The following is a 71240-nucleotide window of genomic DNA, read 5'->3' on the forward strand; positions in this document are numbered from 1 at the left end:
CTGGCATCAGAGCAGCGGAGATGCTGGCCAGAGTGGTCACTTTTGGAACTGTGGGACATCCTCCAGAGGCCAAAAGGTGTTTACAAAGGTAGAACGTGTCTTCACTTTCACAACAGTGCAAAAAGAACAGCAGAAAGAGCTGTATGCCTCTCATGAAGGTGGTTTTCTTTTTGCGGTGAAACTTCTGATTGCCATTCTGATCATTGGATCAAAGTCTAGCATTAATGCTCTTAAACTGTGGGGAATCACATATCAATTGATATCCCAATGGGATAATTCCCACGTTTGTACAATAATTTCTTTCTAGTTTTTATATTTCTATACGGTTCAGGTCTTTCGTTTGGTCTTTGCTTCTCCTGATGAAACCACATCACTGGATACTCTCCAGGAAAGAAAAACTTCAACATTTCTTATCTTTATGTCAGCATCACCTTTTCCTCTTCCCCGGATGTCATAAGGAAGTCCAGCAAATTCATCTGAATTTATGAATTCTTTTATTAATGAAGAGAGATCACCTCCTGTTAATCCAGATATCCCCATTGTCTTTGCTAGCCATCCGATCACTGTGTTCCTGTTCAAAGGACCCAGGGATTTTCCTTGAGCTTTAATTTGCTCAGGGGTGTTGGGTCTTTCCTCTATCCTCTCTTCTGTACCCCGTTTCCTTGTGCAGTAGTTTTGGTTACTGTGGAGGTAATAATTGGAGCTACGGGAGGTGGTCTTTGATATTCTTCTGGCTCTTCCCATGGTTAGTTATAAAATTCCAGAATTGACTCCTTGGGATATTCATAACAAGGAGGACCAGGCTCGCTGACAGCAATTCCAGGCCCCAGAGCCAGGGCAGTCTCTAGGGTGGTGCGGAGCCCAGGGTGGAAGTGATGAATCCATCACTTCTGGGACCGACCCGTCACCACCAGGACCGACCGCGCTAGCCAATTGCGCCAGCCTGTGGGGCCCCCCAAAGCATGCGGACCAGAACGGTCGCCCCGATTCGCCATACCCTAGGGACAGCTCTTCCCATGGCAGAAAAGTCAATGGGCCCCCTAGAAAGGCCTGCCTGACATTTGGGAGGTGCTGCGCTGGCTGGTGCCCAGCGAGCTCCGGCTGCGCTGCTGGGCGTGCTCATCTGGCAAGGCCAGGGCTTCCACATGCCCACCTGACTGCCTTGGCCACCGTTGATACCACCTCGCTCACGCCTAAGAGCCCTGTCACCTGCCCGGGTGGTTTAAAAGGGCCCGGGGGCCCCCGGCCACCACCATGGCAGTGGCAGCCGGGGGCCCCCTGGCCCTTTTACATCACCCAGGCCCCTGAGCAGTTGCCCCCTTTGCTCCCCTCCTCCCCCTGCCCGTCAGCAGGCCTGAGGAGGACCCATATCTTCTTCATCAGATTCCACCTCTTCACCACTTAGGGGTTTTATTGCCACTATAGCTCCTTTATTGGCTTTCAATTCTTCCTTTGGTGCGTGAATTTTCCTTCTGCATGCTTCATGATTTAATTCTTTCTCCTTTGTGTCTGAAATGATGAATTTCATTGCAGCTTCTCTATCTATTGCCTTTTGTTTCCATTCTTCAAATTCTACTATGAGCTTCTTTTGCTCTTCTTTTATTTCATGTAATTATTCCTCTGACTCAACAATCTGGAGTGTTTGAGTCAGAATAGTGGCTCTCAGTGTATCAGCTTCTGCTGTTAGATTAACTTTTTCTTTTCTTAGTTCTTTTTAATGCTTTATTCATTTCTGTATCTAGAGTTGTAGTTGCAAGCAGGAGTCCTTGCAAGGCAACTCGTTTCTTCTCCTTTTTGCTTGGTTCCCTTGAGAGCAAGCCTGGTTAGGTTTAAAAAATTAATGTATATTCTTACTTCGTTACTAACTCTTGAATACAACAATTGAAACCACTGTAGAAAAACCTAGATTTTTTTCTATCACTTCTTTGCAGTTCATCAAGGTTGGAATAGATCATTTAACTTCTGGAAACATCCTATTAAGGCAAGGCCCCATGAGTTTATCTGCACCTGCCTGGGGCTCTAGGGGTGTTACCCCACTACAAATAATAGACTAGAAAATGACTTTAAACAGGAGTGAAACCAACGCTTTCAAGTCACTTCCATAGTATTGCCAACCCCGAATGTTCAGATACTAAGAATCAGGCTCACCAAAAATCATGAGATTGGAAAATAATGAGATTATGTAAAAATAATAGATTTGGTGGGTTTTTTTATTTACATGCCCCTGTCGACCCACGAAATGAACAAAACTGCTGACTCGTCCTGTTCAGTTTGGATGCAAACTGGTCCACCCGGGGAGTCCCCCACCTCTGAAGATCACATTTACCACCTCTGGGTGGAGTGACCGCTTGTGGCAAGACAAGAAGGATGTGCTGAAGAGATGAGCCCGCGAATTCCTGGCTCCGGGAGGTGTGAAGCCATGAGATCAATGGCATGCTGCACACAGAAGTCCCATAACCAGATAGTCTCTTGGGCCTTGGCACAGGGCTGACAAGAGAGCTCCACCTTGCCTGTTGATATAGAACATCGCAGCGGTATTGTCTATCAGGATTTGAACAACTCTTCCCATCCGGTAGGGAAGAAATGCCTGGCAAGCTAAGCGTATTGCCCTAAATTCCCTGACATTTATATGGAAGGAACAATCCTCCTGAGACCAGAGATCTTGTGTATTGAGGTTATCGACGTGGGCTCCCCACCCCAGATCTGAGACATCAGAGACCACTATCACTGATGGAGATGGGGCCATGAAGGGAATCCCCTCCAACACCAACTGGTCTGTCCACCAAGGCAGGGATGAAAGGATGTGCGATGGGACTGTGACCACTGGGTCCAAATCTTGTCTGTTGGGAGCATAGACTGACACCAGCCACATCTGCAGGGGTCTGAGGCACAGATGCGAATGTTGGACCATGTATGTACATGCTGCCATGTGGCCCAGCAGCTTGAGGCATACCCAGGCAGTCATGGGTGGATGGGATCTTATATGTATGATGAGATCCAACATGACCTGGAATCGTGCCTCTGGCAGAAAGGCCCTGACCTGGTGTGAGGCACGCCTGGAGGGCTATGTCCTGAAGAGGACGTCACGATGCTTGAGGCAACGCAGGTCCGGAGCAGTCTGGAGGAGAAGTGACGGCAGGAGACACACCGCCAGAGAAGGGTGCCCTGCGAAAAGACTGAGCTAATTCTCATAACGACCAGCAGGAGGCGCCAGGGTGGTGAGGAGGAACCACTACACATGGTGGAGAATGCAGGCATGTAGTCACCCCGATACAAGGGGGAAGAGAGAGGAGTGTGGGACAATTGCCTGTTTAAGAGGCTCAGAGTGGAGACCATGGGAATGGACTCTATCGGAGAGCCTGGGTGGCCTGGTTCATCAAGCAGCAATGGGGGTTGTTCCAGCTGCTGTGGAAGGGGGCAACCATTGGAGGCCAGGCACCAGGGGCCAGAGGCTGGTATCTGGGCCAAGAAATTGTTTCGCCTGTGGGCGACCGGGACACTTCAGAAGGGAGTGCCCATACCGGGATGGGGCGTGGAGGCTCCACCCAGAGACTGAGGAAGAGAAGCCCAATAGAGGCCCCTCTGTGAAGCAAACAGGAGAGCAATGGGCGTGTTGCGCCTGGGGCACTAGGAAGCCAGGGCACCTGAAGAGGGAGTGCCCGTATGGGACTTGCAGGGCCCAGGCTAGCCCCGAGGGAGGGGCTATGCCAGGGGTAGGTGTGGAGAAGGCCGTGGCCAAGGGAAAGCACAAGGAGTGCATCCAATGCCACCAAGAGGGCCATATAAAATGGCATTGCCCCCAGAGGCAGAAGGGGGGGATGTCTGAGACACGGGCTCAGGCTGAGACTGGCCAAAAGAGAGTGGCAGTGAGGACCAGGACCATCAGAGAAAGATCGGCTGGGGCAGAGAGGCCTCAGATAAAAAGGGGAACCCACACCGGAGTGGCACAGGCTTTGGTGGGGACCCAAACAGAAGGGAGAACCCACACGAAAGCCGAGAAGGCTATGGTGGGGACCCAAACCCTGGAAGAGGGAAGCAGGTTGCTCCAGACAGTGGAGAACCTGCAGCAGGAAAGGGATTCCCTGCTGGCCCAGCTGAGAGGGAAGCTGGGGAGATAGAATCCTCCCCGCCACAGGGAATTGTCTTAAGGGGGAGGGTGTGTGATGAGGTGTCTTCCCCACACTGGTGGAGAAAGGGTTAAAAGCAGCCCTGGGGAGGCTGTGCAGCAGACAGCCAATCAGTGAGAGTCTGCAAGGAGCAGCCAATCAGGGCAGAGCAGGCCCATATATAAAGAGAGCTGTAGGGCAGAGGAGTCAGTTCCCTCTTGGGAGCTCAGGGAGAAAGGACTGGGTCCCTGAAGGGCTGAGGGAACTGCCAATACTCTGGACAGAGCAGTGGTGGGCCTGGTCAGGGGAGCGAGAGGGAGCTCCAGCCTGATTGGCTGAAAGACTGAAGCCTGGATATAGGGCAGAGAAGGTGCTAGGGCTCTGGGGAAGTGGCCCAGGGAAACAGACAGCTGGTGTTGAAAGAGATGCAGCATGTGGCTGCTGCCTAGAGGGTCCCTGGATCGAGACCCGGAATAGTGGGCAGGCCTGGGTCTTCCCCACCACCCTTGCCCCTACTTGTCACTGAGGGGAATGGCCAGTGAAGGGTTGCAGTTTGCCACTGATCCAAGTGGCTAGAACCTTGGGCTGCAGTCGGCCACATAGGCAAGTGGCTGGACGGAGGAATTCTGCTCCCCAGAAGCGGGGAAGAATGGAATGGAGCACAGCCAGAGGGCTGTGTCCTAAAGAGGACACCGCGAACCTTTAGGTGATGCGGGTACGGAGCAGAAGTGATGGCAGGCGAGACACCACCGGAGGAGGGTAACCGGCAAAAAGACTGAGCTAATTCCCTGAACGACCAACAGGAGGCACAACAGTGGTGAGGAAGAACCATTACACCTGGGTAGAATCAAGTACTGCTCCTATAAACTCTGTCTGCTGAACAGGGGTCAGAGTTGATTTCTGCTCGTTTATAAGTAGGCCTAGCTCCTGACAGGTGGCCCAGATCAAGGCTGTGTTGAACCTGGGCTCGTGACCTACCTCTGACAAGCCAGTTGTCAAGGTATGGGTAGATCTGCACCCCTCGCCGCCTCAGGTAAGCAGCCACTACCACCACCACACTTTGTGAAGACCCATGGAGCAGACAAAAGACCAAAGGACAGTGCCGTAAATTGGTAATGGTGCTGGCCCACTATGAATAGGAGAATCTCCTGTGACCTTGGAAAATAGAAATATGAATCCTTTAAGTTGAGGGCAGTATACCAGTCTCCTGGATCTGGAGAGGGGATGATGGAGGCCAGAGAGACGATGCAGAACTTCAATTTTTTGAGCTACATGTTGAGGCGACAAAGGTCTAGGATAGGTCTGAGGCCTCCCTTGGGATTACAAAATAGTGGGAATAAAACCCTTTTCCCTTCATATTTTGAGGAACTTCCTCTACAGCCCCTACCTATAGGAGGGGTTTCACCTCCTGGATGAGAAGTCTCTCGTGAGAAGGGTGCCTGAAGAGGGACAGCGGAGGGTTAGAGAAGAACTGCAGGGTGTAATCAGACATTATGTTGTTGAGCGTGCATAAAGTCAATAGACCCGGCGCCAGCGGCCAGGATCAAATCTGGGACCTCTGGAGCTTAGTGCATGAGCCTCTACCGTATGAGTTAAAAGCCAACTGGCTGAAAGCTAAGTCTGTAGAGCAGACTCATTTTCTCTCTCTCTCTCTCTCTCTTTCCCCTCCACCCCTCAGTGCCACTAGATGGGACAGAACACCACACCCTGGAGGTGCGTGGGTTACACATGCAGAAAGGAATGGGGATAACCAGTCCAAAAATAAAAGGGGGCTGGATCGTGGGGTGAATCCAGTGTGTTACCCTCAGGCACACCCTCAAAATGTCTGCTGCAGGCCACCCAGGTGGCAAGTGGGACCTGACTGTGGGGTTGAGGATGGGGAAGATTGACAGCATTTAAAGCCTCTGTCTTTCCTCCTATAGGAGTTTTGTCGGGGTGGATCCAAGTATCTGGGCAGCAGCGAAGGTGGCCGGAAGTATCTTCTTGAGGTCAGAGATGTATAGAGCCCAAGGGAGCACAGGGTGGCCCTCAAGTCCTTTAGCCTGTGCAGCTTGGTGTCCATCTGCTGTGAAAACAGGGTGTTGCCCTCAAAGGGGAGGTCCTGGATGGACAGCTGGACCTTGTTCGCAAGCCCTGAGGACTGCAGCCATGAACTGCATTGCATGGAGATGGTCAACGTGCTACCAAATCAGCCATGTCTAACACCACTTGAAGAGAAACCCTGGCCACTGCCTTTCCCTCTTCCAAGATAGCCAAGAACTCCTGCCTTGACTCCTGAGGCAGAGAGTCCTTGAACTTGGTCATCAAGTCCCAAGTGTTGTAATCATATTGCCCCAGCAGTGCATGCTGACTGGTGATACGTAGTTGCAGACTGGCAGTAGAATACACTTTTCTACCAAAAAGGTCAAGTTTCTTAGCATCTTTATTTTTAGGGGTTGCACTAGATTGCCCATCTGTCCTGTTTGTTGGTGGCTGAGACCACCAGTGACCCTGGGAGTGGGTGAGAGTACATATACTCGAAGCCCGGGGAAGGGACACAGTACTTTTTCTCTGCCCTTTTAGATGTTGGGGATAGAGATGGTGGCATTTCCCACAGTGCTTTGACAAGTTTTAACACACCGTTATTCACTGTTAGGGCCACCTTGGATGGAGCTGCCGCAGCCAGAATATGAGAGGCTATTGGTCAGCTCCTTGAGCTCCTCAATCTCTAGCTCTAGATTGCCATTCTCTTGAGGAGTTCTTGATGGGCCGAAAATCGTCAGGCAGTAGTAGGCTGGCTGGTCCAGCCACCGCCTCATCGGTGGAAGAGGAGGAGGAGGCAGGCAAAGGTGGTGTGGCAGGTTCTCCCTCCACCACTGGGGCCGACTGCGCCGGCACCGCCAGGGTTTCGGTACTGGAGTCCAGTTCCGAGTAGATCTCTGGTGCCAGATGTGTTGGAGCCCGTCCCTCAGAAACTACTGAGGACACCTCCTGGGAATATATGTCTGGCATGAGAAGGAACCCAGGGGTTCCAATACTGCCATTGGGGTGGACACTGAGCAGATGGCCATGGACCCGATTGCGGGCCTGCAGTGAAGTCTGGCCCATAGGAACAGTGCCAGCAACTCCTCCAGGGAGAGTAGGGTGGAGCTGTTGCTGCCTCTTGCTGGTGGCTGTGGTGGGCTGAAGATCGGTGCCACACTGGGAAGCAGTGCTGGTGCCTCAGTGGCGAAGATACACTGACCAGTGCCAGGAGGGTGGAGACCAGCAAATGATGCCGCCGCAATGGGGATGTCAAGCTGGTGACCAGTGCTGTGACAACTATCAGTGCCACATCAAAGACCAAGACGGTGGCCTCATCAAGGGTTTACCCTTAGAGGGGACCACTCTCAAGGACTCTCCCAAAATTGGGCACAGGTCTCGAGGTGTGGGCAGCACTGGGAGAGACATCAGGTCCCTCACAGCATGAAAGGCATCCAGTGTCGAGGGGGCCTGGGAGTTGGTGGTGGGTCCCAAATTGGACTCGGTGCCCTAGGCGGCATCCCTGTCCCCCTGTCTGTTGCTTCTCCAGGGATGACAAGTGGCCACACATGGGATTTGTCTCATTTGGAGACTCCGTGTAGCTGTCTGTAGTGCCAGAGAGCGACTTCTATCCAACTACGACTTTTTGTGGCTCTTCTTGGTAATGGGGGATGGGGGGCAGAGCCAGGAAGGGTCTGGTGCCACTGGAGCACTCCACACCAAGGCTGATGTGCTCGGTGCGAGTTGGAGTGGCACATTTCCGACACGGGGCATAGGGCCACCTCCCTCAACAGGGCTTTCAGCTCAATGTCCCTGTCTTTGAGAGTCCGAGATCTGAAACTTTTACAGATCCTGCACTTCTCTCTAACATGTGCCTCCCCGAGACACTTAAGGCAGCTTGTGTGTGGGTCACTAACTGGCATAGGTTTGTGACATGCGGCACATGGCTTAAATCCTGGGGACCAGGGCATTCCCCATCCCTGGGGCTATGTCCCTGATGGGACTCCCACTAATAACTAACTAATTAAAACACTATTCACTACTTTAAACTATTTACAAGGAAAAAACTCAGAGTCCAAGAACAAATACCACTAGGGAACTTGAGAGAACAAGGAGCATTTCAACAACCATTATGGGCGGTAAGAAGGAAGTGAGAGGGCCCAGGGCAGGTGGTACCCAATATACCGGTGCACGAGCATGGGGATCCCGGGGGCACCACAGTCGGCCCTACGGATACCACTAAGGGGAAAGTTCCCAACAGCCGTGCACATGGGCATGCACACGCCTAGCATGGAATCGACATGAGCAAGCACTTGAAGAAGAAGTCTCATTGTAACCATCTTGGGGTTCTTAACCAGTGAATAAGAAAGGAATAAAAATTTAATAAAACAAATTGCAGAGCTTCTGTAGTAAGATCTTGCAAACAGCCATGTGGTGTTCCCAATCCCTGCCTCCAGGACACATCTCCAAATTCCTACGTTATTAATACCGTCCCTTATGAGGGAGCATCTCTAAATTATAATCTTCTACAAATATATCTCTACATCTTCCCTCTTAAAGAAAAAAAAGTAACTCTTACACACACACACATATATATATATATATATATATATATATATATATATATATATAAAGCAGCTAACACCTATGTAATAACACATGCTTTAAATTCTCAACCCATGTAGTACATTTCCATAAACCCCAATGTATCAACTATTTAGAGAGGAGAGGTTACCAACACATTTTTTTACCACTCACTTTCCTCAAACACCCCTTCTCCGGGCAGGTTAGTAAGACTCTATGAGTCTTTCAGGACATTTAATCTCCCGCTCTGATCTTTTCAGTATCGGCTTTTCGTTTGAGTCTGAGTTGCTCTCTTTTTCCTTGACAGTTTCTCTTTTGATCCTTTATCATCAATGCACAATCAGATGGGAAGTGCCAAAGTCCACATCTACTGTCCATGCGTTGAAACTTTCTGGGATTATTCGTAGATCCTTTTGATTACATCCAAATGTGTCCCGTGGTCTGTCTGGACTACATAAAATGGATGCAGCTGTTCTTTAACTGTACCTCTTTGGCTCCAAGTATTAGAGGTGTGATTCCTCAGGCACATTCTATCACCTGGGTTAAGAGATAGGAGATAAAGGGCCCTTTTGTCAAAATAGTATTTCTTCTTCCATTTCTGATTTTCTTTCATCTTCTGTATGGTTTCATTGTTATGAGATTTCAGCAGGGTATCAGTAATTGGTAAATTAGATCTGATCCTTCTTCCCATTAACAGCTGAACTGGAGAAAAACCATTCTCTAGGGGTGTATTTTGGTGAACCATTAACACTTTATATAAATCACCCCACTGTCAAAAGTCTTTTTCATAAGGTTCTTTATTGTCCGTATGGACCTTTCCACAAATCCATTTGACTGGGGATAACTGGACTTGATGTTTTGTGATAAAAATCCCAATCTATGACAATTGCCTTAAATCTGCACTGGAAAATTGTGGTCCATTACCACTAAAGACTTCATCTGGAATTCCATGCCTGGAGAAGATTCCCTTCATGCTGGCTATCACTAACTTACTATTAGTACTGTGCAGTGTGTAAATTTCTGGATACAGAGAATAATAATCTGTGTCTATTAAATAATCCTTTGATTGCCAGGTAAATAATTCAGTGCCTACTGACTCATAAGGCCTTTGTGGAACTGGATGAGGTCTCAGTGGCTCTGCCAGTTGGCATGGCTTGCATTTCAAGCAAAGAAAAGCAGTTTCCTACCACATTAGTATTGTTATGATTGATCCATGGCCAGTACAGCTTCTCTCGTGCTCATTGTTTGTGCTTCTCAATTCCTAAATGACCCTCATGGATCTTCTGTAGCAGTTCTTTTCAGAGATTCGTTGGAATTACATCCGTACTGCCATTGAAAATCACCCCATCATTAACAGTAAGTTTATGTCTGCAGTTCCAATAGTCTCTTATACTTGGACAGCAACTGCTTATTTCTCCAGGCCACCCTTTAATTATCACCTCTTTAAGGACTCCCAATGATTCTCTGTTTTCTCTCTTATTTGTTGCAGTTTCCTGTTAGCTACGGGAACTTATTTTACAGTCAGATTTACATGAGATTGCATCTCTATCTCTAAAGTCTTCTCTGGTTTTGAGGGAGCCACTCCTTGTAGGAGTACGTGGCCGTCCCTCGCCATCAATCTCTGAGGGAGGCCACACCTCCTCGCTGTCACGCACCTGTAAAGGTGATCTCAACAGGGGGAAATCAGCTGCTTCTAGTGTTCAGGCTCTTAGGCCAGACAGAGCAATAAAAAGTCCCGGAGCCCAGGCCCTCAGGCAGTACGGAGCAAAAAACAGTCAGAGGCTCTGGCCTGAAGTCAGGGCAGACCAGCAATGGGTCTGTGAGCCCAGGCCCTCAGTCAGGGCAGGGCAGCAAACAGTCTAGGGGCTCAAGCAGGGGTGAGCACCAGACACAGGCCTCCTGGCCAAATATGGGGAGGCTGCCACCCCAGGGGTGGGGTGGCAGGGGGCCCCAGGCCCACCACTACATCAGGTGCCAGCCCAGGGCCCCAACAGTGGCGCAGTGTTCTGCCACTGGGTCAGCGGGGAATCCAACCACAACACACTGACCTGTACTCAGAAAGCAACACTGCCAGCCTGCAGTCAGCTGCCCCTGGGCTACTACCTACGTCCCCAGGATTTGGTACCGCCATGTTCTGGGTGTCCTCTGTCGCACCAGGGTTGGTGGCCAGCAGCAGCCCCCAGCTCCTTGGTGTCTCAGTGGTTGGTGGCCCTGGGAGCTCTGGCCAGTCCCCAATACGGCGGGGCTCCTCTGCAGGCTCCAGCAGCAGGCAGGTTGTATCTGTCTCCCATGGCAGCTCCGGCTCAACTGAGCTGCAGGGGCCTGTCTTTTATCCTTCCTTTTCCTGTCCTGCCCTTCTGCTTCTGGCAGGGCAGGCTGGGCCCTTATGTGGTTCTGCCCACCAGGGGATGGGCAGCAGCCCTCCCTCGCCGTCAGTCTCCGAGGGAGGTCATGCCTCCTTGCTACACTGCTCTGGAAAGTGCTTCAGCAGTGAACATGAATTAACACAACCAAATCATACTTTTGCAGTTTTATCCTCATTCTTTGAATCCTTAATGCAGTGGTTCTCTAACTTTCCAGACTATTGTACCCCTTTCAGAAGTCTGATTTGTCTTGCATACCCCAAGTTTCATCTCATTTAAAAACTACTTGCAATACTTGCAGATAGTATAATGCTTAAAAAAGCTTTTTTCATTTTAAGCTGGCAAGTCTGTCAGAAAGCTTTCTTTGAAAAAATTCTACTGGCTTACTCGCATGAACACAGATTTTTGTCTTCAAATGTCATTGCAAATGCGGTGGCTTCATACTGTTATTGAATAGAGTTTCTCCGCAAAGTAAATAAAGCTTGTGGATCACTATTTGTAGATGTGAATCCAAAAGCAATATATTCCTCACAGAACTGACGATGGGGTTTTTTTTCAGTCATTTTCAATTTCTTACAATTTTCACTGTCACCCCTATCGCTTCTCGTTTTAAAAATCTATTCAGTTTTACATCACAACTGCATACAAACCATGACAATTTCAACCTCATTAATGTGCTTGCACGCATAAGTAAATGACATACAACATATATCTAATACAGTACGTATATGCACGTTACATTACCATATAATGTAGTATAGAGAGCAGTATAAATAAATCATTGTCTGTATGAAATTTTAGTTTGTACTGACTTTGCTAGTGCTTTTTATGTAACATGTTGTAAAAAGGCAAATTCTAGATAAGCTGATGTATCCCCTGAAAGACCTCTGCATACCCCCAGGAGTACGCATACCCCTGGTTGAGAACCACTGCCTTAAGACCCAGTCATTTAGTGGTTTGCTAAATAACGCTATCAGGGGCCTATGGTCCATTTCAACTTTCACTGTCCATCCATAAATATACTTATTGAATCTCTCACAGGCTAATAATATTCCTAAAAGCTCCTTTCAATCTGTGTGTATCTGGTTTCTGCCTCAGTCAGTGATTTGGATGCATGTGCCACAGTTTGCCAACAGTCCTCATGCTTCTGTAAAATCACTGCACCTAACCCAGACTGTGAAGCATCTGCTGCAATATTAATAGGCTTTCCTGATGCGTAGAACTTCAACACTGGTTCTTGTATCAGTTGTTGTTTTAAACCTTCCCACAATTCCTCCTGTTCTGCACCACAATACCTTTCATTTTTATTCTCTAGGAGTTTTGTCAAAGCTGATGCTTTGGTAGATAGATTAGGTATGACTTTTCCAAGGTAGTTAACCCTTCCCAGGAACTGTTGGACATCTTCCTTTGACTGGGCATGTCTCATCATTTCAGTGGCTGAAATCTTCCTCTTATCAGGTTTTACACCTTCATTGGAAATAATGTCCCCAACAAAAGTCAGTTCTATGACTCCTAAAATACATTTCTCCCTATTTAGTTTGAGGTTTGCAACTCTAGTTACATCCAGGACTTCCTGAAGTCTATGAACATGCTCCTCTTTCATTGAGCCCCAGATGATAATGTCATCCATTGAGGTGTCCACATCATTAATATGTTCATAGATCATATGTATGGTTTTGTGGTACACTTCTGATGCTGAAGCTATGCCAAAGAGTAAGCGTAAAAATTTGTATCTTCTAAATGGGGTATTAAATGGGCACAGTTCTGAGCTTTCTTCAGTTAATTTTAGCTGTCAAAACCTTGAGGATGCATCCAATTTACTGAAATATTGAGCATTTGCAAATTGAGCCATAATCTCTTCTCTGGTTGTTAGTTTGAAATGTTCTCTTTTTACAGCCTTGTGGAGGTCTCTAAGCATATGCATAGCTGACCGTTACTTTTTTCCATGATGGGAGGAGTTCACCCATTATGTTGGCTTCCCAATTTTTTGTATTACTTGCATTGCTTTCATCCTTGCAAGCTCAGTCTTGAGTTTCTCAGGGAGTGCAAACAGCACCTTTCTACATGGATGGATATCTGGAGGGACATGCTTGTTTATCTAGATTGTATGTTCACCCTGCAAGCAACCTAGCCCTTGAAACAGGTCATGATATTCCCGAAAGAGTGCCTCATAGCCAGGGTTGTGGCTCATCTTGTGGCGAGATCATCCGTTTTACTAAATTGAGTTTCTCACATGCAGTCAGGCCTAAAATTGGCATCACCTCTTTTGCAACTACAATGAATGGGAAGCTGTACGTGGTGTTTTTATGATCGATGCTAGCAATGCACCTCCCCTTCACTGGTATATTTGTTCCAGAATAACCAGTTACTTTTATTTTTGTTGGTTACAGTTTTGGTCTTATTTTCAATCTCTCATAATCTTGTTCAGACAGAATATTAACCTGTGTGTCCAGTTTCAGTGGAATAATTATTCCATTCATTGTCCCAGGCAGTATCCAATCCCACTCAGGCTTGGTAAATCCCAGTACATCTATGAAAAACTCCTCAACCAGATTGTCTTTAACTGAATACAGTTGCATTTGGGAACTGCAGCATTTTGAAAAATGATTATTTTCCCCATATTTATGAGAGATTTTCCTAAAGGCAATACATTGTTTGGACCATGCTGTGCGCCACACCTTCCACATAGTCGTCTGTATCCAGTCTTCCCCCTAGCAGTGGTTTTCATAGTGAATGGTTCCACTTTCTGATTTGATCTATTCTGGCTATATTCTTTAGTACTTAATACATGGATAACCCCTTCTGGTGAATTCAGCTCTTTGGCTTGTGCTTTCACAGTTTCTGCTACCCTGCATATTTGGAGAGCTTTTTCTAAAGTTAAGTCTCCTTCACGGAGAAGTGTCTCTCTTAACACATTGTCTTTAATGCCACAAATGATTCTCTCTCTGACCAGAGACTCTGTCAGCTCACCAAAGTCACAGGTTTTTTTAAGTTTCCCTAATTCTGTGACATACTGCTCTATGGTGTCATCAGTTTTTTTGCATGCACATAAAAAAATTGTGTGTCAAAGATTTAATTCCTTTTTGGCATGCAATGTTCCTCAAATGTAGTTAGTATTTTACTTAACTTCATGCTTTCACCTTCTTCAAACTTAAAGTTCTTATAAACATCCAATGATTCATCTCCAACAACATGCAAAAAGATTGATGATTTCACTTTATCATTTTTCTCCTCTGCCTCTCTGGCTGATAAATACAATTCAAATCTCTGTCTGAATTTTTTTCAAGTTCTCTGCAACATTGCCTGACAGTTGCAGACTGGATGAAGGTTGCAACACATCCATTTTTGGCTTTTTCCCATTCTTAAGCTAGTCAAGCTACTATTGTGCTCACCAAATACATGCAAAATCCTCTGTTATCTGGTACTCCACATGCTTCTCTTGTGCCTCCCTTTGTCTCTGCTTTCAATTGAAAATGCAGGCGTTAACTTCAAAAGATTGCAGTTTCCTTGTCATTCAGCACTTCTGACACCATCTTGGGAGCCACTAAATAACAAACTAGTGAATGAGAAAGTAATAAAGCTTTAATAAAACAGATTGGAGAGCTTCTGTAGTGAGCTGCTGCACACAGCCATGCGTGTTCCCAACCCCCGCCTCCTGGACACATCTCCAAATGTCTATGTTCATAATACTGCCCCTTATGAGGAAGCATCTCTAAATTATAATCTTCTACAAACATATCTCTACACTCATAACCCTCTTTCTTTAATAACCTAAATGCAGAGATTTTTTTCTAAAAAAACTTTATTTTTCTCTAAAGCACTTTTAAAACTCTCATAATCTGCCTTATTTTCTAAATTATCTAAAAACACCTATAAACCTATGTTTTTCTAACGTTCAAATGCAAAAACACACAAACACAAACCACCTCTAACATTCCCCATTTAAAAAATGGGGAAAAAAATTTTCAAAATGGCCAATCGCACCAAAAATGTAAGGTCCAGATATGAGACCAGAGGGCAGGACATAAATCATAAAAGGGGTGGGGAAAGTGTCAAAATTGTATTGTGATGAATGCTATTAAGTGGCTAATTACTTTCGTTGCTTGCTGATTGATGGTGGTACTTAGGGAGGAGCAGGTGGCCCCTGTATCCAAATACATCATTTGGCTGAATGCCCCTCCTTCAGTGACCACATATACCATGGGTCTTCCCGATTCATCTGGTGTTAGGCACACTACTGCCCCAGGATGCTGTACTGGAACAGGGGATTTTTCAAAATATAAATCTTTGGGCACAGGTCCTGTACAACATGCTAGTCCCTATTCTTGGGTTTTCCCTTCTTGGAGGCCCTTGTTCAAGCTGGTTACCTCCGGCACCTGCTTAACCTTATTTCTTGGTGAAAACATTCCACGGTTGCCCTTTTCCCCTCCATATTATTCGAAGAAATATAATTAGGGTTACTTAATGCTTTTCATATTTTTACTAATCTCGAGATTTTTTACTCATTTACTAATTACTAATTTACAGTATTTACTAATACTGATTAATGATTTATCAACATATTTTGACTGCGCTGCTTCCTAAAAATTCACTTAGATTATGGGTCTCCCCAGGTATCCTGATCTAAATGTATCACCAAACAAGCATGATCTTGTGCTGACACTGGAAAGATCGGGGCACCCGGCTTCCCTATGCTATCTCCTTGAAGGGTCGGGGAGCGGTTGGTTCATGCTCCCTCATGATCTGCTAACCTCCAGAGCAGCTCTGCAGTGGATAATCCATCAATTTGATCCCTACTCTCATATTGTAACAGCCACTTCAAAATGAAATTCCTCAGTGAATTAGAAGGTTTCTGCTGTTCCCTACTAAAATTTCTACTTTTATTTTCCCCATTCTGTCTACCTTGCTGGCTCCCATTTCGCTGAGGATCATTATTAGTGAAAGTTACTGCTGATACCTTTTCAGGCGTTTTCTCTGGGGGTGGAAATGCTTCCTTTTGTATTTTATATACAGCCTTTTCTACATTATCCACAGCAGCATCTGAATTACCACCGCTCTTTCTACTGCCAAGCCTAATTCCAAAACCAGTGTCCCTTCAGCTTGTGGTGCATTATGAACTGCCATTTTCTGTATCTCTGCTAGATTTTCGTTTTCTATTTTAAGCTGTTTAATTAATTCTATCATTTTGAGACCTAGCTGCGTACAGTGCTGCTGTGGCAGCTCTTGAAGAGCTTGTTCTTTGCTTGCTTTAACCTCAAGAATATCAGCATTAAATTTCTTAAACTGCTCCTCTACCATTTCCAATTTCTGTTCTGGACAAAGGTGTTTCTCTTTATACTTTCTGAGGCTGGCTTCCAACTGTGTACAGTATGTTTGCTTGTCTTCCAGCTTAGCCTGTCGCCTGATTTAACTGAGTGTTTGCCTGATTTAACTCCTGCTGCTTATCTTGTCGCACATTCTGGGCTGTGTTTAAATGATTTTTGAAGATTTGCCTTTTGAGTGGCTTCTAATGCTTATGAAAGCAGTCATTTAATCTTTACTTTTGAATTGGTTAATTCCTTCTGTGTGGCTCCGGTTTGAGCTGCCTGTGTTAAAGTAGGTTTCAGAGTAACAGCCGTGTTAGTCTTTATTCGCAAAAAGAAAAGGAGGACTTGTGGCACCTTAGAGACTAACCAATTTATTTGAGCATAAGGTTTCGTGAGCTACAGCTCACTTCATCGGATGCATACTGTGGAAAGTGTAGAAGATCTTTTTATACACACAAAGCATGAAAAAATACCTCCCCCCCCACCCCACTCTCCTGCTGGTAATAGCTTATCTAAAGTGATCACTCTCCTTACAATGTGTATGATAATCAAGTTGGGCCATTTCCAGCACAAATCCACGTTTTCTCTCCCCCCCGCCCCCACAAACCCACTCTCCTGCTGGTAATAGCTTATCTAAAGTGACCACTCTCCTTACAATGTGTATGATAATCAAGGTGGGCCATTTCCAGCACAAATCCAGGGTTTAACAAGAACGTCGGGGGGGGGGGGGGGGGTTAGGAAAAAACAAGGGGAAATGGGTTACCTTGCATAATGACTTAGCCACTCCCAGTCTCTATTCAAGCCTAAGTTAATTGTATCCAATTTGCAAATGAACATTCATAAACCAGTCGGAGAACACTTCAATCTCTCTGGTCACGCGATTACAAACATGAAAGTTGCGATATTACAACAAAAAAACGTCAAATCCAGACTCCAGCGAGAGACTGCTGAATTGGAATTCATTTGCAAATTTGATACAATTAACTTAGGCTTGAATGGATACTGGGAGTGGCTAAGTCATTATGCAAGGTAACCTATTTCCCCTTGTTTTTTCCTACCCCACCCCCCTCCTCAGACATTCTTGTTAAACCCTGGATTTGTGCTGGAAATGGCCCACCTTGATTATCATACACATTGTAAGGAGAGTGGTCACTTTAGATAAGCTATTACCAACAGGAGAGTGGGGTGGGGGGAGGTATTTTTTCATGCTTTGTGTGTATAAAAAGATCTTCTACACTTTCCACAGTATGCATCCGATGAAGTGAGCTGTAGCTCACGAAACCTTATGCTCAAATAAATTGGTTAGTCTCTAAGGTGCCACAAGTCCTCCTTTTCTTTTTTTGTTAAAGTAGTGGTTCTCAACTTGTCAGCCTCTGCTCTTAGAATAAAAACAAGGAGGAGTCCTTGTGGCACCTTAGAGACTAACAAATTTATTTGGGCATAACAAACTGATACAGACTAACACGGCTACCCATAGGCGCCGACTTCTACTGGTGCCGGTGGGTGCTCGACTCACCTCTGTCCCTGGCCCTGCCCAGACGCCACCCCTGCCCCACCCCCTTCTGCCCCCATTCCAACCCCTTCCCCAAAGTCCCCACCCCAACTCCGCCCCCTCCCTGCCCCTATTCCTACTCCTTCCCCAAATCCCCACCCTGGCCCCAACTCCTCCCCTGAGCACGCCACACTCCTCCCCCCTCCCTCCCAGAGCTTGCTACAGTTGTTTGGCAGTGGCAAGCGCTGGGAGGTAGGCGGACGAGTGGGGATGCAGCGTGCTCATGGGAGGACGCGGAGGAGGTGGTGCGGGGGGGCGAGCTTGGCTGCCGGTGGGTGCTCCAGCCCCGGAGCACTCATAGAGTCGGCGCCTATCCGGCTACCCCTCTGAACCCTGTTCTTAGAATGTCAGCTTCTGCTTTTGAATTAGCTGCTTCTGCCTTTGAATTAGCTAATTCATTGTTTCAAGTAGCAGCTGTGTTAGTCTGTATTCGCAAAAAGAAAAGGAGTACATCCGATGAAGTGAGCTGTAGCTCACAAAAGCTTATGCTCAAATAAATTGGTTAGTCTCTAAGGTGCCATAAGTACTCCTTTTCTTTTTGCTAATTCATTGTCACGCATGTCTAGAAAGAGTTAAACATCCTGGAAAATAGATAACCCTCAAAAGACATGTAGGGAGATAATGTTTGTGTTTTTGTGTATTTACATATGTATCAGTAGGGTCTGTAATCAACAGTCCCTGCCTATGCTGTATTCTGATATCATTTAAATGAATTGTAAACACAGGATATCTTGGTATTCATCTCTCTCTGAAATGTACTGTGAATGGTGAAGGAAAAAGCAAATGGCCTTATGTTAATTCGTATAGCTAAGTACCGGTGATGGACCTCCTTCAAAGTCATCCTAATTACCTTTTGTTCCCTGAGGAAATCCCAACTTGTCAAAAGACATGAAATTGTATAAAGGATCCTTGGGTCCTGATTCTGTCATCTCAGATCTGCTTAAGCTTCTTCAGGGGAAGTTTGAGTCACAAGATTGAGGTCTTGGATATGCTGGTACACCCTGACTGTGATATTTGGACATTGGACTATAAACTATGAGCTATTTCTGAAAGAACTCTTTGCAACCACAAAGCTCACCATTTCTGCTATGAATCTGCACCTAAATGAACTGAACTCATGTCTGTATGCATATTGATCCTTTAACCACTTAATACTCTCTCTCTCTCTTTTGTTTTTTAATAAATTTTAGTTTAGTTAATAAGAATTGGCTGTAGCATGTATTTGGGTAAGATCTGAAACATTCATTAACCTGGGAGGTAACGTGTCTGATCCTTTGGGATTGGTAGAACCTTTTCTTTTATATGATGAAATAAGATTTACAGAAATGTTCATCATATTTGATGTGGGTACCTGGATGGAGGCCTAAGGCTGGATCAATTTAAGGGAACTGTGTTGTTTGGACTTCTGAATAACCTGTGAGGTAATAAAGAAGCTGTTTTATGCTGGCTTGGTAAATCTAGCTATTGGAATATACACCAGCTTTATGGGGATTGTCCACCCCATTCTTTGCAGTTCACCCTAATTGAGTGACCACAGCTGGCTCCCCACTAGGACCCCGGTCACAATTTTCCTTTACTAACTTGTTTTCCTCTAATTGTTGTATTCTTACCATGAGATTATTTACTAATTCTTTTCCTTCCAATACCTCCTTCTGTGAGGTAACAATCTGAGCAGCCTGTGCTGGTACAGTAGCTCTCAGAGTGTCAACTTCTACTTTTAGATTAGCTAATTCTTCTAACTTTTTATCCCTTTTTTTCTTTTTCCTCTTTTAAACACCTGTACTTCTGCATCTAAAGTCACTGCTACCATTTGTAATTCTTGTAAAGCAGCCTTTTCCTTTGCCTTTTTGTTTGGAGTCCCTGAAAAGGTTAGGAGAAAAAGGGAATCTTTCTCCGGCTTACCCCACTGATTCTATTGCTCACATAGCTTGTGCTATGCACCAGGCCCAATGAAAGCACCAGGCTTCCAAGGACCATTCCCATATTTTAAAACAACATCCTCTAATTCTGTTTTTCCTAACATTAATTCCAAATTACTGTTACCACTTGACTCTCCTTTCTTTGCTGTCATTTTGATGTTATTATACACACTTAGACAGGTACTAAGACCTGAGTCCTAAGTTCCCTGAATAACTCACTGACTATGGTAGAAACGTAGGTTGTGACCCTAGTTCCTACACTCCCATCGCTTGCAGGATTGTGCTTGTGGTCAAGGTCCTTACAAGATGCAACCTTGCGGGATCACTTGCAATCACTGGAACCACTCTTGGGGAATTACAACCATGACCACCCATGGTTTCAGCCCGGTTACAACCACTCTTGAGTCCTTGCATGGGACCTAGCACAATTGACCAGTCCCTGGTTCTTACGACTTGCTGTGACTCTATGGTCCTGTAATAGGGCCTCCTCGGTCCTGTTTCTGTCTCCGTCTACAAACCACGCAGAGACCCTTGTGCTCGTTCAACACCTTGTGCAGTTTATTTATAATTGAGTCCCACCACCTTCACAGCATACCAAACGCCATTACAAGCAGGGGAGAGCAATCTCTCTCTCCCTCTCACTGCCTGCTTTCCCCCTTTTCACATCCTTCCTGTGGCTATTTGTGGGCTCTGGCTAGTGGCTTAATTAGCCTTTCTGCCCTGCCCCACAAATTAGACACAGGTCTGCCTCATCAGCTCCAGTCTGCTATGCCTGACTGGAGCTGCTGTGAACAGAGTGCTGACTCAGGGTTTCATACCTAGCACTCTGTCACACACCTCCCCCTTTATCTAACCGCAAGGTTCTTCTTTCCCCATGCTCTCCCTCTCTTACCGGAGGGGCCACCCTGTGGGAACCAGTCTCTATCTCCAGGGCAATCATCCAGGTTTCCCTTGTGGGGTTTGCTCATCCCCCACCCACAGAACTCACACAGTGTGGGGACGAGGACACCCCCACAGAGCTCTGTAGCAGCCCATTGGCCTTCATACCATGGGCATCCTGGAGGGTTACTTCTCTCATTCTCTCTTTCTGCATGGCTTTTTATCAGTATCAACTCAATTAAACATCTCTACATAGCACCATGTAACAGGAGTCCCATTTCAGATGCCGGGGGGCGGGGAGGGAGGCGTGACTTTAACTGTGATTCCAGGGGCTACACTACAGACACAAGTAGATTTCAGAAATAACCAAACACCGCCACTACCCTGTAGGCTAACTACTTTAAACCTTGTGGTATGGCAACAATTTGAAAGATGCACATGAACAATATTTTATTACACCCTAACTCAAAGGTTGTTTCACAGTACCCCACAACTGAAGCACTTTTCATAGCAGCAGTTTTTGTATTCTTACTTTTCCAATGCGCAAATGATTGATCAAAATTCTAAATTAAATAGAATTAAGTAGCAGCCTGGGGTAGTGGAAGCCTAAGGCTTTGGCCGGGAGAGGCAGGGCGCAGAGTACCAGGCGCAGAGCAGTGTGTGTGAGTGAGGCAGAGGAGCACCAGGCAAGGGATGTTGACATCAAAGAAGCCATTGACAGCTCATGGGAGGGGTTGTGTGACTCTTGCACACACATGCACAACACTGCACGCTTGCCTTAAAAGGCCTACACTCATTTCCTGAGCAGGTACAAGCTGGAGCCTAGTTCGAGGGCTCGCTCAAAGGCTGCCAGGGGAGCCCTCAGCCCTTTAGAGACACACTAATACATACACTGGCAAACTTTGTTTGTAAAATTATAATGTGGTACAAAACTCAGGGGGAGGGCAGGTGGCCACCACCCTCCCTAAATGGCGCCCCTGCCATGTAAGCAGTATTGTAAAACAACAGATAACTGATCAACACGAGCAGTATCAGGAGTTGAATCTACCATCAAAGACCAGTGTTTCGCCTGTTTGACTTCAATTACAATGAATTCCAAAACCTTACATCCCATTAGCTCAATTAACTTATCACAGATTGTTTTAAACAAATAGGATGGGTGGCCTTTCCTTTTGTTTCCATAGTGTTTAATATGCTCACTTAGAAAAGGGTTAAATTCAGTGATGGCTTCAAGAATACCTAGATAATTTCCATTCTGAGGAGAGCCAGTAAGTTCCTGCCTTCCTCTAAATGCTAAACCACGTTCAGCAAGAAACTTACCAACAACCATAATACACCTTAAAACTTCCTTCAAGTAGGCAGTTTATGTTAGAAGCAGCCACACCATCGCCCTATCAATGTGATTCTTGCCTTGCAAATGGGCTAGCTATGCAACCGGGCTAGCCAAGTAACCGTGGCATCATGATGTTCCACACTGTAACAAGTCTTCTCTCCTTTTTTCCAGCTGGAAAAGCCAGGGGCTACAAAGGGGCTAAGATTGTTAGGCGAGGAAAATAGTTTGCACATGAAAGAGAATACTGTTCCTGTGGATTTAGAATACATCAAGCCATGCCTCTGATAACGCGCTCCATTTGGTAATTTTTATTCAAAAAGAAAAGATGAGAGAGATCTTTTCTGATGTTTATACTGCTGCTCAGAAGCTATAAATTTGTCATGGTGATTCTGAAGACAGAGCAGACCTTTCTCAATACATTGGGGGTGAAACTCCCCTGCTATCAAAGCAGGCCATTGAACTGGATATTGTTCAACACTAATGACAACATTATTCTCTTTATCACTACTATTCTTCTTTGCCTTCTGTACAGCGGCAGGAAAAATGGGTCATCATTCTCAGTATCACTTTTGTCCTAGATTTCAAGAACGCTTGCCTTTTCTTCTGCCCTCTCCTGAGTGAATGAGTTCGTATGTATTTATCTTCCCTTTGATTATCATTTCTGAGAGAGACGGTCCAGCTTCTTTGGAAAATGATTCTGAAGTACTACTAGCAACAAGGTTTGGTAATTTGCTTACAGTTTTCTCTCTTTCTAACTTTCCTTTTCGCTGCTCCCTCCGCTTGGGAATTAAAACAATACTAAAGAAGTACTGGGCAGTGCAGCCAATAGCAGCCAGCGGTTAGCGCTTCCAATTCACAACCCCATCGCCAGCAACTGAACGTCTGAAAAAAATTAAACCCTAACTGAAAGCTTAAAAACAAAATCAGTGTCAGCAAGGAGCATCTATTTTTAGTTGTTTTTCTTTTCTTTTTAGTGTTAGCATACGTATAATAAAATCTCCCTTGTCTATAGTCTATATGTGATGGATTGGAGGTCTCCCAGAAAAGCAGAGGCTTGAGGGGTGTAGTCCCCTCAGCCCCCCTTTAATTCAGTATTGTGTGGTTAGGACATAAAAAACGTGTGTTTGTGCAACAAGGTGAGCCAATCCTTGCCTTGAGGCCAAAGGTATGAAACTGAGCAAGTCTGGGGGCAGTGTGGGTGCCGTCAGCTGGAACCCTCTTGTAGCAACTAGGAGAGGATAATGTTCACAGGTATAAGACCTTTCTCAAGGTTCCAGCAGTCCTTACCTGATCGTTCATTTGGACTCTTAATCCTTAGGTTGAAGTATTTAAATACCTCTTTGGGCTGGGGAGAGGGTTCTAAAAATGTGCTATGGATTTAAAATGAGGCTCGAAGCATGACAGGAGCAGACAGAGTTTATAACTCAGACACAAGTCAGAGAAATTGCTAATTCAAATTCTGTGTCTGGATGATCTGCCAGGAGAGAGACAGGAGCTTCTCCCAACCAACAGGGATGGAAATGTGTATCCTAACTCATGACATCACTATTGCTATGCCTCCTTAGCTGCTTCTAAAAAATCAGGTTCTGAATTGTGCCTGTCCCGAGCGACTCCCAAGCTAAAGGACCTGCATGCAGCAAAGTTTGGAGCAGGAGAATCATCCTAGGAAGCACAGATGAAGTAGCTGTTGATAGTGAAGGTGGGGTGGGGTGGAGGGCAGAGTGAGGGAGACACTGCAGAGCAGGAGACACTGAGATTCCAGCAAAAAGAGAGACTCCCTTTAGGGACTATGTAACCAAGAAGCAGTTCAGTGTATGCCATGCTGCAATGTTAGCTATAGACATGGGCGAAGGGTAAGGCTGCGAGTCTTTCACGCAGGTCACGGAAGTCACGGATTCCATGACTTTCCGGGACCTCCAGGACTTCTGCAGCAGCTGGTGCGGCTGACCCCAGGGCCACCTGAGCAGCTGGGGTGGCCCCGGGGCCATCTGCACTGGCGGCTGCTTGGGTGGCCCCAGGGCAGCTGGTCTCAGACGCTGCCCCAGAGCAGCAGTCCGAGAGCAGCAGTGGCGCCCCAGGCTGCCCCTTTCCCCCCCAGTGGCACGAATGGGGCCCCAGGACGCTGCTCCCCCGGCTGCTGTGCTGGCAGCAGGGCTCTGGGGTGCTGCCCTCCACCCAGAGCAGCAGCAGCGGGGGGGCCCTGGGCCACACCCCAGCAGCAGCGGGGCCCCAGAGCATCCCCCCAAAGGAGCAGCAGCGTCCCCCGGAGCGTCCTCCCCACAGCAGTAGTGTCCACGGAAGCACCCCCCGCCCCCAACACCTAAGATTTAGTTAGGGGTATTTTTAGTAAAAGTCATAGACAGGACAGGGGCTGTGACTTTTGTTTATTGCCTGTGACCAGTCCATGACTTTTACTAAAAATACCCATGAGTAAATCATAGCCTTAGTGATGGTTGAACCACAGGCTCAGGGAGGCTAGCCCGCAGCCTGGCCCTCCCCTTCTGCCCAAGCCCCCGCCCCCCCTTCTCCTGCCAAAGCCCAGAGGCTCTTGCCAAAGGCCACCAGCCCACTTCCCCCAGCCCAAGAGCACTGGCTGCCGGGGCCTGAGCCCCAGTGCCTCCAGCCCCACCAAGCACAGGGCAGGAAGCCTCAGCGCCTCCAGTCCTGGAGCACCAGGTGCCATGGCCCCAGCACCCTCAGCCCTGGAGCCCTGGGTGGCGCAGCCCCAGTGCCCGGGGGCACCCCAGTGCTGGACAATCTCAGCCACCCCAAGTCCTGGACACAGGCCGGCTGCCCCAGCCCCCACACACTTCCCGAAAGAGGAGCAGCCTGCCTGGGCTGGGGCCAAGGGGGAAGCGGTAAGCAGGAGGGGGCCTCGGGGTGGAGTGTGGGTATGGCCACGCGGGGTTGTTTGGGGAGGCATAGCCTTCCCCCACCTACAATATGTGCCTCCTATGGCTATAGCTCTGGGATAATCAACTTTTGGCTTTCTCAGAGCATTCTAAAGGTGAAAAGGAAACCTCAATCATTTGGGAATTTTTCTTGGCCCCCTCCCCTTGCGTGGCTCGGTTTTTCTGATTGAGTGTTCCTTGCTTTACAAGAAGAACAGGGGAGCCTGAGTCTCAGCAACAGCTTAGGACTCTCTCCAACTCATGATTTGGGTAGGGGAAGCAGCTCTCTTCACTGTGCTTTCAAAACTTACTCAGCATCATGGGTAAGATAACTGTAGTTTTTTTAGGTGATTTATGAAAGCAGACTGGGATTGGGCTGGGATGGGGGGGAAGATGGAATGAGAAATAGACAAGATGACCTACCCTTTTATTTTTACCTGGTTCTTCTCTTGCTGAGTATGTGTTTGCAGTTCATTAGCCTTTTTCTGCTGCTAAAATGAATACACCTGGAATATTTTAAACTAGGGGGAATTGCAGGTCTTTGTCTCTTTCCCCTGTTCTCTTCAGCAGGTCCTGGGTGCTTATTTTGTTGGAAGCAGCAGTGCTTTCGTCCTTCAAGCACCTTGTGCTGCATTGCAGCTGAGCGCTCCATAGATGTCTTAATCTCTGCACTTTACCTCAGTGTGAGGCTCAGTAGCTCCAAATCAGCTTCTCTGCATAGCCTGCCTCCTGGCTCATGTTCCCTCCCTGGTGTTTCTCTAAAAGGGTTCCTCCCAAAACTGATGTTCCTCCCTCCGGGCTCTGTCTGTGCAGACAGTATACATAGGAAATGCTGCAGTCTAACAGGTCTGATTCCCACAGCTTCCCTCAGTCTTTTCACAGAAGTGCTCTGCAATGGGGAATGGCCATTTTAACAGCCTCTGAGATGTTGTATTATGTATGAAAAGTGTCAGCTGGGGCAAAATTGTGTCTAATTCCTTCAGCTGAGTAATTGAAGTAGGAATAGTTCAAACTATGTTTCATCCACATTTCTGTTCCCTTCTAAATCTGTCGTTTTTCCTGACTTGCTTCCTCAGGAGCAAGAAGAAGAGGAGATGGAAGCAGAGGAACAGGAAGAGAATTGTCAGTTTGATCAGGAGAAGATGAAGATCACAGAGGGAGGAAATATGGTGAGCAAAAGGCCTACACAGTCTGATAGGCCTACACATAAGGAACAAAAGGTAGAAGAGTAATGTTGTCTTGTGGTTAATACCTGGGGCTGGAAGAAAGGGCATCTGGATTCTATTCCCAGCTCTATCACAGATTCAGTGATATTGGGCAAGTCACTTAATCTCCCTGTGCATTGGGGAGGATACTTGCCAAGCTCACAGAGGAATTGAGGCTTAATTTACTGCCTGAAATTCTTGAGTTTTAAAGTACTTTATACAAGCAAAATGTTGTTGAGCTGTTCAGTTTTAAAATGATGATTGTGCATGAACTCATGTAATTCTGTATACATCTGTCCTGTGGTCTGGGTGACATAGTGAGCTTTTACATGATGCATTTTACATCAGGCCACTTACTTGCCTAAATATGGTCTAATACTCTAATTTTTGGCACCTTTAAAAAAAAATGTGGCTGTATTTTCTAGAGGTTTGCCCTGTCTTGTTTCAAATGATGGGGCTTTTGCCACTTCCTTTAGCAAGCTAATTTGCATTCTAATAAACAATTACTGATACTCAGCCTAAATTTGCCTTTTATCCCTTTCATCATTTTACACTCATTCATACCGTTGGGTCCAGATTAGATCATTCCTTTCCCTTCTTGTTGGTGCTTATGATTATAAGATCTAACACTCATCCTCCTTTTGCTGTCACTTTCATTTTTTAATGTTCCTCTTTCCTGTCATTCTGGACATTTCATACAGCTCTAGTTTTAAGAGACTCACCTGACTCTGGATTTTGTTACAAATGTGAAACTCAGGCTAGGCCCTGTAGGGGAGGAATGGTGTCTAGTGGGGAATGGGTAATTGGTTTTACCTATCATCTCTATTAAAGATCTTGAAGGAGTAAACAGCATGTTCATGACACTTGATGTCAAAGAGTACACCTCCTCTGTAGCATCCTCTGCTGGGCAGCGATGGCTCTGCAGCACCCTGCCTCAGTTTCCCCTTCACAGATTCCCAGGAATAATCCATAGAGGCATATGTCCAATAACCACACCTCTTCTTGGCGACTGGGTTATTAGCATAAAATAAACCCAAAGTGAAATCTATCCTCACCCCTTCATTCCCTGTGGAGAGGTGTGATGGGGAGGTTCCAAACTCATCTTGGGACAAGAAACTCTCTGTCCTCTCCAGCCACTCTCCTCATAGGGGTGGAGGGGAGTGAGCTCCTGGAAGGAGCTGGAAACAATCTTTCTTCTTCTGTCCATGAGACTCCTACTGCTATTCCCCTGTGGATGGGTTGGGTGATTCCCCACACTGAGCACTCTGGGGCAGGTGTGTTGCAAATACTAGAGAAAATAGAAGTATTCAAGGGGGAAAACAAAAATTAAATAGCTCTTGGGAGGGGAGAATAACCAAAACTGCAGTATTCAATGGGAGGGAGAAACCTGGAGAACAGAAAGGCCTAAAGAGCCATAAAGTGAGAAGCAAATAATACATAAATTTGGAATATAATGTGGTAGCAGAATAGGCCAGTGCAATTATAAATGTTTGAGACACACACACACACACACACACAAAAGTGGCACAGATCGAGAAGGCAATAATCCCTCTGTCTCTGATGCAAGTGCATCAGGAATACTGCAGTCAGTTCTGGTTCCCCTAGGCCATGCTCATCCTGACCTGGGGCCAGTTCAGCACCCTGAGGTCTTCCCTAACTTGTCACCTGGCTGCAATTGCCCGGGTGGCTTCCAGTATGCAGAATAACTAGGGCACTCCAACCATTCCCTTTTCTGCCTTCACGCAGCCTGCCCCAAAACATCCCTTGCACAGAGGGGTGCTGTCGCGGTTTCCACAGAGGGTTTCCCATGCCAGGGATACTCATGGGGCAGGGGGCTTTAAAGCCCACTTTTATTGGCTCAGCTTGTGCAACAGAGCAGAATCCAGTCCCTGATTACCAGAAAGGTATCAAGGAATTAGAGTTCAGAGGAAAGCAACAAAAATGTTCACAGATCTGGTGGGCCTTGACCAAGGGAAGATAAAAAGTGCCACTTTGGAGGAGAGACAATTTTTTACAAGTATTTGAAGGGTACAAACACTGAGGAGGCAGAGGAATTATTTAGGGAGGCACAGGGGAGTATTTCTAGGAGTGATGAGATGAAAAAAGGGAGAAATTTAATATGAATATCAGAAAAGACATTCTGAGATACCTACTAGGATGTAAAATAATGTCCCAAGGGAAATGGTAGGGGTACCATTGCTTGGAACACTTATAACTACACTGAACGGTGCACTATTGTTCTGTAGGGAGCAATCTTGCTCTGGCAGAGGGATAGACTAGACATGACATAACAGATCTGTTTCACTTCCAGCTTTAATAATTCTATGACAGACTCATGAACCTTTCAAAGGTTCTTGAGCCTACATATGATTTCACCATTCACACTTGTCACAGGGTTTGATACAAGACCAGGTGAAATTCAATGGTTTCCACTAACTTCATGTTGAGAATTTAGGTTTGTTGGAAACCAAAACCCAGTTGGAAGGAGGGAGTGGTTAATAACTCTAAGGGTGAAAGGGAGGAAATTGTTCATACAAAATAAAACCTCATTCTGTCCCTCTTCCACTTATTTTCTTGCTTGTCTCCTGCATCAGATACATGATGCTAGTGATGTCTTGTGCAGGCACAGCATGAGGATCCTACCCACAGTGGTGGAAGGACTTTTTATTCTGCCTCTGCTTCTTGCCCTGTGACTGAATGGTTGGATTGTTGCAGGCCAACAGGCACTGAGTAGGAATTCTTGTTTCAGATGCTGATGACCTTCGATGAGGTGGCTTTGCATTTCTGTGAGGCAGAGTGGGGCCTCTTGGATGAAGAGCAGAGGGAAATCTACAAGAAAGTCATGCAGGAAAATTATGAGACTCTGATCTCCCTGGGTACGACTCTCGTACATATAAGAAGCTGTGCAGTCTCGGAAGTGTCTATGGTCAGCTTCTGCTCAGTGTCCTTCCCTGCCCCCTTAGAATTAGAAGATCAGTCCCTGTGGTGCCCAGAACCAATGCAAGAAGAGACCATCCTCGCCATACCAATTCCCTTTCAAAGGAGGATTCTGAAATACAGCAGTGGAGCTAATTCCCAGAGCTTTCTATTGGGATAGAATAGTTTGTACCTATACCCTCATACTCTCACCATTGTATTACGTACTAAGACTGGCTTTGTCTTTGCAAGAGGGAAAACTCCTGTGGGAAGAGCCCTAGGGCTCATTCTTGAACACAAAACCAGAGTTTCTCTGCAGGCTTAGAAATGGGTAAGTAATTTAATTTTTTACACTGTGTCAGTTGTCTTATTTTCCTGTGTGTAGAGATCCCTGATTCTCCTTCAGAGATTACAACACATCTCCCAACAGTTACTTACTCTTCCAACAGGACTCATGACAATGTTCTCTCTATTTGGATTATACCCTTGCCTCTAGTAAAACAATGTGGGCTTATAAAAATCATGACCATTCTTTGTGACAAGCACTCAAACATTAGCCAGCTGTTAACACATCTTTTCCAATGACCAGAATTTCCAATTCCCAAGCCTGAGATGATAGCCCAGTTGGAAAGAGGGGAAGAGCCATTTCTCCCAGATCTCCAGCACTCTGAGGAAACGGAGATCCTGATGGTCGACTGCACAGGTGAGGCAATGAGTGAAATAAAAAGTTGGGATTCTAATAATAATGTATCTGCTCTCTTTCATCTTGTTAGCTGATGTGCGATGGCTGAGTCTGTGTCCTGTTGTCCATGTGCAATAGCAAAAAGAAAATGTCATGATTCTTACCCTGAATCATGGAAACAAACCTGATCATCAGTTTCATTATATAGTCACAATATCAAGTTCTATGCATACACCATTTCTAATGAAAAAAAACCAACAGCTTAACTTCTCTATTAGAAGAGAGAATGCATTGATTCTCCATGGTGGTCATGGATGACAGCAGGATAGGTATCTCAAAGTGGTAAAGCAAAAAAAAGAATAAAAAATAAAGGGGGTGGGTGAACAGTTAGCTAGTTTTGGTCTTCTGAGGAAAAAAAGCTGCTGCCCCACTACCACATCCTCTGATCTATAGCAGAATCTTATTTGTTATATCTTTATGCATGAGTCCTTGAATCTTTAGCCCAGAATTTAATCATTGTTCCCTTCACAGAGTTGATTAGCTTGCATAAGTAAACACTGTTCGCAGAACTATCCATTTCAGATTCTCTTTATGCTCTCTCCATATCCCATTATCTCTTCCCCCTTGGCTGCTTACTCCTTCTCAGGGTCCCTCTGTCTCTTGTTTCTTCCCCCTCACTCCTCTTCTCTCCTCCCAAAGAACCACAGACTTAAGTTACATTTCTCAAACAAGAACCACAGATAGGTGTGAACTGGGTTTGGAGGTGAACGAGGGAGCATTCTTGCCACTTCCTGCAGTGCACCTTAGGAGTCATTTTTTACAGTTCTGCCTTTGTTTTGCTGTCTCTTCATCATTCTTCCTCTTTCTTGTTTCCTCTGCTTTCCCTTGTCTCCTGATCTCCATTGCACTCTGTCGCAATCTGATTTATGCTATTTATCCCCTTCAACCCTAGAACCCAATTCTAGCTCCTACAACCCTTTCTTGAAAAGGCCTGAGTGGTATCTAGACCCCCTCCTCTACAACCCTGATCCATTCCAATCCCTCTCCTACCCATTTCCAGAACCCCAAAAATCCCTGTATTGGCCAGGCTTCTTAATCCACTCTCCTCCATCCTGCACACAGAACCTTAACCCTTGCCAGATGCCCTACAACCTTCTCACAGGAAGGCCTGGTAGCTAGGCCTCCTTCACCACAAACCTAATCCATTCCCTGTCCCACCCATCCACAGGTCTCAAAAGTTTCATCTGTCCACCCTGCAAGCCTTTGGAGAGAGAGATTCTTCTTCCATTTGCAAATCACCCTAATGATTGGGTTGAACTTTGAAGATTTTCTCTAAGGAAACAGCATAGGAGACTCAGGGTGGGATCCACTAAGAGACTCAGGGGTTGTAATGCTGAGTGTCACAGCGCCTAACTTTTAGGCGCCTAGAAAAAAATACAGGAACAACACTGTGATCCACATAGCCTGAATTAGGCACCTTGGTTCCCTGTACAATGAAGGAAGAGAGCTAGACGCCTAAGAATGCGATGCACAAAAGCTAGCAAGTTAGGTGTGGACTCGCCTAACCTAGCCAAAGGGAAATGCTGACCAGAGGAGTGTGTACTAAGCTCCATCCTTCTCAGAGACACCTAAGTCCAGGCAGCAGGGAGGCACCTATATGTGATCCACAAACAGAAACCAGCCACCTAGAGTCAATTCGATCAGGCGCCTAAGCTGCTTCTTGAGGGAATGTATTAGGCTCCTGCCTTGCTCCACACAAAATGGCCAGGGGAGGAGGCGGTGGTGGTGCCCACCTTACAACTTTTAGCTCAGTGATCAGAGCACTCACTGGGGATGTGGGAGACCTAGGTTTAGTTCTCCCTCCTCAGGCAGGCCTGGGGGAGAAAATTTGAACAGGAGTCTCCTACCTCAGGAGAGTGCTCTAACCACTTGGCTATGGGATATTCTGCTGTAGGGCTCTCTTAGTCTCTCTTGTGGAAGCTGTTCCACTGTGGACAAATAATTAAAGTGACTGGAGCAGGGGCCCTAAACCCAGTGTCTCCCACCAACCGGTGGGTGCCCTAATACTAGTCTACAGAGTCATTTCACTCTCTCCGGCCCCAATGACTGGGTCCAAAGTTCAGGAGCCGCTTGTCCAGTTTGCTTCAAACTTGGTAGAAAACTTCTACCTCAATCGCTGATCAAACCTCCTAATTTTGAGGCCAATTTGTCTTTTTTGTGAATTCTTGGGCTGGATGCCAAAATTGAGCTAATGATGGAAACCCAGTTTCTGCTTTCTCTATAGAGATTGCCATCACTCCCTAACAGCACTGAAAACTGATTCCATAACAAATTGCTTCTGGCTGTCACCCCTCCCAAATTCATGCTTTGCAGACTGTGAATTGTGCATTCACACAGGCACAGAGAACAAGTAGTGGGGAGTCAGGCAGCAACAGGACACCACTCATTTATGTGTGGTGGGAATGGAGTGGAAGAAAGGTGCTGATTTTTTTTTTTTTTTAAGCAGCTGAAGACAGAGAGCACTTAACATTCAGACCTGTCCCACGCTGCTGCAGTGTGTGCACATGTGGTCATCTGTCAGTGGGGTTTTTTGGTTTTGGGGGGCTTTTTTGCACTCAGGGAAGGAAGGAAGGGGATAAGGAGTGGTACCTCAGATCCAGAAAACAAGGTGATGGTTTTCATAGACATTCGCTGTATTAGAAAAGGGACGTCACGTCACAGGATGGACGGATTATGAATTGTCCGTTGTGAGATAAACTAATTTACAAACAGGCTCCCATAGCAGTACCATGCATAGAATGTATCTGTCAATAAGTAGGCATCATACGCCATCCTTAACGCAGCACGCTGCCCCTGGCATGGAGGATAAGTTCACCAATGGCTACTAGCCAAGATGGTCAGTGATACAGCTCCATGCTCTGGGTGTCCCTAAGCCTCTGACTGCCAGATGCTAGGACTGGATGACGGGATGGATCCTGTGATAATTACCCTGTTCTTCTTCATTCCTTCTGAAGCACCTGGCATTGGCTACTGTCAGAAGACCGGATACTGGGCTAGATAGGCCATTGGTCTGACCCAGTATGGCTGTTCGTAAGACAATTTCCAGATTCTGCTCCCAACCTGGGACTGGGCTTTGTCACTTAACTCAAATCTATGACAAGCCTCAGCCTAAACTTCATTGCTGAGCTACGCGGTCCTTAGGGTTTCCATCCAGGACCATCTCCTTTCTAGTTCCCTTTCTCTAAAGAACTATTCCAATCTACTGTTCACATTAATAACCTAGGCAGAGTCAATGAGTTTACCTGCTAAGTGATTCAGTAGAATTTCAGCACTTGTGTGCAGAGTTCTAATACCCACTAATAGGGTGAGCCAAGAGGAGAGAGCCCTGCCACCCCTGCTAATAATACTGTGCAGGGGCAGTTTATGGGAATGCATATGAAAGGGAGCACACACCTCCTGTCCAGCTGCCATTCAGTGCTGCATGGTACTCAGAAGTTATCAGTCATGGCTTTCCTCCAATTCTATCTGATTTTTAGCAAAAAAACCTCCTCTTTTACTTGTGTGATTATTCAGATAGCGGGGGGGGGGGGCGAAGAGGGAGATTTTAATGGGAGCAACTGCCACTCCAAGTCTTTCCCCAAAAAGGGAGAAAAATATTCTGGTCTCAGCCTTAGGATGATAGTGCTGGGGAGCCCAAATGACACAAAAATAATGCAAGGCAACTTCCTTTTGTGTCATCCAAATGTCCAGAAACAATCAAAACCAGAAACAGTCTCACTGGGATTGCAGTCTCTGTCAGTGGCATAGACCTCAGTTCAGGGCATGCGATTTATTCCCCAGTTACTACTCTTCCCTTAGGGTGTGGGGGAAACTACAAATCTGCTAGTCGTCCTTCCTAGGACTCCTTCTCCCCCCAGAGTTCTCTGCTTCTGTCTTACTGGTTTTGCCTCACTCAGACACAGCTGTCAGTTCCTCCTCTAAGCAGCTGAATGAATTCCAATTCTGGGAGCTCAGGTAACCTCCTTTCTGCCCAGTAAAGGGGCTTAATCTCTCTTCCTGATTCCCTCAGGGACAGGTACACATACTTTGTCACAGGGATATGGAAGCTGATCTGATCCCTTGTCCCTTCTGAGGGCCAGGGTATTCATCTCTGGATATCTTTAATGTATTCATAGTTCTCTGGATTTGTGAAGAAATCTTTTTGCAGTTTCCTCTTTCCAATGTTCCCTTTCTCTCAAGCATGGGGATTTAATCATCTCTGGATTCTCCTTTTATTGCAAGAAACTGGGATTGTGCAGGAAGGTCCTGATGAAGACATAGAGCAGCCTAGAACATTATCAGGCAGCAGATCCAAAGGGAATATTTCCCAAAGTCCTGAGGAGAGAGACACCTCTGATGGTCAGCACATCTGTGGAGAAGACAGGCTGACCGCCTGCACTGACTGTGGGAAGAGCTTCAGTCGGAGCTCATACCTCGCTGCACATAAGAGAATCCACACAGGGGAGAGACCCTTCCAATGCGCTGAGTGTGGGAAAAGATTCACCGACAGATCAACCTGCAACCAGCACCAGAGAACCCACACCAGGGAGCCGCCCTACAGCTGCAAAGTGTGCGGGAAAAGCTTCAGCTTCAGATCAGCACCCAGCAAACACTTGAGAACCCATACAGGGGACAGGCCATGCAAATGCACGGAGTGTGGGAAGAGCTTCAGAGACAGCTCTGCCGTCGTCGAGCACCAGAGGATGCACAGTGGGGAGCAGCCCTACGCACGCAGAGAGTGCGGGAAACGCTTCCAGCGGAGTTCGCACGTCACTAAACACCAGAGAATCCACACAGGAGAAAAATCCTCTATATGTGAAGAGTGCGGGAAAGGGTTCATGGAGAGTTCATATCTTACTAACCATCAGAGAATCCACACAAGGGAGAGACCCTTCACATGCAGGGTATGCGAGAACCGCTTCAATCAGAGCTCCACTCTCTTCAAACTTCAGAGGACCCACACGGGGGAGAGACCCTTCACATGCACCAAATGTGGGAAGGGCTTCCTTGGGAGCTCAGCCCTTACTCAGCATCTGAGAATCCACACGGGAGAGAGACTCTATGCCTGCAGGCTTTCCAAGAAGAGCTTCAGTCGGAGTTCACATCGCATTGCACATCAGAGGATCCACACGGGGGAAGAGACCCTTCCCATGTGCTGAGTGTGGGAAAAGGTTTGCAGAGACTTCCATGTTCGTGCAGCACCAGAGAACCCACACTGGGGAGCAGCCCTACAGTTGCAAAGAGTGCGGGAAGAGCTTCAGGTTCAGCTCCACACTCACCAAACACCGGAGAACTCACACAGGAGACAGGCTGTGCAAACACACCCAGGACGGGAAGAGCTTGAGAGATGCCTCCTTCCCCATGGAACACCAGAGAATCCACAGCAGGGAGTGGCCCTATGGGCATGGGAAACACTTCCTGCAGAGTTTGCACATCACTAAACACCAGAGAATCCACATGGGAGGTAATTACTATAAACATGAAGAGGGTGGGAAAGGGTTCACAACAAGCTCATACCTCACTGACCACCACAGAACCCACACCAGGGAGTTGCTCTTCACATGTGCTGACTGTGGGAAGAGGTTCACCAGCAGATCAATGTTCATGCAGCACCAGAGAACCCACACTGGGGATATGCCCTGCAGGTACAACGAGTGTAGGAAAAGAGTTCGCTGACAGATCACACTTTACTAATCACCAGAGAATCCACACAGGAGAGAGACCCTACCTGTGTGCCAACTGCAGCAAGAGCTTCAATCACAGCTCCACTCTCCTGAAACATCGCAGAATTCACACAGGGAAGAGACCCTTCATATGCACGGAGTGTAGAAAGGGCTTCAGCCAGAGCTCAACATTTATTCAGCATTGCAGAATGCACACAGGAGAGAGACCCTTCACTTGCAGAGTGTGCAAGAAAAGCTTCAGTCGGAGCTCGAACCTTGCTGCACATCAGAAAATCCACACTGGGGAGAGACCCTTCCAGTGCGCTGAGTGTGGGATAGGCTTCAGTGGGAACTCAACACTTACTCAGCATCTGAGAATGCATACGGGAGAGAGACCCTACGCCTGCAGAGTGTGCAAGAAGAGCTTCAGTCGGCGCTTACACCTCGCTGCACATCAGAGAATCCATAAGGGGGAGAGACCCTTCACATGCACTGAATGTGGAAAAAGGTTCACCAACAGATCAACATTCAGTCAGCACCAGAGAATCCATACTGGAGAGAGGCCCTACCACTGTGAAGAGTGTGGGAAAAGCTTCAGATTCAGCTCAACACTCACCAAACACCTGAGAACCCACATAAGGGACAGGACGTACAAACACACTGTGGGTGGGACAAGTTTTATCCTTAAACAATGAACACTCCCCTCCCCACCCAGTTCTGCTTCATTCAGTAGGAAGACCAATAGTGAGAACCCCTGGGGTTATGAAACCTTACAGTGCCTAAACATTTTTTTTTTGGAGTTCTTTGTAGTGAGCCTGTACCAAAAATGAAACTTCTTTGGTTTCAGGTCAGACAATTTTATTTTTAATGTGGAGTAAACCATCCAAACGTATGCTAAGGGGTAAGGCACAGGTCTCAGAATATTGAAAATATTCCAACTTTTCTTAAAAATGCATTTTTGTCTGGGGGATGATGTGTGATCCATGAGGAAAGATATGTTGGCATCTGGCTTGCAGATAGACTTCCTCCAAATCCAAAATAACTGAGACTGGTCTCAAACCTTGGGCCAGATCATAACCTATGCATGGGAAAATGTGAAAATAAAAAACTTCCTGGCAGGAGGGCAGCAAAGGTTCAGGCTACAAATTCCCAAGCACATGCTGCAACTTAGGGTATGTCTACACTACCTGCCAGATCGGTGGGCAGCGATCGATCCAGCGGGGGTCGATTTCTTGTGCCTAGTCTAGACATGATAAATTGACTCCCGAGCGCTCTCCTGTAGACTCCTGTACTCCACCGCCGCGAGAGGCGCAGGCGGAGTCGACGGGGGAGCGTCAGCAGTCGACTCACCGTAGTGAAGACACCACGGTGAGTAGGTCTATGTTATTCACATAGCTGAAGTTGTGTAACTTAGATCTATTCTCCCCCCACTCCTAGTGTAGACCAGGGCTAAGTGACTTTATGAGGTAAAGCTGTGTGTGCTGAAAGGCTGAGGTATTTTAAATTAATCTTGTCAGGTTTACTAAAATGGTTGTAGCTGACCTTTTATTCATTCTTTCAGAGCAAGGAAAGGGAGAGGGTCAGAAGAGCTAAAAACTGAGTAAAGATAGCCGGCACTGTGGTTCCTCTTTCACAAGCTGAACAAGCTGCTCAGATCGTGAGGAAGAAAGACCATAATCTCAAGCAATGGATGTTTATTAAACTTTTTTCTTTCTGCATAACTACTTGCTGTGACCAGTATCTTCTTAGTTTACAGTAACATGGTTTTCCATAATGACAGGTTTCAGAGTAGCAGCCGTGTTAGTCTGTATCCGCAAAAAAGAAAAGGAGTACTTGTGGCACCTTTAGAGATTAACAAATTTATTTGAGCATAAGCTTTCGTGAGCTACAGCTCACTTCATCGGATGCACCGATCAAGTGAGCTGTAGCTCACGAAAGCTTATGCTCAAATAAATTTGTTAGTCTCTAAGGTGCCACAAGTACTCCTTTTCTTTTTATGGTTTTCCATATTTCCTATGCGGTTTGCCTTTAAACATTATAAATAGCATTAGTACTCACCATAACTCAGTGTATGACATCTGGGAGAAACAGGAAAGGATATGCTTTTGCGATATCTGTGAAGAGAAATAGAGGTTAACTCTGCTAACAGCAGTCCAGAAAGGCCATCACTCTAAGGGTATGTCTACACTACGAAATTAGGTCAAATTTATAGAAGTCGGTTTTTTAGAAATCGTTTTTATATAGTCGATTGTGTGTGTCCCCATACAAAATGCTCTAAGTGCATTAACTCGGCGGAGTGCTTCCATAGTACCGAGGCTAGCGTCGACTTCCGGAGTGTTGGGGAACGGTAGCTATCCCACAGTTCCCGCAGTCTCCGCTGCCCATTGGAATTCTGGGTTGAGATCCCAATGCCTGGTGGGGCAAAAAACATTGTCGCGGGTGGTTCTGGGTACATGTTGTCAGGCCCTCCGTCCCTCCCTCCCTCTGTGAAAGCAACAGCAGACAATCGTTTCGCGCCTTTTTTCCTGGGTTACCCGTGCAGATGCCATACCACGGCAAGCATGGAGCCCGCTCAGCTCACTATCACCGTATGTCTCCTGTGTGCTGGCAGACGCGGACCTGCACTGCTACACAGCAGCAGCAGCAACCCATTGCCTTGTGGCAGCAGATGGTGCAATAGGCCTGAAAACCATTGTCATCGTGTCTGAGGTGCTCCTGGCCGCCTCGGTAAGGTCGGCCAGGAGCGCCTGGGCAGACATGGGCGCAGGGACTAAATTAGGAGTGACTCGACCAGGTCATTCTCTTTAGTCCTGCAGGCAGTCCTATTGTACCATCTTATGGTGAGCAGGCAGGAGATGAGGATGGCTAGCAGTACTACTGCACCATCTTCTGCCAAGCAGCCAGGAGATGTGGATGGCTTGCAGTCCTACTGCACCATCTGCTGCCAGCCAAAGATGTAAAAGATAGATGAAGTGGATCAAAACAAGAAATAGACCAGATTTGTTTTGTATTCATTCGCTCCGTGAAATCAACAGCCGACAATCATTTTGGTGAGGTCTGTCAGGGCACCTTGAAAACTTTAATGGAGATTCAGTCCTGCCTGAAATAGCAGAGGGAGGGATAGCTTAGTGAGTTAAGCATTGGCCTGCTAAACCCAGGGTTTTGAGTTCAATCCTTGAGGGGGCCATTCTGTGTGACAGTTGTTTTTGTTTCTCCTTGATGTAAAGCCACCCCTTTGTTGATTTTAATTCCCTGTAAGCCAACCCTGTAAGCCATGTCGTCAGTCGCCCCTCCCTCCATCAGAGCAATGGCAGACAATCGTTCCGCACCTCTTTTCTGTGCAGACGCCATACAACGGCAAGCATGGAGCCCGCTCAGATCACTTTAGCAATTAGGAGCACGTTAAACACCACGCGCATTATCCAGCAGTATATGCAACACCAGAACCTGGCAAAGCGAAACCAGGACAGTAGGGGACATCAGCGTGGTGACGAGAGTGATGAGGACACGGACACAGACTTTTCTCAAAGCACGGGCCCTGGCAATGCCGGCATCATGGCGCTAATGGGGAAGGTTCATGCCGTGGAACGCCGATTCTGGGCCCGGGAAACAAGCACAGACTGGTGGGACCGCATAGTGTTGCAGGTCTGGGACGATTCCCAGTGGCTGCGAAACTTTCGCATGCGTAAGGGCACTTTCATGGAACTTTGTGACTTGCTTTTTCCTGCCCTGAAGCGCCAGAATACCAAGATGAGAGCAGCCCTCACAGTTGAGCAGTGAGTGGCAATAGCCCTGTGGAAGCTTGCAACGCCAGACAGCTACCGGTCAGTCGGGAATCAATTTGGAGTGGGCAAATCTACTGTGGGGACTGCTGTGATGCAAGTAGCCAACGCAATCAAAGATCTGCTGATATCAAGGGTAGTGACCCTGGGAAATGTGCAGGTCATAGTGGATGGCTTTGCTGCAATGGGATTCCCTAACTGTGGTGGGGCCATAGACAGAACCCATATCCCTATCTTGGCACCGGAGCACCAAGCCGGCGAGTACATAAACCGCAAGGGGTACTTTTCTATAGTGCTGCAAGCACTTGTGGATCACAAGGGACGTTTCACCAACGTCAGTGTGGGATGGCTGGGAAAGGTACATGATGCTTGCATCTTCAGGAACTCTGGTCTGTTTCAAAAGCTGCAGGAAGGGACTTTATTCCCAGACCAGAAAATAACCGTTGGGGATGTTGAAATGCCTATAGTTATCCTTGGGGACCCAGCCTACCCCTTAATGCCATGGCTCATGAAGCCATACACAGGCAGGCTGGACAGTAGTCAGGAGCTGTTCAACTACAGGCTGAGCAGGTGCAGAATGGTGGTAGAATGTGCATTTGGACATTTAAAAGCGCGCTGGTGCAGTTTACTGACTCGGTTAGAGCTCAGCGAAACCAATATTCCCACGGTTATTGCTGCTTGCTGTGCGCTCCACAATCTCTGTAAGAGTAAGGGGCAGATGTTTATGGCGGGGTGGGAGATTGAGGCAAATTGCCTGGCTGCTGGTTACGTGCAGCCAGACACCAGGGCGGTTAGAAGAGCACAGGAGGGCGCGGTGCGCATCAGAGAAGCTTTGAAAACCAGTTTGGAAGAAATAAACTTTTAAAAAAACATTGTTTTAATAGTTTCCCCATGGGCGCACCAGCCCTGGAGCACCCACGGAGTCAGCGCCTATGAATCATAGGGATACATATTGTATAAACACCAATTTTGATAATTTGAGTTATGTAGTTGATTATATGGTAGTTAAACTATTAAAACAATGTTTTTTTAAAAGTTTATTTCTTCCAAACTTATCCCTTTGAAGTTCTGGGGGATGTTGTGAGGCTTAAAATTTGTAAAAGCTCTAGCGGAGCTCAGCTAAAGGCACTACAAGCATAAAAATATTATCTTCTGCAATGTTTTTCCTTCAAATAATAATTTTGGACAATTTAAAGGGAACTTAAAGCAATGAACATAATACTGCCTAATCTCCAGATTCCCAATCCCCTATTCCAACCTTCTAGACATGCTGCTTTCTTTCAAATATGCCTTTCACACAACCTATTCCTTAAATACTAAAAATGCCTGGGCCCAAAAGTGATCAAAGTCCCACCCTACCTCCCTGGGGGTGGGTTTCGGGGAGAAGTGCACAGAAAGGAAAGGGGCTTAAGTGAGAGAAAGAGAGGGAGACTGATTGCTGGACTTTGTGACAGAATCATGCTGGAGAGACCAGGTGGGTGAGGTAATGTCTTGTATTGGACCAATTTATGTTGGTGAAAGAGACAAGCTTTTGTGCTTACACTTACATTTCCCAGAGCTGAAGAAGAGCTCTGTGTAAGCTTGAAAGCTTGTCTCTCTCACCAGCAGAAGTTGGCCCAATAAAAGATATTACCTCACCCACCTTGTCTCTCTAATACCCTGGGGCTGACATAGCGACAACAGTGCATACATACAAAGTCCTGTTGCACAGAGAGGGCAAAGAAGCCGCTTGCTATCCTGTGTGGGGTGATTATCAGCACCTAAAAAGAAAAGGAGGACTTGTGGCACCTTAGAGACTAACAAATTTATTTGAGCATAAACTTTCGTGAGCTACAGCTCACTAGCATTCTGTAAAACATCAAGAGCTGATTGCAGAAATGGGTGTTGCTGACTGGCTGCAGGGTTTTTTTTGTTTTTTGTTTGTTTGTTTTTTGAGAAAAAAAAAGCCTATGTCCCAGACAGCTTACAGTCTAGACCCAAAATGTTTTTAAAAATCACAAAATTGCCTTAAAAATCATGTTTTTAAAAAAGTTTGGGGGTTATATGTTTCCCTTGGGATTTTTGAGCCTTTACGATGCATTCAGGTTATACAGTCAAGCTCTCCTCCACAATCATGAGGGCTAGAAACTTTTTAATCTTAAAATACAAATAAGCTGAGATTTGCAATCATTTGACTCCAGGAGCTGGGGCTTTAAGTATCATACCAGAGAGCTGGCAACCTTGCAAGGAATGGAGGCCTTGTGGCACCTTAGAGACGAACACATTTCTTTGAGCATCAGCTTTCGTGAGCTACGAAAGCTGATGCTCAAAGAAATGTGTTCGTCTCTAAGGTGCCACAAGTCCTCCTGTTCTTTTTGCGAATACAGACTAACACGGCTGCTACCCTGAAACCTTGCAAGGAAGGGCTTCCGCCACCATCGTGTTTCCACGCCGGGCACGGGCTGGACATTCAGTAGCGCGTCTGGGGGTGTCTGTCCCCCCCACACGCACACTTTGCTAAGATGGCTGCTGCGGCTGGCCCTCGCTACGTCCCGGATCGTGCTCCCGCTAACATGCATGGAGCAGCGGCTGCCATGGTGTGAGGTGCCTGGCTCCCAGCAGCTCCGACACCTGGCCGTGCCCAGCCGGGTAGGATCCCTGGAGAGGTCCCCGCCTTCAGCAGCGCGGAGTAGCCGCTCGCCCCGCAGGCTCCGCCCAGGAAGCGTCCTTTGCACTCCCCGGTGCCCAGCAGGAAGCTGCAATCTGGGGGGTGAGTGGGGAGCGCTGCCCGGCTGAAGCGCCGCCTCTCTCCGGGAGGAGAGCCCGGGGCTGGAGGCTGCAATCCCTGCCCGCCTTTTCGTGCAGGTAGGTCAAACGGGGCTGTGGAAGCGGAGCTGCAGGTGTGCGGGGGGGAGGCGCGCAGGCGTCTGCTCCCGGGGCTGGCTTTGGTGCGGGGGGCGGCGGGGTCCGGCAGCCTGGGCGGGCAGCGTTCAACAGCCCGCCGCAAAAGCAATCACTCGGCGCTTCGAAGCCACGTGACTTCTAGCAAAGACACAGTGGTTTCAGGATGGGACTTCTGCGAGAGCGGCACAGAGAGCCGCAAACTGGCCCTGCCCCTGGGGCCCCTTCCAGAGTGGGACTGCATCCAGCACCCAGCTGAAAAAATGAGGGACGTTTCTCTCTTTCCCCCCACCACCTGAACCAATGTTTCCTTAGAGACCAGACTCCGTTTTCCCTTTCAGCTCCTGCTCCTTTCCATTTATTACTCTTCCTCCACGGTACTCCCCAGGGATGCCACCCTATTTCTGCACCCCTTTCCTGTGGCACAGACCAGGAGTGTGATGCTCAATTCTTGCACCCCCTTTTGACGTTTTCCATTAGCTTTTCCTATCCCCACTTCCTCCTGCAGCTACCCACCTTCACACAGCTTGTCCCCTTTCCCCAGGAATCATCTGTCCTCCTGCCCCTTTGCAGATTTCCGTTTGAACCCCTGCTCCATGTTTTTTATCTCACTAGCACTCCAGCTGGCAGCCCTCCCCGTCCTTGCCCCCCTCTCCAGACACACCCCAGCAGTTCCCTATTCATACACCACCATCCAGCCACAATACAGCAGTCTCCCCCTATTACTGCACCCTTTTCTGGTCGAGCAGCATGGTCTAGCAGCCCCACAATCCTCTTATTCTTGCATTCTATCCCCCTAGGATTTTCCAGCCGGCCACTTGCACCCCATTCTTTCAGCATCTCACCCTAGGATCCTCTAGCACTACACCTGACATAGCAAACTGCTGCTTGTATGTTCCACTGTCCCCACTCAGCTGACGGGGGAATTGCAATTCTGGAATGCCTCGTACCCCCTGCTTCAACCCCTAGCTGGATTATAGCCTCCCACCTTTACAAAAACCATGGGGGTTCGTTCTGCAAGCAGCATGGAGCTAGAGGATCTAGAGATATCAGCTTGCTGTGTAAATGAGGCTGAATCCCCTAGTAGCCAGTAATGGGGGCCAGAATGAAAAGGGGTCTGTCTGCTGGTGCAGAGTCCAGCCCTGTGTAAGCTTGCGTCTCTCACCAACAGAAGGTGGTCCGATAAAAGATATTACCTCGCTCACCTTGTCTCCCAAAGATAAGAGTAATACTTGCCAGGCAGGCTTGTGCTATTGAAGTAGATATATTCTTCCCTGTGGCAAAAATCTCTTACCATTGGGAGCAGAAAGTGAGCATTATTCAGTGTTGGGGAAAAATATACACAATATAATTGGATTGCTTCCTCAAAATCTAATCTTTGCCCAGTAGTCCCCAGGGTTCACAGTGTGAAGAATGGAAGCGTTACGCTGTCTGTTCTCCTGCAGGAACAGATTCCAGGAGCCTAAGGGATAGAAAATGTCTTGCTGAAAACATGGAACTCCGCACTAGAGTAATCCCTATAAACCAAAAATATCTTGGCTGAGCCATAAAAATTACATGTAGCTGAGTGGAATTAAAAGCAAAATGATAAACATTTATTAAAACTCCAACTATGAGCATGGGGGAAGGGTTACAGACTCTTACCCTCTCCTTGGTCTCCTGGCTCAGGACAGAATGAAAATACCCCTAGAATATTGACAGGTTTCAGAGTAGCAGCCGTGTTAGTCTGTATTCGCAAAAAGAAGAGGAGTACTTGTGGCACCTTAGAGACTAACCAATTTATTTGAGCATGAGCTTTCGTGAGCTACAGCTCACTTCATCGGAATATGCTTGCCAGTGGCACACAAGAATTCTAAAGCAAGGGGGGAGCGGGGGAGCCATAGGATTCACTTATCTTTGCCTCCTCTGAAGAGAGAGAGACTTCATTCTCTTTGCCTGTTCCAGGCTGGCCAATTTAGCTTTACTGTGGATCTCTGCTGCTGCTGCAGCACAGTTGAAGGTTGAGTATGATGGGAAGCCCCTCTCTGCTGCTGCCTGATTGCTTATATTTTCATTCATGGTATTTCCATTGTAAGCTTATATACTTGTTAATATCCAATAATACGGCCTCCGAATACAAGTATTGCCTGGATGTTGGGATGTTTGCCCATCCCTAACTAATATATTTTAGCAATCCCAGCAGTTACAGCCTTTGGGTCCAGCCAGTAGTGGAGCTGTATCAATGTAACCTGCTAGTGTAGACAAGACCTTGGTCACTTCTGGTTAAAGCAGGGGTAAATTGCACTGGCACAAATTGCAGATTATAGTGGTTTTGCCTGTCTACGCTTGGGGTTGCTCTGATGCAGCTATGCTGTTGGGAAAGTCACCGATGGCTGAAATCCCCAGTGTAGACCAGCCCTCGGAACCAAAAGGGCCATTGAAAGTGATCTTCCCTTCCGATCCTTCACATACCCATCTTGGACATATGCTAGAATAGTGTTTCATAGTGCTTGGAGTTGCCAAGAGCAGTGTAGAGCACCCTATATCCAATGGGGGCAGTTGCTGCCTGCCTATTGAGTTCCTGTAGAACTTAAAAAGTTTCTTGTGCATCTGGTATTTAAGGGAATGTAACACATTGTGGAGATCTACATATAGCCTGAAACAACTGGTCTGCAATTTTGCTAATCCAAGGCATTAAAAAAAAATTGAGTTGGGTCCCCCCAATCATTATTTATTTTTAAATAAATAATTTTGGGGTTCTTTTTACTTTCCTCTTTTTGAGCCTTTAGGGTTCAAGTTTTCAAGCTTTTATTTGCAACCATTAGGGGGGAGAAATGTTTAACAAAAGCTTGAGATTCTCATGTAATCACAGGACTCAAGAAACTGGTGCTTTAAGAAAAACACCAATCTGAGGATGTTACCTGTCCTATTCATCTTGATGGCTTATTAGATCTGAAACTTACATACTACTAACATGTATGCACTTAACATGCCAGTAATGCCCCTTTCCCAACCATTGTTGATGGGTGAATGGGCACAAGTGGGGGAAGTAGCCCATCACCTGTAAGCACTTGTTCACGCTGTGGGCCTGTCTTCCCTTGAGCTCTTACCTCCAGTTAGTTGATTGCAAATTGACTTGAAGTCGCAGACACCTTTATGAAGACTTGTCTGGAAGCTCTCAATCATCTGTGGTTTCCCTGGGGATCAGCCTAGAGTAAAGAATAAACATATAGCCTGGAACAAACATCTGAGAAGTATACACACTGGCCTTTACCAAAGTGTTAATGACCTAGCATTAATTAACAAACTGTTAACTTGAGGAGAAAATTCTAGGCAGCCAGTGCCTAGGAGATACTTAAGCGTGGTAGCAAACGCTTTTTAAAAATACTACTGTAGACAGGGCAAGTTTTAGTTTTAACACGATAGTTGGTCGTGGTGAACCGTAGGACTGCCCACTCCTCCCTTTGGTTTTCTTCCTTCCCCATCCTCCTTTCTCTCTCTGTGACTTTTGAGGTTTTCCCCCTTCCCTTTTTCTTGCCATTCTGTCTCATCTGTTCTTCTCTGCAGCAACTCCCAGTTCCTGTGCCCCTCCTGCTCCTCTCACTACCTCTTGCTACTTAGCAGTGGGATTGTCCTTGGAGCAGCAAATACTGAATGGAGAATGCTTGTTTTAGGTACCATTGGCATTTTATGCTGTGGTTGTGCTGTCCAAAGACCTAGCAGGGCTTTATGGCAAAGGGCTGATGGAACTCAACAGGGATGACATGCAGGAGAACTACCAGAATCTCATCTCACTAGGTAAGGAGTCACCTTTTTTATGAGCATCTCTGAAGTGATTTCATTTGCTTCAGCACAAGGTTCTTTCCTGGGGGGTTCAGACCCTTTAATCCTCAGAACGTGGGTGTGACTCTCCCCGCCCATTTAGAAGGATTTTCAGAAGTGCAGTTGACAGCCCACTCCTGTCCTTGTCTCTAACACCTGAGCATACAAACATTGCTGGAATTTCCTGGGTTTGCAACACACCTCTACTCGGGACTGTCACCAACTTAAAAAAGGGATTCGGGGGGTCTCTTGTTGGCTTTCTATATAATATCATTCTCCCATTAAGAGGGATCCTTGAATCTCCTACACGGATAAAATACATCTACCATCAGAACCGTTATTCCCCAAATTGTATGCTGGAACACTTTCCCAGCCATTCAGGTGACTCATCCCTTCCAGACTCTGCTCTGCTCCCTCCCCTCCCCATTAGAGCAGCTGGGATTAAAAACATCTTTTGTGACAAGCATTGGTTGAATATTTAACAAGCCATGATGTTTTCTTTCTCATGAGCAGGTTTTCCAATTCCTAAATGTGGCATGGCCTCCCAAATGGAACAAGGCAAAGAACTATCTGACCCAGGTCACCAGGCTCTCACGGAAACGGAGCTCTTGACATACACCCACACAGGTGAGGAATAAGCTGAACCAACTTGGAAACACTCAATGAGTGAAGTAAAAGAAGTTGGAATTCCAATAGCAACTGTGAACTTATGGTTCTGCCTCATGTCATCTTGTTCCGTTCTGTCATTAGTTTTCTTACATTGTAACCAGTTCTCCTATCTCCTGGGCAAATATCAAGGATGGCTTTCTGCCCTTCCTGACTCACTTCTGCTAGTATTGTCTACCCTCACCTGTACGCTGAGTGTTAAGAAGAGTTGTGGAAGCTGAATTCATCCCCTCCACTCTTATTTGGGAAAGACCTGGCTTCTGACCTTCAGCAGTAGTCACAAGTCCTTTGCAAGTCCTCTTCCCAGGGCTTCCTTTCTCCCAAGCACAGAGAATAACCATGTCTGGAATAATCTTATCTTTGCCAGGAGATCACAGTGGAGAGGAGGAGATTCCTCAGCAGGAAGATTCTGCAAGCATGGAACTGCAGCGGGTGTTTTCAGTGAGATCCGGAGGAGACATATCCCAGGGTCCGGACCTGGGAAAAGCCCACGTGAGTCAGCACAACTCAGCAATGCTACAGAGAGAGGACCCTTCAGAGAGGAAACAAACTGAATCCACTCATGATGAACGAGACCTCCAGGAGCAAGGAGAGGACGTTGTCCCCCGACGAACACCCCGATCAGAGAGACCAACCATATGTTCTGAATGCGGGAAGGGCTTCAGTCGAAGCATACACCTGATCCAGCATCAGAGAATGCACACGGGAGAGAGACCCTTCAAATGCACGGAGTGCGGGAAAGGCTTCAGCCAGAGCTCACACCTTATTCAGCACCGGAGAATCCACACGGGTCAGAAGCCCTACACATGTCACGAGTGTGGGAAGAGCTTCAGCCAGAGCTCCAACCTTATTAAACACCAGAGGATCCACACAGGGCACAAGCCCTATGTATGCACTGAGTGCGGGAAGATCTTCAGTGATAGCTCCACATGCATAAAACACCAGAGAATGCACACGGGAGAGAAGCCATACAAATGTCCCGAGTGTGGCAAAAATTTTAGCCAGCGCTCACACCTCATCCAGCACCAGAGGATCCACAACGGCGTCAAGCCCTACACGTGCATGGAGTGTGGGAAGAGCTTTGGCCAGAGCTCCGATCTGATCAACCACAGCAGGACCCACACCGGGGAGAAACCCTATAAATGTCCTGAGTGTGGGAAGTGCTTCAGTGGGAACTCCAATCTGATCAAACACCAGCGGATCCACACGGGAGAGAATCCCTACCACTGTGCTCAGTGCGGGAAGTGCTTCCGCTTCCAGCCGCAGCTAGTGCGGCACCAGAAACACCATGCACAGTAGGCACCACCACTGCTGGGAAGAAGGGGAATACAGCCCTGCCTGTAAGGAGTAGCTAGCTGAGCATTGCAGTGTGATGTTGGGGAGGGAGCACATCCTTAGTGTGATGATGGTTCTAGCCATTGTTTGGGTATGAAGCACCACAACAGGAGGAAACTGGGAAGAGTTAAGTATTCAGGGGAATCATGGCCTTTTATTTTTAGTAGTGATAAGGGTAAAACGTGGATCAAATCATAACACTTTCTCCGTACATTAATCAGGCTTTGGCATTCTTGCCAGACTTCACCCAGGCCTTGTGGCTCCCTTCAGAACCTAAGCTCCTGTTTCCCACTTTCTGGTACTTTTTTTAGATTAGTTCCTATTGATTATATTTATTTAACCCCACTTCCCCTACCCCACATTGTGATGGTACTTGGGCCATATCCTTGGAACTGTATTTGCTGAATAAATGGTAGTGAAATCAATGTGTCTCTGACAAATATGCTACTGTTCGACAACTTAGTCCATGAGAGCAAGTCGATTAACATCCTAATAGACATTTCTGTCAGAAAGATGCTTGCTCAAGGGCTCTTGTGGGTGGCACTGTATGAACATTCTAAAGGTGTAATCGGTATGTAGGATGAATTTGTTTTAACTGCAGTCTGCTAATTGACAATTTGGTGAACAGGAGGAGGATGACATGCATTGAAAAAAAAAATAAACTATTTGTTTAACTTTAATTTTAAATGAAATGTGTTCTTAAACTTTAATATGAATTTTAATTTCATAATTCTGTGGTTTTTTTCCCTTGAGTAAACCACCTTAACTTAAACCACCATGAATCTGGAATTGTCAGTTGTTATGGAGAGGAGATTATGACGTATATTTCTAAAGCTATGTCTACACTAGCACTTTTGTCAATAAAACTTGTCAGTCATGGGGGTGAAAAAAACCACCCCCTGGGCAACATAAGTTACACCGACAGAAGCACCGGTGTGGACAGTGCTATGTCAGTGGGAGACGCTCTTCTGCCAACATAGCTACCACCGCTCGTTGGGGGTTGTTTAATTATTCTGACAGGGAGAGCTCTCTCCTGTTGGCATAGAGTGGTTACACAGGAGATCTTACAGCTGTGCAGCTGCAGCAGTACAGCTGTGCCGCTGGAAGGTCTGTAGTGTAGACATAGCCTAAGAGTAGTCATGTGCTGTGATTTTTTGGTTATAAAGTCATGACATGAAGGAAGTATGGATTTTCTGCACAGGAAGATATGGGGAGGCAGAATTTTTGGAATGGGGAGAGAACTGACCACCAAGCATGTTTTCCTAAAGCATTCTTTGCGAGAGGGAAAACTAATACAATGAATATACAGTAACTCCTCACTTAACGTAGTAGTTATGTTCCTGGAAAATGCTACTTTAAGCGAAACGATGTTAAGCGAATCCAATTTCCCCATAAGAATTAATGTAAAGGGAGGGGAAGGGGTTAGGTTCCACAGACATTTTTTTTTGCCAGACAAAAGACTATATATATATACACACACACACACACACAATATAAGTTTTAAACAATTTAATACTGTACACCGCAATGATGATTGTTAAGCTTGGTTGAGGTGGTGAAGTCAGAGGGTGGAAGAGGGTAGGATATTTCCCAGGGAATGCCTTACTGCTAAATGATGAACTAGCACTCAGCTGAGCCCTCAAGGGTTAACACTTGTTAATGTAGCTTCTCACTCTATAAGGCAGCACAAACGGAGGGAGGGGAGAAAGCATGGCAGAGAGAGACAGAGACACACCTTGTGTGAGAGACAGAGAGAGATGTGCATTGCCCCTTTAAGTACGCTGACTATACTCTAAGTACACTGCCTTTTTAAGTAGATCAGCAAGTTGAGACAGCAGCTGCTGCCAGCAAGCTCCCTCTGTCCTGAGCCCTGTCGTGTCCCCACCCTGCTCTGTGGAGATGGCCTAATGGGGTAAAGGAGTGGGGGAGGGGGGAAGGGGACACCTCACTTTAGCACCCCTCTTCCCCATCACCCCCACACAGCAAGCAGGAGGATCCCAGGAGCAGCTCCAAGGCAGAGGGCAGGAGCAGCACATGGCAGTGGGGGGAGGGACAGCTGAACTGCCGGCAAGTGATAGCCTGCTGGGTGGCTGCCGCACAGGAAACTTAGGGGAGCAGGGAGCCGATACGGGGACTGCTGGTCCATCCTGGTTCCAAGTCCCCCACCACTAGCTCCAACTGGCTGCTCTTTCTGCAAGCAGTGGACAAAGCAGGTGGCTGCCAAACAACATTACAAGAGAGCATTGCAGGGCTTTAAATGAGCATGTTCCCTAATTGATCAGCAACGTAACAACAAACAATATTAACAAGGACGACTTTAAATGAAGAGTTACTGTATCCTCCTCTAAAAGGGATGTTGGTTCAGACAAAAGCTTGGTGGTACTGGATAGGGGTGGAATTGGCAATAATATGGAAGGTGCTGATACCTCTAGCTCCAAAAAACTTTGTGGTAAACAAAATACCTATTGAGATGCCTGTTCCATCCTCAAAGCCAAGTGGGGAAGAAATTTATTTCATTATTTAGTCTAGAATGAAAATGATTAAATATGTTGAGTTGTAAATACACACACACACGCACACACACAAAATCTGAATGTAGGGATAGCGATAATGATGGGCTTTTAAGACCGCAACCAACTCCCAATGATAGGAGGCTGGCAAGGGCAAAAAGCAAGAGGTGACATAAGAATGGTGATCCTGAGAAAAAGTGCAAGCCATGAAATGCACACGATGTTACTGAAGCTATGGACTGCTTAGCCAGAAGCAGTAACACCCTAGTGCTGCTAGGCCTAGGAGAGCATCTATTTAAAATATTTGTTCTCATTTCTATGGATTTTATTTGCCTGTTTAATAAAGAGTTCTGTTGAAATGTCACAGAAAATTGAGTTTGGTGTTTGTACAGGTGAACAAACATTGACTATCCTATATCCTTACATTAGGGAGACTTATACCAGGCTTGGACCCATTGCTAGTATTTGCCACAATATTGTGGCATCCTGTACCTCTCCAGAACTGATGCTGTGTTCCCATTCTAATGTCACAAATGTACTGATCCCCAACTGGAGTCATTCTTTGCTTCCACCAGGTAGCTGGATGAGAATCTCTCCTCCCCTATTTGAATGTCTGCGGTAGGTGCATTCAGCCTTGTCCTTGAAAGTAGTCCCATTAAGGTGTCAACTTGGGTACCCAAAAGCACTAGTCAATTCTGCAAATGTCAGCATTGTCTTTCATACAAACTGTATCCCAAATGCCTTAGTGTTCCCTAATAGCAGCAAAAGAAAGTGGCTGAAGAGAAGAGAGTTGCTTTCAGAGGAGGTCCATAGAGATGGAAAACTGGTACAGTGGAGGGATGCAGGATGGTCGTTCTGCATGGCAGGAGATGGATATTATGCCAACAACAGGGTGACTGACTGAAGTGGCAGAAAAGAACTCATTGCATGAGTGAAAGGAGAACATTATTGTCCAGCTGTCTGCATTGTACAAGTGAAACCTGCCCTCACAATTTCCCATTACCCACATGCAATCTGGGATTGTAGCTAGCTTTCTCCTTCAGGCTTAGGACCACCTGCAGGAATCCTAACCTAGAACTACCTCTCTGCCTGTGTGAGAGCAGAGCAGAATTCTGGGGTTAGTCAGTGCACAGGGAATCCCTGAGTGCAGACAACTCCCTTTCACAAAGGTAGAGCAGGAGTGGAGCTGTTCTCCCAGGCCCTCCTTCCAGGGTGTGATGGGAAGCGAAGAACCTATTGTGGCTCTACCTTTGCCCTTACAGAGAAGGGGAGTGAAGATTCTGCCCCACTTGCAGTGTCTCTCCCGCTAGCCATCACTTTGAAGGAAAGCTCACCAGCCCCAAAGAGGATCCCAGCAGTACCCTCTAAAGAAGGACCTATATTGGGGAGGTGCCTGGGATGAGAGGTTTGTCCACACCAAATTCTCCCAATTTGTTTGTTTTCTGTTTGGGGTTTGGTTATTTGTAATTGCAAAAAAGGATAGTTACATGGCTGTATGATATTTTTTGTCATCTGCAAACTTTTAGATTTTCTTCCAGTTCATTGATAAAAATGTAGGGCCAAGACCAATCTCTGTGGGACCTCACTAGAAAAACGCCTTCCTTTAATTCTTTATTAATCAATTCCTGTATCAGCTGCTTCATTATCTTGCTCAGGATCCATGCCAGATTGACAGACCTATAATTTCCTCATCTTCCCATTTGCCTTTTTTAATATTGGCACAACATTAGCTTTCCTTCAGTTTTCTGGGATTTCCCCAGTGTTTCAAGACTTACTGAAATTTACATTAGTGGTCCAGTGAGCTACTCAGCCAGCTCTTTTAAAACTCTTGGATGCAAGCTAGCCAGACCTGCTGATTTTAAAATGTCTAACTTTAGTAGCTGCTGTTTAACATCCTCTGAGATACTAGTGGAATGGAAAGAGTGTTACATATAACTACGTTGCTTTTTTCCCAAATACAGAATACTTCTGCCTTTTCTTTATTATTACAGATAATTCTACCATTTACATATAGTAATGGACCAATACTCTTGTTAGGATTCTTTTTGTTCCTGATATAAAATAAGTGGTTATGGCAGATTTTCCCTTTCCACAAAAAGAATAACTTAAAAATAAGTGTGATGGGTAGCTTAAGGGAGTGGCAAGGGAGCCTGAAATGAATGGAGAAGCAGGGAATATGACTGAGGACAGGAATTTGTTATATTTATGTATAGGGAATGAGTCGACTGAATGTAACTATTAGCGGGATAAAGTATGTTAGCCAAATGCTACGACTAAGTGATCCACAGGGAAACAGCTAGTGTTGACATTAGCTAGTGGTGGTGATGTGTTTCAGCATGAACATACCATTGGGATCATTGGTATTGTGCTACGCTTCTACTAGGGTCTGTCACTGAAGGTTGTCACTAAATCTTGCTGGATCAGGCCCCTCAGAGGTATTGTTTCAGTCTGTCTACAGGTTGGGGAAGACAGCACTGCAGAAGGTTTTCCTTAGGACCAGAAAGGCTAGAAGCTACTTTTTTCTTGACTCTTTTTTTTTTAAATAAAAACTTCTGTTCTGGAGAAATATTAAAAATTCCAAGAATCCCTGGAAAGAACCTAAACCAGTGCTACATAATTCAAAGATTTTTAAGGCCATTAGAGTTTGCAAATCCTTATTTGAAATTAAACATTTTCACAACTGCCTTACATTTGCTCTAGATTAAGAGTAAAAAAAGTATGAATTATAAACATATAAAATGTATTGGGGGTTAAGGAGTGTTGGGAGGTTGACAAAGAATACTGGACCTTCAAGGGTAAGGGTCTGCAGCAAGTCAAAGAGCAAGATTCTTTCCTTTAGACGGCAATAAAATTTTCAACAGCCTCCACCCTTCCCCAATTGCCTTTTGTGGCCGCTGGTTGTGAAACACTGCCTTCGTTAGACTTTCTAGTCTGACCCTCCTGTCTAACACATGCCATAATGCAGAATCTCCACAACCTGTAGATCAAGTGCCCCCTCTTAATAAGCCAACAACCAGTTGCTCGAGTGGTCCTGTGGTCAGCCACACCAGCTGCTGCAAAAGTCACACAAGTCGGAGGAAGTCACGGAATCCATGACTTCCGTGACCTCCTTGACAAACACAGAGCCTTAATCATAACTGATGCAGAATCCATTAAGTTGTAGTATGGTAATTAAATTGCGAGACCCAAACTCATGGTGTAGCTGTACAGTAAGGCTTCTATGCAGTGGTGTGATCATTTCAGAATGGTTAGATATTACCTACTCTGCAGCTGAGAGGCATCTTCTTTGAATGTCTTCTAAGGATGATACTCATTGCTGGCTGAATCGTATGCCCCTTTATCTATCAACCAAAGAACAAACGTCTGCAGCAGTTGGGGCACAAAAGTACCTGACCTCTGTAAACTACAATCACCTGGCTTTGGATAATATTCTGAGGCTTTTATTTTATTTATTTCAGACCAAAGGATTGAAACGGTATTATACAAAACACTTGTTAATTTGAAAGCTGCTCAGCAGGCTCACTCACCAGAAGAACATCCACAAAATATTTGGATGACTTAAGTGCCTGCTTCAGATTATTATCAACTTGGATAGCATTAGCTAATGTTACGTTGCATAGACAATGATAGACTGCCCTGTCCATGCTTTGCATGGAATAAAATTGCAGAACCACAATGTTTTTCGAATCTTGCCTGTAATTTGCTACTAGAATAGCTTGCAGTTTCTACATCTGATGGAAGTAGGGCTTTATATCTTTGTAGCAGGTTGGACAGAAGAACTTTCTTGTACATAAGATCATTGTCTAGCTCTCATCTGATAAAATGCAATGCCAAAAGGAGACTGTATTGTTGCACTGTAACTAGATGGTTTTGCTTTAAAGAATTGTTGTACTCAAGTAGGAAGAAATGCAGTGCTGAGTGACAGACTGCATCCTTAGCAATCAAGTCTTCCAAGGATATTCTGTGCAACATGTCATCATCTCCTCTTTGAAGTGGTGCCTCCCTAAGACTGGTTGCTCTCTCAAAAGTTTCTCTTTTCTGAAGTTTCTTGTCTTGTGTGTTTTTCTCAGGCAAACAATGCAACAGGACCAATTCTTTTCCAGCACTGGTGGCTTTGGACAGTTTTGCGTTCTTTTGATTTTATTGACAAGTTTGTGGGGAGTCTTTTTCTCCTTGATGTAAGCTATTAGCGGCTTGTATCCTCCATACTGACCTGTGCATAGGTGTCACTGAATTAAAAAGCTACTTTCTAGAATATTTTCAAGGCTATTACTGCGTGCATAGGCAATTACAAATTTAAATCTTCTACTGGGCAGACTCCAGGGTACACTGTACAACAAAAGCTTAAAAATCGGAAAGTATTAACAGCAGGAATTCATGTACGTTTCTGTCTACCCACTATCAGGTACAAACTATGAGCTTACTACTGCTACTGGTGCACAATCTTCAGGGTGAGACTGATCTGGTCAGCAAATTTCAACTGAAAATATAAAAAACTATTCTAATCACTTGTGAGATATTTTGACAATTAAGTATATGCAATGTGAGGATGTTTCATGTTAGTATAGTACATTGCAAAATGTTGCTATTTGCCATTTTTGCCACATGATAAACAGCTTAAACTTTTTCTGGAAAATAAACAAACTTGCTTATGCAAAACCAATCAAAATAGTTGAATACATTGTCATTTGGTAGCTTTGACCAATAATCACCACAGTGAGGTGTTGTCATGTTGCAGTTTTTCTGAAGTTGTGCCAAAACATGACGCTCTCTCATTTTGGATGCCATTGTTACACCTCGCCTGCAGGTTTACCAAACCACCTGGCAGCTCCACATCATACTCCAGCTAAACATACATAAAATAAGCTTTGAAATGATATGCAATGTGGGTGTGTGCAGGATGCCTACAGTAAACTCCCGAAATATGGCACTTTTTGGAGGATTTCTGCATGCCTCAAGCTGTCACTGATCAAAGTGTAGCTCAAAATCCCTGATCCAGAAGCTGGGGAAAGGTTCCCATTGGATTCAGTGCACCTCAGCAGTACTGCTCTGACAGGAAGTTGTCACTGGAGCTGCACCTTGAGGTAAGCTGGGCGAGTCACCTGCTCCTCCCAGGAAGTGTGTTGTGCTCTTCGTTGCCAGAAGCTGCAACCCATGAGCGCTAGTAAAGCAGGAATACAAAGGAGGAGAGAGAGGAGGCATCTCCTAGTTCAGGCTATGATCCCAGTTATGTTTCCCTGCAGTTAGGACAAAAAGGGACTTTCCTAACCCTCCCCAAGGGGAGTTTAACGTGAACGGAGAACACATCTAAGGCCAGATCTTGGGGGATTTAGAAAATGCTACAACAGCTGAAAGTGGGTCTAGCAAGGCTCAGTGCAGCACAGGCTCTGTTCTCTATCAGACACTACACCCGGCTCTGGCAGAGGGGCTGGCTGAGGTCTTAATCAATCTCTTCCATCTCTACCTCCTGTGATCCTCTGACATCTGGGAGCAAGCAGAGTGCAGAGTAGGGGGCTCACCATGCAGTGAGGTCTCTGCTGGCAACCAGCAGTGCAGGACATGCTGCACAGGATTCGGAGCACACAAATGCTCTGAACCGCAGATTGGAGAGTGGTTATGGGTTGACTGAAAAGGGGATACAGAGAATGCTCCTTTCCCCACTTGCAAGACCGGAGTGTAGTTTCCACAGCAATATTTGCCAGGAAGATTTGTGCCATCCCAGGGAAGGGAGTGTACTCTAAGGGTTAGAGCATTAGATTAGTTTAAGGGAGTGGGACTTCAAGAGACAATTGGCCCCACTGATTATCCTCTACCATGACTCCCTGAAGCCAGCCAGCCCTACATCACCTTCCCTGCCTAGGCAGGCACCAGCAGAGGGGATCAGGGCTGTTCAGGAGCATCTGGGCTTCTGCAGGCTCAGGGCTGCTCACTGACACCTGCTGAATTTCTCTGCTTCTGTCGCCATAGTAACTGCAGCCCAGGGCCCTGTTGCATGGCTTCTCCTCGCAGCTCCGACTCCTCGAACAAGATAGCTGCTTCTTTCACCTCAGCCCCCTCGCTAACCTCCCCCCTTGTTCCTCGGTTTGTTGTCCCACCTGACACCATGAGCCACGCTCCTGGCCCAGCCTTTGGACTCCCCATGCAGCCACCTTTTCCCTCCTCTCCTCCTCCAGTGTAGCCAGCCTCTCCCAGAGGTCAGTCTGCGCCCAGGATGGGAATATCAGAGAGCAGCAGATGGTGGCATTGCTCCTTACGCCCGCCTTCCAGGTGAGCTGGGGAGTAGTTCATTCTGCTGTTTCTTGAATGCAGACAACGGCCCAGATCCTCAAGACTCGTGCCCCTGGAGCAGCCGTGTAAGCTGCCTTTATGTCTCCCTGAGTCTCAGCCTGTTGGGTGCTGCTCCAGTCCTGCAGTGTAGCTTACAGCATCCTCCCAAGTCACTCCAAGGGCTTGTCTACACTCACAGTGCCGCAGTGGCACAGCTGCACCGGTGCTGCAGCGCTTAGTGAGGATGCTGTCTACGCCGATGGGAGAGCTTCCCCCAGACATGGCAGCTATATCGATGGGGGAAGCCCTCCTGTCACACAGCACTGTCTACACCGGCAGTTAGGTCAGTATAACTGCATCACTCGGGCATAGGCACCAACTCCTTATGTGCTCCGGAAAAAAAAAAGGGTGCTCAGCAGCCCCACGGATCAGGTCCTTCCCTACCCCGCATCCCTCCCACCCGCCGGCGGCCCTGCCAGTCAGCTCCTCCCTCTCTCTCCCAGCACCTCTTGCCCACCACCATCAGCTGTTCAGCAGCATGCAGGAGATGCAGGGGCAGGGGGGAGGAGCGAGGGCAGGAAGGGGTGGAGTGGCGGGTCGAGAACCCCCCAGGAACACAGAAAGTCAGTGCCTCTGCTCAGGGATGCAGATTTTCCACACCCCTAAGCAACATAGTTATACCAACATAAATTCCTCCAAGACTCAGTTGCACTGGCTGGCAACAGCACATGAGGATTAGCTGGACATAGCTACACTCCCTGCTCCCAGTGTGGGGCCTTGGGAGGCAGTGACATACAAGCCACTATGCTGGTCTTATCCCACCTTAGGATTCCCTCTCTTTGGGAGAATACTCATGTACCCAATTAATCCAAACCTGCCACAGGCCGGACTAGGATCTGGGTCCAAAGAATCTCTCTGATGTCAGGGGAGTGGGACAGGTGTATGCTGCAAGGCTCTAAGTGTCCCAGCTACTGCTATGTTGGGATGCTGCACCAGGAAGAGAGCAAACTCCCATTCCCCATTGCCCTGCCTCTCCACTAAGGGCCTGTCCTAGCATGAGTTTGGGGAGAATAAGAGGATCGCTGCTGATACCTAAACTGTATATTGGTTTGTGTTCAAACAGTGAACCTGCAATATAAATACCTCCCTGGATCCAAGGGTGCCATTGTGACCAGATCAGTGAAGGGAAGTTAATGTAGGAGACAAACAGATGAGGGGCTTCTGAAGAGCTGTGAGGAGAAGGAGCCTTTGATTGCTCTGAATGGACCCAGGAACTGGCTCCTTCCACCTCTCCAGTCTCCCCTGGGGGTTTCAAATCATGCAACTATCATTACATTAAACATTTAACTAACTGCTATACTTTCTTATTGCTTTCTGTTAGCAGGATTTCCTATTCCAAAGATGGACTTTGAATCTCAGATGGAACAGGGGGAAGAGCTGGGTGTCCCAAATATCCAACCCTCATGCACAGGTGAGGAATAAGTTAAACATTTACATCTCTCCTAGATTCCTCAATTGTAAGGCTAGCAGGGGCCATTATGATCCTGTCGTCTGATCCTGTATAAAGCAGGCAATAGAATTTAACCCAGTTTTTGCATCTAGCCCAGTGACTTGTGATTGAACTACAGCATCTCTTTTAGAAAGACTTCCAATCTCAATTTAAAGAATCTAAGTAATAGACAATCCACCACATCTCTTGGTAATCTGTTCTACACGTAATAAAAAAAGACAATCTGTGCCCCAGACATCTTACATTCTGTTCGGATACCAGCCCTGCCACTTTGCAAGTCAGCTTTGCAAAATTCTGTTCAGCTAAGATGAGTCATATTTTTTAATATTTTGATGGTCAAATCAAATACCATTGTTTATTTCATCCTCATGATAAAAGAAGGGCAAGATTTTGTGCATGGCCTAATAATATTTTCATGACAGTTTTGCAAGGCTGATTGACACAATATTTTTGATTTCTAGTTAGATGGTTAAATGTTAGATGGTTAAATATAAACTTAACATACAGTACATGCAGCATACATGAGTTAGAGAGAGCTATGAGAACCTCAGCATTTATATTTCCTGACTTCTGCGTTTAAATTCTAACCTTAATGTTGCACTAACAGTAGTCTTTAATAATGCATTGCATTTAGCATTTGTATTTAGTAACCATTTAAGGATTTTTCAAAAGTGCTCAGCATTGTAGTCACTGGTAAAATGTCCACTGGATTCAATGGGAGCAGAGTTAGGAAGCTATAAGTGCTTCTGAAAATCCCACCCTAAATTGTTTTTTACCCAATGTCAGCTCCTTTAAAATGTTCAGTAAAAGAAAGCTGAAATTAAAAAGGCTTCAAATCCTCGGATACATGGGCACAACTCCCAGTAAAGTATCTGAGGATAGAACTGATCCAGGTGTCTGAATGTGGGAACAGGGAGCTCAGACAAACTGTCCACTCCTCTTGTGCACAGTGTCTGCTATGCCTGGCACATGGTCCTTTCCCTCCTGTGTGCTCCTCCCTCCTCTCGTACAATCACTAGACCTCAACTTCTCCTCTAGTACATCCCAGAATTTCTCTCCTTTTTATTTTCTCTTTTGTCTCTTCTCACTTTCCCACGTTTTCTATTTTCTCTTATCCCCTCCTTTCTTTGGTCCTTTTCTTCAACCCTACCCTATCCTGTCTGTCTCTTTCTGTTCTGTGTGCAATTAGGTTTTTTTCTCTCTCACCTCCCCATGTGGTGTCCCCTTTTTGCTTTTGTTCATTTGCTGCTTTCTTACTCCCCCCGTCTCTCTTCTCTTGCTCACAAGTTGCCTCCCTTTCACCTTCTCACATTTTCCTCCTTTCCCCAACCTCTTTAGTCAGCTCCCATTTGATCTACCATCAAACCCTAGTGCTGTGCTGTGAAAGGATGAAGTGAAAATAACATATCCAATGAGTTAGTGCTACTGCTCTATGAGTGATCCTGTTAATTTCTTATTGCTGCTCCCTTGCAGATGGGGAGTGAATTAGCAAAGGCAGAGCAGATCTTTGGAAAATGCACCTACCAAGTCCTTGTTTCTGCCTCTGGGAAAGAGTTTTGTGGGATTTATATCCTGATTTTCAAGCTTATCAACACTATTTTTACAAATAAAAAAACCCAACAACTGTGAGCACTTTGCAATTTCCCTTCCCAAAGTTTTCATTCTGTCAAATAAAAGACATGAATCATGTCTGAATTTTCCTTCTTTCCAGCAGATGATGGGATGGTGAGTGGAAATCAGGTGCAAAATCCTCAGCAGAAAGGCTCTGAGAGATCACTTGGGCTGTTATCGGGAAGCTCTAACAGGAATGTTTCCCTGAGTCCTGACCAGGGAAGAAACTGTCTGGGTCAGCACAGGTCAGAAAGAGAACAGAGAAACTCTGGAGAGAAGAGACAAGACACAATACCTCCAAAACACTGCAGGAGACCCAAAGGCTTCCCTGTCCAGGGCAGAACCCAGATGAGAGAGAAATCAAACATGTGTACTGAATGCGGAAAAAGCTTCACTTGAGGCTCAGCGCTTACCCAGCATCAGAGAACCCACACGGGGGAGAGACCTTACAAATGTGCTGAGTGTGGGAAGAGCTTCCTCCGGAGTCCCGACCTCATTCTGCATCAGAGAGAGGAGACCCTACAGATGCATGGAGTGTAGGAAGAGCTTCAGTGTCCGCTCCAACCTTATTAACTATCAGAGAATCCATGTTGGGGAGAGACTCTATAGCTGTACAGAGTGTGGGAAGAGCTTTGGCCGGAGTGCAGACCTTATTAAACATCAGAGGACCCACGCTGGGGAGAGGCCCTATAAATGCACTCAGTGCAGGAAGAGCTTCAACCAGGGCTCAGACCTGGTGAAACATCAGCGGATCCACACAGAAGAGAAGCCCTATCAGTGTGCTGAGTGTAGGAAATGTTTCCGGCAGAGCTCGGACCTGGTCAAACACCAGAGGACTCACACGGGAGAGAAGCCCTATAAATGTACCCAGTGCGGGAAAGCGTTCGTCATCAGCTCCATCCTCACCACCCACCAGCGAGTGCACACCGGAGAGAGACCCTACCAATGCCCCAGCTACAGGAGAAGCATCAGAGAGCACTCTGGACTGATTGGCCACCGGGCAGAGAAGTCCTACCAGTGTGCTGAGCGCTGGAAAACCTTTGCTCAGACCTCGACCCTGGTTAGACACCAGATCACCCACACGGGAGAGAGACCTTACAAATGTCCGGACTGCGGGAAGGACTTCAGCTGCAGCTTCAACCTCCTCCAGCACCACAGGACCCACACAGGGGAGAGACTCTACCGCTGCACCATCTGCAGGAAGAGCTTCGGGATGAGCTTGCACCTCGTCAAGCATTGGAGAACCCATACTGGAGAGAGACCCTACCAGTGTGCTGACTGCGGGCAGTGCTTCATCGAGTGCTCCAACCTCCACAGTCACCAGAGGAGCCCTACAGCTGTGCCGAGTGTGGGAAGGGATTCAGTCGGAACGCCACCCTTCACAGCCACCAGAGCATCCACCGGGGAGAGAAACCTTCCCAATGCACCCAGTGCGGGGAGAGCTTCCGATACCAGCCACAGTTCAGACAGCACCAGAGACTGCATGCCACACAGCAACTGGCTGCTGGGCACAGAGCCTTGCAGGAGTGGGGGTGGGGCAGTGCTGGGCAGTGGAGTAAGGGTGTGTGTGAAAAGGAGATGAACTAGTCAGGAATCAATGAGCTGGCAAGCACCAGAACAGGAAGGAATCAGGCAATGGGAGGAGTGATCATCTGGAGGCTGTGGGGAGGGATGAGATTAAATGGAGTCACATGGTGCAGCTGAGATATGTAGACCCAGATTTCCCAAAATTACCTTGGATTTTGAGTGCCCAGCTCGAGACACCCAGAAGATGATTTTCAGAAGTACCGGACCCTAGCAACTGCAAGTCAATGGGAGCTGCAGGAGTTCAGCACCTCTGAAATTCAGGCACTGGGTGTCACAGGTTAGGCATCCAGTATTCGAAGAGAACGCTTTTGAAAATGTCTGCTTTGATAAATGTGCTTGCAAGTCTCAGTGGTTAACCTGACATAGAAATGTGTTCCCTGCACTTGACCCAGGACTTAACACCAAGCTTTCAAGGGAGGACTCTGGTTTGATCAGAAGATCCTGCCTGCTTGAGCTTTGTCTACCCTATAGAAATTTGGCATCCTTGCCACTCTTTGGATCCCCCAGCGCTCCTGTAGCACACCATGCCTTCACAAACAAAATTACTCCCAACAGTTCACAAGTTCAGTTCACACAGACATTTGGATTGCACTTGACCTGAGCAAGGCTAATGCCATGGCATCTGCCACTGTCCCATTCTCCATCAATACAGTGCAAGTGTAGGCAGCAAGTACCGGTGTAATAGCCTCCACAGTGCACACTGTCCTCTGCTCCTCTCCCACGCTGCACCAGGCATTGGTCAGGCAGCCTGTTCAGCCTAGTCTCTGTACTCTGCTGGCTCAGGTCAAACTCCCCGAAGCCCCTTACCTGTCCAAAGAGTCCTGCACACACCCAACATCTCATTGCACACGGTTTCTCATCCCTATCCCTTCTTTGTGATTGCTGTGTTAGCAAGCCAATTTCAGAGCATAGCTCAAGAAGATGCCACTACATGAAAGGACCCTCCAGGGAAACTGTTCAAAGCTTTATATTGAACACAACCTCCCACCGAAGCCTTTTCCTTAAATGACAAGTTTACACAGCCAGTCCTTGCTTTACAGAAGCTGCATTTAAGTATAGTCTTTCTACACCTCCCTAAAGATACAGCATGGCCCAGTGGTTAAAACACAGACTTGGGAGCCAGGGTCTGCCACTGATTTGCTATGTGGCCTTGGGAAGCTCACTTCAACTCTGGGGCTCAGTTTCCCCATCTGTTAAATGGGGTTAATATTGACCTACCTCTCAATGTGTTGTGCAGATTAATTCATTTTTTGTAAAGCACTTTTGAGCTCCTTAGACGGAAGGTGCTGTGGACAAACAAGGTATTATAATGGACATTCATTTGCATCCTGTGTGGAAGGCACTGCTGATTAGCCCTGCAGTCCCCTCAGGGCTGGTAGGCTTTCATTAAAAAAATAAAAGTAAAGAACATTGCTCTATGCCAGAAGTGAGTCTCCAAGGGCAGAGGGGACAGTATGGGTAAAGGCAGGGCAGGGAAGAGTGCAAGTGCAAATGACAAGGAGTGTGTGCATCTGAGGATACGTCAGACCCTGTTGCTCCATTTTTGGCGAGCTACACAGGACTCTCTTTCTCTTGCTTCTCTAGCTAGGATTGGGACCCCAAGGTGAGGCATTTAGGGAAATTCCTTTACAGGTGACCTGCAAAGGAAAATAATTGGACTTGTGCCTTCTTTTGCCTCTCTGTGATGGAGGAAGGAGCCCCCCAAAGAAGCATTTTTACATTAGAGATTCATGTCTTGTCTATCCTGCAAGTCTCAATGGTGACTGAAGGGCTGGTGCATTAATTATTTATATCCAGTCTAAAGTACCTACTACCTTAGTGATTAGAGCATTGACCTGGGAGATCTGTGTTCAAGTTCCTGCTCCAAATCAGGCAGAGTCAGGATTTGAATACAGCTCTCCAGAATCCCAACTATTCTAGACACACACACCATCTCTCTCTGTCTCTCACTCCTGGCTGACTTTTGTGTGAGGCCCAATGCAGTAGGTGTGCTCTGAGAAAGCCTCCTGGGTCAGCCCCAGGGGTAAGACAGGTAGGGGAATGCCTCGTTTGAGAATCCTGAGCTAGGGCTCCAAGCAGCTCATGAGCTATGGAGCAGCATCAGGACTTAGGTGGCTTAGCGCATGTCACTGGCACAAACATAGGTGCCTAAAGAATAGGGTGGTAGCTCAATGGCAGTTCTGAGGGTGCTACTAATGCCTTAATGTTGGACTTAGGTGCCTAAAGAAGCAGTTAGGCACCTAAGTACTTTGTGAATCTAGCCCTTACTGTGTTAATGACCAGAACTCAGCAGATCAGGAAGCCTCCAGCCAGACTAAATTTACAGAAGAAAAACTATAGCCATATTTTATTTTATTGTTCATGGGGGGGTTTTTTTGTTGTTGTTTTTTTTTATCTTTAGCGAAACCTGCAATTTCAGAGCAGGGAAAGGAGAGTGATGTAGAATACATGATGCACACCAAAAGATTAGCCAACTGTCAGGAATGGTTACAGCTGTAACAGTAAGTACTTGGAGTCAGTGGAAACTAACTCCTGATATGAATATACCCATTGTAATGCTGGCCCAGGTAAAGTGAGTGGAGCCGGGAAAGAAAGTGCAGTCTCTTACCAACCCTATGGTGTGGTGTGTCACGTGTTTATTACGACAATATTCTTCTCTTGAGATTATTAGTGAGCTGATGCCAGTTCTCATGATGCAATGCTGCTATCTTGTTTCCTTGGATGTGCGTGTTGTTCTCAGTGTTCTGGTACAGTGCTCTGTGGGTGGAGTCCTGGAAAAAGCCAGTAATTTGAATTGAATTTAGCTCTTCATAAACAGCAGTGGTTTTCTTTTCATTCTCCTCCACTCTCTCATTAACAGCTGCCCTCTCTCATTAAGGAACACAGAGTGTACCCAATATTTTGACCACGTTTCATTTTGTTACTCCCAATAATTGGGACAGTCTTAATCTTGAATTCATCTTAATTGGGATATTTAACAGGGAACCTAATTAAACTGAGTTGGCAGTGACTGCTGCTTATTTGGCTGCCTGCAGGTGATGAAGTGATTCTTCTAGAATATAAGGATATCATGCCCCTCTGATTCTCAGGGGTTGGATTGTGTTTCCCCTCCAAAGACTTCTGCTGTTTGGTTTAACAACACAGACTGCCTTAATAGCCATCCCGCCCTGTCCTTTTCAAACATTCTGCAAAGTTAGTTCTCTTCAGGCTTCTGATAGAAATGATGTGGCCTTACACTTCTCTAGCTTAGTTGCAATTTAACTCCTTTTAAGCCACTTGTCCTTAGCAGCTCAATGTAACTCCTAATTCTTGAGTAAACCAAGAGGTTTGACACAAACTGGACAATCACTGCAAGTACAAAATGGCACTCTCTCTTGATTAGGAAGCTGTACTAAATCAGGATGATAGGCTGTCTGGAGCTTCTGGATTATAAAGATTCTGCTGCTCGAGCATTTATTTTACAACTGTTTACAAAGACCAGGCTAAATCACATAGCATCAAAAATGGTGAAAATAAATATATTTAGATGTAAGTAGGGCTAAATTTTCAGTGGTTTTGAGCACCCACACCTGCCAGTGGTTTCATCTGGAACTGGGTGTTTGGCACTTCAAAACATCAAGCCCAGGGCCTCAATCCTGCAAACATATATGCATGTTTTCAATTGACTACTGTGGGTAGTCCTAGGAGTCGAGTCAAGCACATGCATAAATTTCTGGAGAATCTGGGCATAAGAATGTATTCCTAGAACCTAATTACTCTGGCCTAAATCTTCCTACAAGAGCATAGACCATTTTGTTTATTTAGGGAGGTAGAGTTAAACAATAATAAAATAGCAGCCATTGACTGTAGGTTTAATGAGCAGTTTTGTAATGTGGTGATTTGTCCACTTTTAATTAAGTGAAATAAACAAACTTCTGTTCCAAACCCAGTGTTTATGAATGCAATCCATAACTTATTTATTTGTTATTGGGGGATTAAAGCCCCCACCACTCTGCATTGTTTACACTCATGTACTAAGACTAAGATTGTTAGAGGCTAGAAACACAAGACCATGAAGAGCGTCACAGCAATCTGGACAGCAAAGATCTTTCTCTTTCAAGAAACAGCATTCCTTGTCACTGATTCTTGGAGGTCTGGAGAGAGGCGACAACTTCTAACTGTCCCTCCAAACTGCCTCTTATTTCTCTTGGAAAACTTGGGGGGAGGGGGGTTAAACTCCCTCTCTGCTCTGAGAAGGATATTGTTTTTTGAAACGTCAGGATACACACAGATAATAGCTTCTGATTTGTAATTAAGAAGGATACATTTATTTTCAACAATACTTTGTGATCCTTGCATAGAAGTACAAAGCATTGGTGATAAATGGTTGAGACCTTTGGTGTGATACCCCAAATAAAATAAGCACAAAGCCTGGGATTTTCATTAGACACTAAGGGACTAGGGGCTCAGATCTGTAACTGACACTGTAATTCACTGGGACCTGAACACCTAACTCCCTTAGCCTCTTGAAAATCCAAGGCAAAAAGGTTCTTTGAGTCCCATAGCTTAGAAGTGATTTTCCCTCTTCCTCGTCTCTCCCCCCCCCTCCAAAATGAGACTATATATTGTCCCCTAGCAATAGGCCAAACATGCTCCATTTGAAGTGGAAACAACATTGTTTGAAAATTGGAGGGGAGGTGTGCAAAACTAGGATTCCAACAGGAAACAAGTCTCACCTTCTTTTCGCAGACTGGACAGGCTGCTGCATCTCCATACTGATGGCTACCCAGCGCTAGCATCTTTGAATGGTATCTCACCTCTAAGTGAAGAGTCTGCGCAGGGTATGCCGAAAGATCACAGATTTACGGCCCAATCCTACTCTAAGTCCTTGATAAAAATGCTGACTTCAGTGAAAGCAGGATCAGGCCCTTCTGCTGGATTGGATGCAGATAACATGGCAACCTGGGGTTTTGTCCAGAAACATTGAATTTCAAGGAGTCAAATTGATGAAATGTTTAGCTGGATCTTTACTGAAACTACACATCTGATTAGTGCTACCTTTACCCTGCAGTATGTATTCAGTGAGAAAACCACTGAATAATCTACTGCTTGCAGCTAATATGTTATAGTTAGAAAATGCAAATAACTGACACCTGCTACAGGGCAGGGGTGATGAAAACAAGTCTGGCATGTAACTAAAAAGAAAAAAAACAGAGTTATGCTAATGACCAAGACTTAATGTTCCCTGACAACATTTCTTGGGAGACATTTTTATGTTTCCAATTTAGAGATGAGCTTGAGCCAAAACCCTGTATCTTAATATCCAAGATCTCAGAATCTAAAATGAGATCTGGATCTGAATTTTGCAAATAACCCTCATCTTTACAATGGGCTGAACCAAAACCTTGGATCATCTGAACATGCCTGCACTTTGAAGGCTTTGAAATCCAGGTGTAAATCCCATTTCTACTTTAATTCATAATAGTATAAACCTTTACCCTCTGAAATGAATTGCCTGAGCAATAGTGTAACCTTTTACTACTTCTACTCTTCTAAAACCCCTCATGAGACTTTGTGGTGGTGCGTGGTTTTGCTGGAGAAAAAAGGCTACATTAAATACTTTGCAAATATTTTCAAATGGAGCTAATTTAAATCTGGTAATCACAAAAGATACTCAGTTTAATTAAACTTTTCATCAAACAGTCTAATGGGCAATGAGACTTGGTACTACTTTGAAAACATGAGGATTTTTCTTTTCAAGATAATGGAAGTCGAAGAAACAGACAAAAGTTAGAATTTCAAATCACAGTATTTTTAATTACCTATTAGTTGTCTTCAGACTCTGCAGAAACATTCTTTGTTGTCTTCAGAGTCAACATGGCAATTTTCAAGCCATGATACTGAGGGGCTAAAGTGGTGCTTGGTTGTAACCTTACTTATGAAGAGGTTAATGCAAAGGTTTATGAGAGCCACCAGATGGCGCTTCATCCCAATGCTAGATTACAGAAACATGGGATGTTCAAGGTCACACAGAGAGAAAAGAAATTTCATGATCTCTCCTCCTATACCATGTCTGGAAATGCTGTGATGCCACCTTGTGTGAAGCATATAAAACAGAGCCAGGCAAACCTGTTTAAATCAAGGAGATCCTTTGCCTAAATCATGAAAAACCTCAAACATTTTTTCGCCTTTAAAAAAATCCAGGCTTTTATTTTTATTTTTTTTTTTTGCTGCTGCCTTTGTGGGGCTGCAAGTTCCTGCCGCTCTGAGTGGCATGGCTCTGAGTGGCGGCGCACGTGCGGCGGTGGGAGGGTTTGGTAGGGGGTCCTGGGGGGCAGTCAGGGGACAGGGAGCAGGGGGCAGTTAGGCGGAGGTTCTGGGATGGTCAGGGAACGGGGGGGTTGGATGGGGTGCGGGAGTCCCGGGGGGCCTGTCAGGGGCCAGCGGTGTGGATAGGTCGGGGCAGTCAGGGTACAGGGAGCGGGGGGGTTGGATAGGGGGTGGGATCCCGGGGGAGGCAGTTTGGGGCAGTGGGTCCCAGGAGGGGGCAATGGGGGATGGGAAGTGGGAGGGGGCAGGGGTGGGGGCCAGGCTGTTTGGGGGGCACAGCCTTCCTTACCCGGCCCTCCATACAGTTTCGCACCCCGATGTGGCCCTCGGGCCAAAAAGTTTGCCCTCCCCTGGTATAGCTCATAAGAGTGAATTTGTTCTCATGAGATTTCCAGCCTATGTTTATAGATCCAATAGGAGAGTAAACAGATGGTCCCCAACCACAAAATCTGGATACAACTTTTCTAAGGTTTAGAGCTGGGCTTTTGGTTCAGCTCATGATAGAAAATGGGGACAGAAATGAAGTTTGGATCAAGATTTGACTTTCCCCAAAGTTCAAGAAAGACAAATCTGAGGTTTTGGTTTGGGCCCATCAGCACTTTACAAACATTATCTAAGCTTACAATTTCCCTGTGAGACAGATCAGTATATACTATCCCCATTTTGACATTGGGAAAAGAGAAACAGAGAGATGATGTGACTTGCCCAAGGTCCCACAGCAAATGTATGGCAAAAGTGGGAACTGAACACAGTTCTCTTGACTCCAGATCTAATCTGCGGATAATGCTGACTCTCAGTGGATATGCATCCACACATGTAGCTGCTTGTCAAATCAAGTTCCGAACATTCTATGGTTTCTCACCATTAATTTAAAACATGCAGGGGAGGGAGGGGAGGAATTAATACATGTGGTTATGAGAAAGAACAAATGAATCCAGACTATTAGGGAGAAGGGAGGGTGCAAGAGGCTCAAACAAGCAAAATAAAAGCATTTGCATTAGGGCTGTCAAGCAATTAAAAAAATTAATCGCAATGTTAAACAATAATAGAATACCATTTATTTAAATATTTTTGGATGTTTTCTACATTTTCAATATATTGATTTCAGTTACAACACGGAATACAAAGTGTACAGTGCTCCCTTTATATTTATTTTTGATTACAAGTATTTGAACTGTAAAAAAAAAGAAATAGTATTTTTCAATTCACCAAATACAAGTACTGTAGTGTAATCTCTTTGTCATAAAAGTTGAACTTACAAATGTAGAATTATGTATAAAAAAACCTGCATTGAAAAATAAAATAATGTAAAATTTTAGAGCCTGCAAGTCCACTCAGTCCTACTTTTTGTTCAGCCAATCGCTCAGACAAACAAGTTTGGTTGCATTTGCAGGAGATAATGCTGCCCACATCTTGTTTACAATGTCAACTGAAAATGAGAACCGGCGTTCGCATGGCACTGTTGTAGCTGGCATTGCAAGATATTTATGTGCCAGATGCGCTAAAGATTCATATGTCCCTTCATGCTTCAACCACCGTTCCAGGGGACATGCGTCCAAGCTGATGACAGATTCTGCTCCATAACAATCCAAAGCAGTGCAGACCGATGCATGTTCATTTTCATTATCTGAGTCAGATGCCACCAGCAGAAAGTTGATTTTCTTTTTTGGTGGTTCGGGTTCTGTAGTTTCCACATCGGAGTGTTGCTCTTTAAGACTTCTGAAAGCGTGCTCCACACCTCATCCCTCTCAGATTTTGAATGGCACTTCAGATTCTTAAAGCTTGGGTCGAGTGCTGTATCTATCCTTAGAAATCTCACATTGGTACCTTCTTTGCATTTTGTGAACTCTGCAGTTAAAGTGTTCTTAAAATGAACATGTGCTGGGTCATCATCCAAAACTGCTATAACATGAAATATATGGCAGAATGCAGGTAAAACAGAGCAGGGGACATACAATTCTCCCCCAAGGAGTTCAGTCACAAATTTAATTAACTCATTATTTTTTTAACGAGCATCATCAGCATGGAAGCATGTCCTCTGGAATGGCAACCAAAGCATGAAGGGGCATACGAATGTTTAGCATATCTGGTATATAAATACCTTTCAATGCCAGCTACAAAAGTGCCTTGCAAATGCCTGTTCTCATTTCCTGGTGACATTATAAATAAGAAGAGAGCAGCATTATCTCCTGTAAATGTAAACAAACTTGTTTGTCTTAGTGATTGGCTGAACAAGAAGTAGGACTGAGTGGACTTGTAGGCTCTAAGTTTTACATTGTTTTGTTTTTTTAGAGTGCAGTTATGTGACAAAAAAAATCTACATTTGTAAGGTGCACTTTCACAATAAAGAGATTGCACTACAGTACTTGTATGAGGTGAATTGAAAAATACTATTTCTTTTGTTTTTTACAGTGCAAATATTTGTATTCAAAAATAATATACACTTTGATTTCAATTACAACACAGAATACAATATATATGAAAATGTAGGAAAAACATCCAAAATATTTAATAATTTCAATTGGTATTCTATTGTTTAAGAGTGCAATTAAAACTGTGATTAATCGCGATTAATTTTTTTAATAGTGATTAATTTTTTTGAATTAATCGCATGAGTTAACTGCGATTAATCGACAGCCCTAATTTGCAACAATAAAACCAGTGCAAAAGAAGTCTGCAGGCCTACAAAAAATAAGCAAATATGCCTTATGTGTAGACTAAAGCAAAGTTGCTTTGGTTCTTGAGAGAAAGGGAACAAATTAGTTACCTACAGGATAATCAGGGCAGATTGGCATTAGTTTTTCCTGCTTTAAAATTTTGACAAATGGATAGCGTTGGATAAGAAGGGTGTATGAGAAAAAAAAATAATAAATGTTCTGTTATTTTTCCCCATTATCTTTGGCATTATTTCTTTTTTTCTTTTGAAAATAACCTCAGTGTGTAGAGAAGAGCACAGGAGCAGTAACAAAAGCTGAGTGCATTTAAACAGAACAACTCGCTCCTGGCATACTGGGGGAAAAAAGATTACCATGTACATGAGCAGTGCATAACCATGAATACAATAACAAGTGGATTAAGTACCATGACTGAATTTTCAAAGAGGCTTATGGGAATCAGTGGCAGTGGGGCACACAGGCTGCAATCCACAAAAGTACTTAAGCACCTAAGGTCTATTTTTAGGGATCACTGCGATCCACAGAACAGCAGCCTGGCTGCTGCCTCATCTCACTTGGAGCCTAATTTTTTTCCTCTGGGCGTGTAAACCTCAGCATCACTCCAGGCACCTATCTCCTGCCTCAGCATGCGCGCTACTGCCTCGTGGTAGGCACCCAGACACTCTCCGGCCTAGGCCCCAGAGCAATTAACAAGCTGGGAAAGATGTTAGATAGGTATTCGACTGTCTAAGTCGCAGGGGGGGGAAGATCCAGTAGGCAGCCACTGAGTCTGCCCTACTGGATCGACCTCTTCAGGCAAGTTCACCCAAAACAGCCAGGGGAGGGCCTCTAATAACTGTTAGCTAGGGCCCTCATCCAGGGTAAGGGGG

At 45.9% G+C, this 71240-nt stretch overlaps 2 protein-coding genes and 3 long non-coding RNA genes across 5 annotated transcripts; 3 read left to right on the plus strand and 2 right to left on the minus strand.

The window, feature by feature from the left end:
• The first annotated feature begins 25716 nt into the window (after window positions 1-25716).
• On the plus strand, window positions 25717-29727 carry LOC122464124. The gene is made up of 4 exons (XR_006288027.1): window positions 25717-25779; window positions 26010-26102; window positions 28888-29385; window positions 29644-29727. It is a non-coding gene; the product is annotated as an uncharacterized LOC122464124 (long non-coding RNA).
• LOC122464123 lies at window positions 28456-41844 on the minus strand. The gene is made up of 3 exons (XR_006288026.1): window positions 41713-41844; window positions 37497-37552; window positions 28456-28967 (listed from the first exon to the last, which is right to left on the minus strand). It is a non-coding gene; the product is annotated as an uncharacterized LOC122464123 (long non-coding RNA).
• On the plus strand, window positions 34040-36709 carry LOC122464122 (gastrula zinc finger protein XlCGF8.2DB-like). The gene has a single exon (XM_043538433.1). It carries the CDS (start codon window positions 35123-35125, stop codon window positions 36131-36133), a length of 1011 nt encoding a protein of 336 aa, XP_043394368.1. The 5' UTR covers window positions 34040-35122; the 3' UTR covers window positions 36134-36709.
• Window positions 41707-48582, plus strand: LOC114018959 (zinc finger protein 239). Its single transcript, XM_037906572.2, has 4 exons — window positions 41707-42064; window positions 45754-45877; window positions 46415-46528; window positions 46935-48582. Exons 2-4 carry the CDS (start codon window positions 45823-45825, stop codon window positions 47864-47866), a joined length of 1101 nt encoding a protein of 366 aa, XP_037762500.1. The 5' UTR covers window positions 41707-42064; window positions 45754-45822; the 3' UTR covers window positions 47867-48582.
• Window positions 48583-63575: 14993 nt separating this feature from the next.
• Window positions 63576-67291, minus strand: LOC122464125. Its single transcript, XR_006288028.1, has 3 exons — window positions 67189-67291; window positions 66103-66328; window positions 63576-64158 (listed from the first exon to the last, which is right to left on the minus strand). It is a non-coding gene; the product is annotated as an uncharacterized LOC122464125 (long non-coding RNA).
• Window positions 67292-71240: the final 3949 nt, after the last annotated feature.

This window comes from Chelonia mydas, chromosome 1 (genome assembly GCF_015237465.2).
Source record: "Chelonia mydas isolate rCheMyd1 chromosome 1, rCheMyd1.pri.v2, whole genome shotgun sequence".
NCBI classification, from domain to species: Eukaryota; Metazoa; Chordata; order Testudines; family Cheloniidae; genus Chelonia; species Chelonia mydas.

What these genes read in the sequence shown, in the direction of transcription:
- LOC122464122 (XM_043538433.1), top strand. Translation starts at nt 35,123, where the DNA reads ATGCCTCCTTCCCCATGGAACACCAGAGAATCCACAGCAGGGAGTGGC.
- LOC114018959 (XM_037906572.2), top strand. Translation starts at nt 45,823, where the DNA reads ATGGAACTCAACAGGGATGACATGCAGGAGAACTACCAGAATCTCATC. An exon ending in CCAGAATCTCATCTCACTAG is followed by an intron (nt 45,878 to 46,414) that starts GTAAGGAGTCAC and finishes TCTCATGAGCAG; the next exon opens with GTTTTCCAATTCCTAAATGT. An exon ending in CTTGACATACACCCACACAG is followed by an intron (nt 46,529 to 46,934) that starts GTGAGGAATAAG and finishes TATCTTTGCCAG; the next exon opens with GAGATCACAGTGGAGAGGAG.